This window comes from Dryas octopetala, chromosome 9 (genome assembly GCF_963921425.1).
Source record: "Dryas octopetala chromosome 9, drDryOcto1.1, whole genome shotgun sequence".
NCBI classification, from domain to species: domain Eukaryota; kingdom Viridiplantae; phylum Streptophyta; class Magnoliopsida; order Rosales; family Rosaceae; genus Dryas; species Dryas octopetala.
In genome coordinates, this window is record NC_141374.1 from 1,457,041 (window position 1) to 1,528,362 (window position 71,322).

General features: G+C 35.8%; 4 protein-coding genes, 2 long non-coding RNA genes and 1 pseudogene across 12 annotated transcripts in view; 4 read left to right on the forward strand and 3 right to left on the reverse strand.

The window, feature by feature from the left end:
* Positions 1-3,494: 3,494 nt before the first annotated feature.
* On the forward strand, positions 3,495-13,343 carry LOC147273096 (uncharacterized). Its single transcript, XM_086227374.1, has 28 exons — positions 3,495-3,855; positions 3,998-4,091; positions 4,289-4,364; positions 4,959-5,023; positions 5,105-5,149; positions 5,247-5,347; positions 5,433-5,574; positions 6,416-6,477; positions 6,555-6,628; positions 6,717-6,787; positions 6,993-7,080; positions 7,156-7,228; positions 7,312-7,407; positions 7,669-7,777; positions 7,981-8,074; positions 8,171-8,254; positions 8,352-8,508; positions 8,718-8,914; positions 9,003-9,047; positions 9,204-9,232; positions 9,322-9,443; positions 9,550-9,597; positions 9,999-10,123; positions 10,203-10,483; positions 11,116-12,058; positions 12,318-12,389; positions 12,818-12,937; positions 13,023-13,343. The coding sequence occupies exons 1-28, from the start codon at positions 3,495-3,497 to the stop codon at positions 13,065-13,067; spliced, it is 3,819 nt and encodes a 1,272-aa protein (XP_086083500.1). The 3' UTR covers positions 13,068-13,343.
* Positions 13,344-16,270: 2,927 nt separating this feature from the next.
* LOC147273097 (Pentatricopeptide repeat (PPR) superfamily protein) lies at positions 16,271-19,775 on the forward strand. Of its 2 annotated transcripts, XM_086227605.1 has the most exons (5): positions 16,271-18,259; positions 18,494-18,542; positions 18,643-18,718; positions 19,187-19,412; positions 19,508-19,775. In XM_086227605.1, the coding sequence occupies exon 1, from the start codon at positions 16,443-16,445 to the stop codon at positions 18,153-18,155; it is 1,713 nt and encodes a 570-aa protein (XP_086083731.1). In that variant the 5' UTR covers positions 16,271-16,442; the 3' UTR covers positions 18,156-18,259; positions 18,494-18,542; positions 18,643-18,718; positions 19,187-19,412; positions 19,508-19,775. The 2 variants fall into 2 exon arrangements, with proteins under 2 accessions (XP_086083731.1, XP_086083730.1); XM_086227604.1 differs by having other exon boundaries at positions 19,187-19,775.
* A 1,923-nt stretch (positions 19,776-21,698) lies between these two features.
* On the reverse strand, positions 21,699-23,357 carry LOC147273098 (WUSCHEL-related homeobox 8-like). Its single transcript, XM_086257111.1, has 3 exons — positions 22,995-23,357; positions 22,096-22,557; positions 21,699-21,943 (listed from the first exon to the last, which is right to left on the reverse strand). The coding sequence occupies exons 1-3, from the start codon at positions 23,203-23,205 to the stop codon at positions 21,921-21,923; spliced, it is 696 nt and encodes a 231-aa protein (XP_086113237.1). The 5' UTR covers positions 23,206-23,357; the 3' UTR covers positions 21,699-21,920.
* A 3,539-nt stretch (positions 23,358-26,896) lies between these two features.
* On the reverse strand, positions 26,897-28,636 carry LOC147273099 (HMG1/2-like protein). The gene is made up of 8 exons (XM_086257265.1): positions 28,407-28,636; positions 28,278-28,326; positions 28,063-28,167; positions 27,800-27,857; positions 27,670-27,714; positions 27,501-27,581; positions 27,329-27,424; positions 26,897-27,235 (listed from the first exon to the last, which is right to left on the reverse strand). Exons 2-8 carry the CDS (start codon positions 28,316-28,318, stop codon positions 27,218-27,220), a joined length of 444 nt encoding a protein of 147 aa, XP_086113391.1. The 5' UTR covers positions 28,319-28,326; positions 28,407-28,636; the 3' UTR covers positions 26,897-27,217.
* A 3,871-nt stretch (positions 28,637-32,507) lies between these two features.
* On the forward strand, positions 32,508-34,310 carry LOC147273100 (uncharacterized). Its single transcript, XR_015119719.1, has 3 exons — positions 32,508-33,002; positions 33,714-33,750; positions 34,213-34,310. It is a non-coding gene; the product is annotated as an uncharacterized LOC147273100 (long non-coding RNA).
* A 17,022-nt stretch (positions 34,311-51,332) lies between these two features.
* Positions 51,333-52,673, reverse strand: LOC147273101 (uncharacterized; annotated as a pseudogene).
* A 17,583-nt stretch (positions 52,674-70,256) lies between these two features.
* The window catches only part of LOC147273102 (uncharacterized), a 4,570-nt gene continuing 3,504 nt past the window's right edge, over positions 70,257-71,322 (forward strand). For 2 of the 6 annotated variants that reach the window (XR_015119584.1, XR_015119587.1), the window contains exons 1-3: positions 70,259-70,587; positions 70,783-70,885; positions 70,977-71,071. This is a non-coding gene — a long non-coding RNA (uncharacterized LOC147273102). Of the gene's footprint in view, positions 70,588-70,782; positions 70,886-70,976; positions 71,072-71,322 lie in introns of all 6 variants that reach the window. The other 4 variants (XR_015119586.1, XR_015119589.1, XR_015119585.1 and 1 more) reach the window with 3 other exon arrangements.

The window sequence follows — 71,322 nt, forward strand, 5'->3', positions numbered from 1 at the left end:
TTTGTTGTTTTGGCCCTTTTGGGAGATAAAAGAGAAAAGAAGGTGGGAATGTGGGATTGGCTGGATAAAGAAATAATAAAATAAAAATAAAAATAAGATTAAATAAAAGAAAGAAAAAGATTTGGAAAGTGAAAAAGTGAACAACAAATAAAGAAAGGAGTCAAAGGACTCACAGGAAGGAAAAGGAAGAAAAGAAAAAAAAAAAAAAAGAGGGTTAAGGGGTTGATTGGGGTTTGGGGTATTTGGGCAATTGGGCAATTGGGCGATTGGAAAAAAAAAAAAGTTTGGGGTTTCGTTTAGTTGTTTTTAAACTCTAAATTCTAATATATTTCTATATAAAAAATAATTAAAAATACTCTAAAGGACCTAAACTCTAATATCTTATACCATATCATAAACAATATAGAGTATAAATAGAGTATATAAGGTTTAGTATATAGATTATAGAGTATAAAAAATAAAGTAAATGATTATAAAGTCCAAATTTGAGCTTTCACTATTTTTAAGACCCAGGTCCTTTTTTTATTTTTGCAGTAGGCCCAATTTATACCAACCCGGTCCTTTTTTTCACTTCTCCGTTTCTTTCTCCGTCTCTCTTCAATTCCTTTTCACATTTCTCTCATTTTTCTCATTTCAAACTTAGCATCATTCTCTCTCTTCACTGTCACTCTCTCACCTCGATGCATCGCCGTTCGGCCATGGATGGCAGCGAGATCCACCTCCCCGTGCTCGCCTCTCCCTCCTCTCCCTTCCCATGGCTTCCGATCGTCCATCTAGTCACCAACGGCAACAGATCGATGTGAAAGCCGAGAGTCAACTCCGGCGGCGATCTGCTTCTTCCGGCCACGACGAGGCACTAGATCTATAGGGTTTTGTTCTTCTCGTCGTTCTGAACACGACGGTACCCTCCGATCTCTCTTTCCAGTGTTCTTTCTCTGATGCCCAACTGCCTAAGCAAAACATACACAGACCGAATTTTGCACAAGCTTGCTTTACCTTTACTCCAGGCTTTCGTGGTGAGGCCATCTTTCTCTTGAGCTAGAGTTCAATTGGTCAAAACCCAACATTAGAGAGCAGAAATAATTACTCTTATATATGTTTTATTTTAATCAGACTAATTATGTTGAACCAAGCATCTGACTTGATGTTGATAGATTGCTATGCCTAGTCTTTCCATGGTAAAGATTGACAACTCTCTTGAGTTCCTTATCCTTGCAAGTGATGGACTGGGGTGTTGTCACCAATGAGGTTTGCCATGAATTTCCATTTTATTTACTCGTGAACTTTTTGTCCATGGCTTGGGCATGGTGCAAGGTGAATGACACCGTGCCTTTGGAGCAGTAAACTTTTTGTTTTTAAAAAAATGAATTTTGACATCTAGCCTTAAGCAGCTGCCTGGTTTTTTCATATAGGTTATGTGTTTTGTATAATAGAAGGATTAAATAGTATCTTTTGGAAAATGATTATTTAACTCTATCATTTTGAGTTGTGAGTGACTCATGATCTTGTGGGTAGTTCCTTTGTGTTCCATTTCATTTCAAATAAACTTTTTCTTTTTTTTTTCCTTGGTTGATACGTGTATTATCATACTTTAGTAGTCTATATTTTATCACACTTGAGTTACCTTTTGATCTACTATGATTTGTATTGGATCACATATATGTTTGTTTTCAGAGCTTAACAAACGTACTACTTTAGAAGCACTACATGAAGCCTTTTCTAAGTTTGGTGAAGTAGTTGAGGGTTTGTTGTTCTTCTATTAAATTGTATATTTTTTTAATTTGTTATTTCCTTTGTAATTTGTTAATTCCTTTGTAATTTGTTAGATTACCACAATGGCTTGGGCAGCCAGGCTTGGTTTGAGGATGGAGGGCTTGAGCTGCTGCTGTTGTTGTTGCAGCTGCTAATATTAGCAAAGACAATTGCATGATAATTAGCATAATTCCTTCTAGTAAGAGGAAAAATGTTAGCATTGTAGTATTGGTCAAGTTTCTACTGTTGCTACTCCAATATCAATTTTTAATTGAAAGCAAGATGATAATTTTCTACTAATTACGATATTCCTGAGCATTTTATGTTGTTGTCTTTTTTAGGTTTTTGCTCAGATTCTTTTACTTTATTCATTATTGTGGTGACAGTTTTGAGCTTTGTAATTGAGTTTGGTATGCATTAGGTGATTATTACTGTCAGACAGTAGCAATATGTGATTGTTACTATCAAATAATAACAATACAAGATTGCCATTACTGAACAATAGCAATAGGTGATTGTCATTGCCGGACAGTAGCAATAGGTGATTGTCATTGCCGAACAGTAGCAATAGGTGATTGTCACTGCCGGGTAATGGCAATGGGTGATTGTCACTGCCGGGTAGTGACAATATGTGATTGATACTGTGTGACAGTAGCAATTAGGTGATTGTTACTGTGTGACAGTAGCAATCAAGTGATTGTTACTCTCTGAATTTTGTAATTTTCTATGGTTTGAATTTTGGTGATTGTTATTGTATGACGATAACAAGATATATTAGTTATCTTCAACACGTGATTGTTACTGTAAGACAGTATCAATAGGTGATTGTTACTACCAAATAATAACAATTTCTGATTGTCACTGCCAGACGGTAGCAATAAGTGATTGTTATTATCAAATAATGATAATACTTGATTGCCACTGCCCGGCAGTAGCAATAGATGATTGTTACTATTCGATAGTAACAATTATATTTACTATTAAAACGTAAAAAATTATGGATGCCTCATCTTGATTTTTTGTATTTTATATTGGTTATTATTTAATATGTTTATGACATGAAAATACATAAATTATTATTTGTTTTTTTTGGGTGGTTTATGTACCAATTGGTACTGAAATGGGAAAAAAAAAAAGGGGAAAAATGACATTTTAAAAAACACTGTAGCGCTACAGTAACGGCGCACTGTAGCGCTGTTACTGTAGCACCGGTTTTTTAAAAAGTGGGCTGCTACAGTATTTTACTGTAGCGCTTGGGCCGGATGAATAGTGAATTTAAAAAAATGGACTTTAAAAAAAAACCCTAAAAAATATACTAATTTCATTTATTCATTATACTAATTTTATTTAACAATATTTGTCTCCAGCGCGTATTATATTTATCTTATATAACATAAAACCTATTATATAATTAGATTTCTTTAATATTTTTTATCAATGTAGTAGATAATATATTAAATAAACATATGGTAAAGTTTCATTCAAAATTTCCGTATTTTAATAGCAATTTTTGTCATTTCTGTCTAATTTTTGTCAAAATTTAAAATTTCTCGAAATTTCTGCGAGATCTGAAATTTTAGTTGTCGGTCGTCATGGCTTGGCCTCCAAAATAAAATAAAATAGAAAAAAAAATAGAAAAGTGTTACGCTCCCAATGTTCCCGCCAAAATGACCAGCTCATAAAATCCTTCTCATACACTTGACTGTGTTGCCTAGTGAAGTTCCGCGCCAGAGCACCCAAAAATGGTGTCTGCAACTCCGGGAAGAAACCCTAACCCTACCCCTACCCCCAAAAATGCGTACCGCATCGGAGGCATCCAAGTGGAGTTCCCGTACCAGCCGTACGGGGCTCAGCTGGCATTCATGAGCAGGGTCATCTCCACTCTCGATCGTGCTCAGAGAGACGGCCATTTCCACGCATTGCTCGAGTCTCCGACCGGAACCGGGAAATCGCTTTCTCTTCTGTGCTCGACTCTCGCTTGGCAACAGAGTTATAAGTTAAAGCATCAGTACGCCAATCTCTCGCATTCCAAGCCTGACCCTCAGGCCATGGCCGATCCGATGGGTCACGGCGGTGGCTTTGTTCCTGAAGAGGAACCTTCAAGTTCGTTTAACCCTAATTTTAATCGTTTTGGTTTTAGGTTTTCAAGAATCTGATTATTGTTTATGGGTTAGATAAATGGGCCTTTAATTGCTATTTTGTTGCATTAATGAGTGTTCTAGAATTAAATGTGTAATTTTTATAGGTGTTCAACTATCAGAGAAGTCAGGCCCATCTCAATCTGTGGCAAACAATAAGAACCAAAAGAAAGAGGCAACACCTACTATATATTATGCATCGTAAGTTGTTTATTTGCTTATTTTTTACTTGTTATTGAGCTAGCTAGCATTTCGAACATGCTTTCTTTTCATTGAACTAACCCTTGAAAAAGGCAACATGGAAAGTAGAGTTCACTGAACCTGATCATTGAACTACTATTGAGCATCAGATTCATTAACTGAAATAATGATCTTCTCTCTTCTGCTGTCTATTTAAGGAGAACGCATTCACAGATTTCTCAAGTGATCCGTGAATATCGGAAAACTTCCTATCGGGTGCCTATGGCAGTGTTGGTAAGTTTACTCAGTTCTCTTTTTTTGTTCACTCAGTTCCTTTTATGTTGTGGGTCAATGTTGATCTGAGGCCTCTACAAAGATTTGAATCAATGACCATTAAGATTTTCCAGTAACTGGGTTCAGCAGTCAGTTTAAACTTTATTTAACCAGAAAAAGAAAAAAGAGTTTCATAGAAAGTGCTCGGTCCCCTTGAAACCTATTGTCTTTCTGGTTGTTGTTATCTGCTTTATTGGGCTGATTTGAATGTTGATGTGCATGCATCTCTTTCTGTAGAGATCTGAATATGGTTACATGAGAAAGACTAACCTTGCTCAATATGAATGCTTCTTTAACCAAATATCAAAGTATATTTACCTACTCACCAAAATGTACAAAAGCAGAAAATGGATTAAATTCTTCTGTAACTTTTTTCTTCTCTTATTTTCTATTTTTTTTTCCAAGAACTCTCAGTAATTTGCTTTGTGTTTGTAGTCTTTATTCTGACTAATTTTCTATGGTTAAGGTTGCTGCAGTCTAAATTTACATTAATGATGGATGGAATCTTTCTTGTTTGCATGCTTGTTTGTTTTTTCACCATTTTCTTTGGTCCAGGCCTCAAGGAAGCATTACTGCACAAATGCACAAGTACGTGGGAAAGAGAATATTGACGAAGAATGGTGCAGCTTTAACAGATTTTTGTTTTTCCTTTTCCTGTCTCTTTTTTTTTTTGTCTAAAATATGTCATTGGAATTTGTCAGTAAGCTGCTTTTGAGGAATCGAGAGTTTGGATGCCTAGAATTTAAGTGAGTTATTTTATTATACATATGATTTCTTTTTTATTTATGTTTGGTTACGTTGTCTATGTATTTAGGAGCATAATCATTTATTCTCTGCAAACAGAAATGCACACAAAGTCAAAGGTCATCCATCCCTTCAGAAAGGAGGCTGCCATGAGGCCCACGATATTGAAGATCTTGTGAAAGTTGGAAAAGTTGTGAAAGGTCTACTTTCTTGTTATATTTCTAGCATTTGTCTTGTGTATATTGCTATGGTTACATCTCACCGGAGATTCTATTCATTTTTCAGGTTGTTCATATTATGCAGCTCGTTCTTTGTCAGATGATGCAGAATTGGTTTTTTGCCCATATAACTACATCATTAATCCAGTCATTCGGGGAGCAATGGAAGTAGATATTAAGGGAGCCATTATAGTTCTTGATGAAGCCCAGTATGTTGTACCACTTCATGTATATTTATTTTGTGTTTTGTTTTTCCCTTATTCACTCAGTTTTTGAGTAATTGTTGGTACAGCAAATTTATAAGTAACATAAGTCTCAGTGTTTCTTCAGTTACCAGTATTCCATGTATTGGGCTTCTCTTTGTTCAGTTATCAGTATTCCACATATTGAGCTTCTCTTTGTTTCCTTATTTACTTTCAAGTTATATTTGGTTTGACTTTCTTCATATTTCTTCTCATGCTCATTTATGAGGTAAATGAAAATTCTTCATTTTCCAATCTCCTGTTGTACTTGTTGGAGGAAGTGATGGATTCTCTTATTAGTATTATATGTTTCCCTGTAGAACTTACCTCTTTTAATAAAAATATTTTTGAATTTTAAGCTGCAAGATTCACTGGTAAAATCAAAGGTTTTTCAAATTTAATTTTTCCATATTGGTGATTCATTATTTGGATTCTCTTTTCTGCAAGATACAAAGTGAAGGAGATCTTTCCCTATTTTTTTGCCTAAATCATTGTACACAAATATTGTACAGGGTTTGCTGATTTTAAACACCCTAAAAATCAGCTGATCTAAATTTTGAGTTTCCCTAACACTTTTTAACTAAGAATTTCATGCTTTTGTGTGTAAAGTTATGTTTGCAACATAGGTGACGTTACTGCACGTTTAAAGCTGCAGTTCTCTTTTAAAGCTATGAAAATGACATGTTTTCCTTAGTTAGGGTCTGTGTTTCATTTTCTTGCTATGTTGTTCTGTGTCAGTAATAAGGCGTTGATTTCTATTTTTATACCACTTTCTCAAAAGTTCTATTTTCAAATTACTTGTTTGCAGCAATATAGAGGATGTTGCTCGTGCTGCTGGTAGTGTGGATCTTGAAGAAGAAATTTTGCACAGTAGGGGTCCTAAACTAGTAATCTTTTCTTTCCATGTCACTTTCTATTGCTTATATAGTGGTCATACTTTCTAAAAGAATTGCAGATGGAACTGCAGCAGCTTTGCCCAGGGGATGTTTTGGTTTACCAACCTTTATACGAAATGATACAGGTTTTGTTATATACAGTGTACTTGTAATTGTTTCGTGTAACTGTCTGTTTTAATTCTTTGGTCTTTAATGAGTGCTACATATGTATAGGACCTCATAAGTTGGATTGAACGAAGTAAAAATAAGTTGGAAAAGCGTGAATTTCAGCACTACGTCTCTTGGTAAGAATTTTGGTTGACCTGTTTATCAATTTTATTTGTTCTGTATTATTGTTTTATGAACAGATTGAATTAATAATCAAAATAAAATAATGGTTCATGCCATACTGGGGCACAGTTTAATTTGCCATTTTGTAATAAAACAGTAAAATTATTCTGAAAAAAATAAATAAAGCAAATGAGTATTCTACACCTATTTTCTGTTCAGTTGGACTGGCGACAAGGCTTTGAGAGAGCTCCAAGAAGCTAATATAACACAACAGTGCTTCCCAATCTTACTTGAATGTGCCACAAAGGTATTTTAGTTATAAAAGCTTCTGATGTTTCATACTATTTTGTGCTGTGTGTCAAGTGTCTGTTTTCTATTTCAGGCAATCAAAGCTGCTACAGATACAGAGTCAGAGGTACCACATTTAAGTGGCATGTCTGTTGTGACATTGGAAGGTAAAGCTCTCTAATTTATATGTTTTCATGTCCCGCTTTACCATTTAATATTTTAAATGGCTTTCTTTCAAAATGTCGTGCAGGGTTGTTCTCTTCTCTTACTTATTTTTTCTCAAGAAATGGGTGTCATATGGTTGATTATCAGCTTGCTTTACAACGATATGTTAAAAGAGATGCTGGTAAGAAGTTAATAGAGCTGTTAGCTGTTAATGTTTGAAGATGGTGATGGAGAAGATTTTCCTGGGCTTTTTCATAGAAATTCTCTCAGTATACCATTTCAATTTTTATAGAATTTATAGTCTGTAATTGGTACAGCAGAAACACGGTCCAAATTTTGTTTTGTTGTTAGGTTGGTTAGTCTCATTATTATGTTCCTCTTTGATGTACTATCTCTGTGCGAGCTGCATTTAGATAAAATATGGATTCTGTTATTGTATCAGGACAAGGTTCTGGCGATTGGACACATACCTTAAGTTTGTGGTGCTTGAATCCTGCTGTTGTGTTTAAAGATATTGCTGATCTTTCCTTGTCAGTCATTTTAACATCGGGGTTAGTATAGCGCAGGTGAACTTGTATCACTTTATATTTAATAATTATTACTATTTATCCAAATGAATGTTTGCCACTGTTGACTGACCACAGATTTCTGCTTCTACTGGTTTGGTTTCCTACACCATTGCTTCAGTTGCATTGTATGCGTCTAGGTAGAATAATATTTACAGTAATAATGACCTATTCTTTCTTGAATTTAGGACTCTGTCACCAATGAATTCCTTTTCATCTGAGCTTGGGCTTCAGTTCGGAACTACTCTGGAAGCTCCACATGTAATTGATGTTGAATCACAGGTACGATAATGTCATTTCTTTGTCTCCTTACTGATCATTGATTCTTGTTGGTTGCACAGCTCTTGTAGTTACAAGGTATCAGCTTTTTCACTACAGGTTTGGCCTGCTATTATTTCTGCTGGCCCAGGTAATTTACCATTGAATGCAAGTTATAAGACAGCAGATGAATATGCCTTCCAGGTAATTTGGCAAAATTTGTAATTGATTCTATAGTTTATTTTGAATAGGCTGTTTCCCCCGTTGTAAAATAAAATTTTTGTTGTATGTTATTCTGAAGGATGCACTTGGAAAATCCTTGGAGGAAATTTTCAAAATTGTGCCAGGTGGCTGTCTTGTGTTCTTCCCAAGTTATAACCTGATGGGAAAACTATGCAAGCGTTGGCGTGGAACAGGACAATGGTCTCAGTTAAATGAAAAAAAGTCCCTTTTTATTGGTGAGGCTTTGTCTGTTCCCTTCTTCACTCCTTATGTTAAGCATGTTTGAGTAAATATTCCTTTCGTTGGTGAGGCCTATGTCTCATGGTTAGCATTTTGCATGGATGTAACAGTGGAGCTCATTTTATATGGATACTTACTCAGATGATTTTGCTTTATTGTTATTTTCTGTTCGACCGAAAATGCTTAATACTATTGCTTGGTGCAGAGCCAAGAGGAGACCAGGAGGAATTTGATCCTGTTTTGAAGAGTTATTATGATTCAATTTGTCGGGGTAATAAAGCTGATTTTGGAAGAAAGAAAAGTGCTAACAAGATATCAAGACAAAGTCACTTCACTGCAGTCCAGTGTGCAAAAAATAGTAAGGCTGATGGAGCTGCTTTTTTTGCTGTCTTCCGAGGAAAGGTGCACATGGTTCTGGTCCTATAAATAGATATTGATAGGACAGACTGTTCAGTTTGCACATGCTAAATTGTTTCATTTGTGCTTGCAGGTTTCAGAAGGGATTGACTTCTCAGATGACAATGCTCGGGCGGTGGTATCCTTTTCACTCTTATTGAAGTGTTTTTGTCCTTTTTTTAGCAGGGGTTGGGATGGGGAGAGGGGGGGGGGGGGGGGGGGGGGGGTGGTTTACATAATGGACTGTGGGCATTTGTTTAGATGATCTTTGACTGTCAATTTTTTACTATCCCAGATAATTGTCGGCATTCCATTTCCCAACATGTAAGAACTTTTCTTTTTTATTATTCATGCCTTGGGGAAAATGTCTTATATAAGTATAAATGTGCTGATTGTTCTCAACTTCTTTTCAGAAATGATATTAAAGTTGCCTTGAAGAAGAAATATAATGATACATATAAATCATCCAAAAACCTTCTGAGTGGGAATGAGTGGTACTGCCACCAAGCCTTCCGAGCTCTAAATCAAGCTGCAGGTATTTTTCCTCATCACCCTCATTTGATAGTTTTTTGTGCACCATCTGATAATTTTTAATTCTGTAGGTATGCTAAACTGTATTAAATGGCTTTTGATTTCTGTAGGACGTTGTATCCGACATAGGTTTGATTATGGAGCTGTCATTTTATTGGGTAAGTGTTCTTGAACATAAGTTCATGTCTCTTAAACCATTGATAATTTTCTTAACAGAAGATATGTTTTTGTTTGCAAATTTATCACCTTGAAATATTCTGCATGCAAATTGCAAAGGGCCTTAAAAAATTTAACTCTGAGAGACAACTAACTAATGTTTTCATGCAAGCTGGTTGCAAGCTGGTTTGGAAGCTCACATTTGGCTGACATTAGACTCAATTTTTTTTTCTTGCTATTAAATTAATCCAAGATTCATTTTCAATTCAGTTGCTCACAATGCAAAAGGTTCATTAAACAAAATTTACTTTTTCTTTTTGGGTGTAATTTATTAATCTTTTTCTGTTTCCATATCTTTCTTTTCACATTTGTGATGACTAATTTAATTATTTATTGCAAGCAGATGAACGTTATCAGAAAGAAAGAAATACAGCATATGTGTCAAAGTGGCTAAAGAAATCCATTAGACAGTATGACAGCTTGGACGCGTCATTAGAGGAATTAAAATCCTTTTTCAAAGATGTGAAGGTTAGCTGCATGTTCCAACTATATATTTGTTTTTTATTGTACTTTTCGTTTATAAACAGATTGGTTAACCTTCATGCAGGAAAGGGTAGGCAAGAATATGGTTACTGTATCGCAGAGTTTTGACACTAAAGAGGAAATTATTCCTTCTATGGATCAAAGTAAAGGATTTACACAAGTAAAAAATCAGAAATTGAAGAAGTTTGATCGTAACGGACAGAAGGAGATTTCTGAGGTGAAGCACGATGTCCTACTGAAATTTCAAGGTGATTCTGAAGTTCGGGAATTGGCACAAATGGATGAAGATGCTGACAATAGAAAGCAAATTATTGATCTAGAATGTAGCCCTCAGAAAGATGCAAGGTAAAATTGAGTCTCTATTCAAAGTTTAATTACTTTTGAATGTCTTTTAGGTATTTGATAGTCTCTGTTCTTGCTTTATGAAAATTGACATCTCCATTGTCACTGTTATCATGATATTTGATAGAGCCTTCCCTTCCATTGATAAAGTATAATAATATTATTACATCTACAGACGGGGAAGTTTAAATGGCTCTCCATCTTAAGACCTTTGAGTTCTTAAAAGTCTTAGCTCCTGAGCAGTTCATGATCACACGTTATATGGCTCAAGTTGATCTTGGGCTGAGCTCTGTATGTGTAATGTATGTACGACTATATATATGTCCATGTACATACATACTGGTATAGGCCTTGTCCTACATGATTAATCTTAATTTGTCCGTTTCTGGACTGAAACAGAACTGTGGAAATCATACAATTATGTCTTCTCACTGGAATCCATAAAAGGGAGTTGCATGCGGTTACTTGTTGATCAGGATGGATTTGCTTAATGTCTTATTGCATAACTATTTGTCTGTAGTTGATAGTTGATTGCTAGATAAGTGGCTATGGTATGATGTATCTTTCTGCCAGACACTCTTAAGTTAGTAAAAATTAGAACTCGTGCATGATAAAAGCCTTTTCTTTTTTTTCAGGTACCCAAAGCCATCATTGTCCATGGCATTCTCTGATGAAGATCCAGACATCTGTATTGTCAAAGAAACCCCGGATGGCATCATTTCCACTTGCAGTCCAGGATCCTGTAATAAGGATGAGAACTCTAGTTCAACTTCAACCACAATTGAAGCCTCTTCTGATTGTCCTGATCAATTGTCATTCCAATCGGCATCTTTAACCAATTGTAGCAAAGCTTCTCCAAACGCTCAGTGTTCTGTAGCAGCTACTCCTGAAAAGAATGTGACTTTGAACACCCACAGCTCGATGCTTGAAATAGAATCATCTTTGAATTTAAGTGTTAATTCTCATACCCAAAAAAGGAGAAAGTTCATGCATTCACCACTGGTTAGCTGTGTTCAGGGGCAGTCTGATTCTCCTGATTCCAAAACTCCTGATTATACTAGTTCTGTAAGATTCACAATGGCCAGTAAAGATGCAAATCGCAAAATTGAATTTAGTGTTGAGAGTAATTGTTCAGAACACAAATCCAAGTCTAGTGTTCATCATTTGCTCACAATGAGTAATTGTAGTGCTTCATCCGTGTCTGTAATGGACAAGAGACTACAAATTTCTTGCTCACTCTGCCAAAACCCACTGGGCCTTCCTGAGAATGATCTATATGTACCATGCTCAATAACTTTGTCATCGAAATTTCACTTAGAGTCTCTTCACAAGGAAATATCGAAGTCTCATATTGGGAATACATCATCAGGCATACCCGTTGTCATAACTGACATTTCATCAGTTGATCAGCAACTCTGCAATAGGACTTCTGAAGGTGCTCCTGGACAGGGTATATGGTGTGAAGAAGACGGATGTGTTTTCAGTACCATCTTCTGCCCCTCCTGCAGTAGTCAAAGTAATTGCCTTGGCGTACAGATCATGGCAACTAATGCGACAAACGTTCATTTACTCAACAAGGTAGGTTCTATTTAAATTTTATAGGTTAGTGGAATGTGTGCTGGTAAGTTACATGAAAGGTTTCTCATTGCAATCTTCTTGATCGAAGTTATTGTTCAGTATCCAACTGCAATGCAAAGAGTATTTCCCCTGTGCCTAAATCTTGCAATCTGTTTAATGTTAAAAGCATGGAATATGGTTATCTTCTATAGCCGGTATGATATGGTGCCTCTTTCTCACCTGACTCATTTATTATGTTGGTTTTCTTTTCGAAATTCAGATACTGTTTTACTTGGATCAGTTGCAAATTAAAAACCTTGAAGCATCTAGTGACAGAACTTCAAAAGACGATGTAAGTTTGTAATATATGGTCTTTCAATCTTTTTGGTCATGGTAGTTTGACAGATTTTGTAATAATGCTAAAAGTTAATAACTGATAATTTGAATCTATTGACCAATACATGGAGGAAGCAACGCATGCAAACAAAAAGGTGATGATTTGCCTTTGGATTTGAAACTCTAGAAAAAAAGTTTAGGACTCTTGTTATCCTATAGAATCAGTGAATCACAATTAAGTTATCACAATATATAGCAAAATGCTAGTGGGAAGCATTTTTTATTGGATTCCAATATAAAGTTCTTTTGGCAATGTTACTGAAAAATTGATGGAATATTGAATGGCTAGTCTGCTTTAACCATCTGAAGAGCATTTTCAGTATACAGGAATTACGTTGTAAATGGCCAAGATAATCTGAATAACATGTCCTAGCATATTTGTAGGGTTTCTTGCCTGCTAGTGGTTCAAGCATGGATAAATCTTCCATTCTGAATTCCTTTGATAAATTCTCGTACTCCCCACTACAACAGAACCAAGGAGGTTGGAGGACTACAAAATCAAAGGTCAGGAATTAATAAGGAATGATTCAAGTCTTATTAGTGCATTCTTTCAGGGCAGATGTACTAATTAATTTCTGTAATGGTGCAGCTTAAACTACCCAAAAGAGGCTTACATCCTGAAGCAGAGGGTTAATGACAGTACTTGTGTGCATATCTTCTTTTGTTGTACATGTTAGCTTGGAAGATGGTGATGATTGTCTTTGTCTTCATGTTTTTGATTGCTTTCTGTCAGGGCAGATGTGTTCATATTTGTTGTGCTAATCAGTGACAGGAATGTAAATATCTGATCTTGTGGCACATATCTGCTCGGGGAGATGCCAATGATGATGGTGCTGATTCAAGTCTGATTATAGTCAGTTTTATCAGGGCGAATGTCATAATTCATTTGAGATCCATTCTCGTTCATTGGGAAGAGTGGTTTATATATATATATATAAAGCTGCTGAGGGTTGATGAGAGGACTTGTTTGTGCATCTGATTTTGTTGCACACATCAGCTTAGAAGATTCCAATGAGGATGTTTACACTGAATATGAAGCTGGAATTATATAGCATCTAAATTACCGAGGTAACACAGGTTCTAGGAAATTAAGTGCATTTTTGTAAACTATTTATATACTGCATTAACTATTTGGGTTTCCAGCTGTTGTGGACTTAAGTTATTGCACTCCCCCATAGTAAATGAGTAATGACCAAATGAGGTCCTGTTATTGTGGTTCTGATTCTTCTGAAAGTGAAACCAATGAGCAATCACCTGTAGCTATAATACCAATCTTCTCTACAGCCTTAAATAACTTCATTGTACCATTATAATATTCCGGTAAACCATGCCCACGAAAAATGATCTAAACACTAGCATTTTCAACTGAATTCTTTCAAGAGTACTAAATTACTCATGAATGCTAGTATGAAGGACCGTTTTATAAAAACTCTTAGATTAATTCAATGACACATTTTTATTAAAATAAAGTATTACCTATACCTATTTTATTACTCAATCGCCCATTTTAAATTACTAACACTTGAAAGAGTAAACTCTAAATTCTAAGCATTAATATGTGCCGTTTGATTCGGAATATAATTTTGGGAAAAATTTACAAACAGGACACATGCTTTGACGACTGTTTTATTTCAGGACATTAATTTTGATTCGTGTTAATGAAGGACACATACTTTTATTTTGTGTCAATTAAGGACCTTGTTTTATCTCAACTTTGGCTCGACATTGGACCCATCAAAACTTTACTAAATTTAGTAAACTTATACTTAGTTTAAAGCTATGCATCTCCTCTTTACAACCATATAAACATCACTTAAATCGGACATCTACAACTCCAAATAATTGGCCAAAAAGTAGGGTACCCAAACTATCCAATCGGACCTCTGGAAAAAAATTTGGAAAATCAAACAATTTCGAGTACCCTACTTTAGGGCCGATTATCTGGAGTTGTAGAGATCCGATTTGGGTAATCTTTATATGGTTGTAAAGAGGAGATGCATATCTTTAAACCCAGTATAATTTTTCTGAATTTGGTGGAGTTTTGATGGGTCAAACGTCAGACCAAAGTTGAGATAAAAACTGAAAAAAAAACATGGTCATTAATAAACACAAAATAAAAGTATGTGTCCTTCATTAACATAAAGCAAAATTAATGTCCTGAAATGAAACAACCAGTGGCGGATCTAGACATCCACTGGTATGGGGGCAAGATAAACCCAGCAGGGGCGGAAGCGAGGGAGCAGGGGCGACGGCGAGGGAGCAAGGGGCGACGGCGACGGCGAGGGAGCAAGGGGCGACGACGACAGCGAGGGAGTAGGGGGTGACGGGCGACGGTGATAGGCTCTGGTTCTTTCCCCTGTTCTGGTTCTTGCCCCTGCTCTGCAATTTTGCCCCTGCTAGCCATGGCTGCAACCAAGATTTCATGGGGTCAAGATTTTTCATCAAGCCCAGCCTTTCTGAGTTCATGGGGTCAAGTGACCCCATTGACCCCACTGTAGATCCGTCACTGGAAACAACTATCAAAGTATGTGTCCTGTAAGTTTTTCCCCCCTATAATTTTTTGTGAAGTTTTGTGTAGCGAATTGATTGGCACTCCTTGGCATATTGTTTCACGCTTGCTAAATTCTACAAAATAACCAAACTCGATGTTACTGTCACCTAATGACAACAAAATAACCAAACTTGGTGTTACTGTCACCCAATGACATAATTGTCACTACCACTCTATGACATAATTGGTGGGATGGTCCTACCACGTCGTTATACTAACGAAGTGGATCCAACCATGCATCGTGCATGACTCAAAGCCACGAAATAATATTTTGTAATAAAACGAAATAATATTTTGTAATAAAATAATAAATTTAAATATTTATAAATTTAAATATTTATTTTATAGTCCCATTGCATTATGTAATTTTATTTTACATTTTTAATATAGTCTTTATATTCCTAAAGCATGTTGTGTATTGGGAATGATAAATTCATAATTTTTTAAAATATGTGGTTGGACCCAGCATGACAATGTGTTAAGATTGTCTCACCCAAGTTTTTCACTTTTTCTCCAACCTCTTTCCCTTTTGTGAGCAGAACCTTTGATTAAGAGAGAACCAAGAGGCAAGAGCTAAGGAAAATCCCTAAAAAATGACCAACCAACTAACTATAGTTGTATTTCTTTCTACAATATTGGAGAGGTCCTAAGCTCAAATCTCTCGTCCCTAGGTCTTAAAAAACAAATGCCAAATGACACCTTTTGTGTATGTACTTTCACGAAATTTTCACTTTGGCCATGTTTTTTCAATTTTGGCAATTTCAATCATGCACTTCCAATATAATAGCAATTAAGTTTAAATTGTTAATCTTGTTTAAATTATTGACAGAAAATCTAACATGCTTCGTACGTGAGTTGCATTTTGGACATCTTAGTTCACCTAGATGCCTATTTAAACTCATATCCACCATTGAACACAATTAGTTTGGCACTGAAACCCCTTATTTTTCTAAATTGATTGTATCCAACAGTGGGTAAGTGCTTATATAAACATTCAAGTGAGGTAAGATGTTAAAAATACCACTCACGAAGCATGTCGGATTTTCCCTCACCAATTATGCGCGATGAACAATTTGATCGATTGTATTAGAAATACATGATTGAAATTTCCAAAAATTAAAAAATCAGAGACTAAAGTAAAAAGATTCATGAAAGTATAAGAACCAAAACTATTATCTAACAAAAAAAAAAAGACAGGGACAAACCAGAGGCCGAGGGAGGAAGCCCAACACAAAAGGCATAAAGGCCTCACCATAGCAATAATAACACCTAGCCAGCAAATTACATTTGCTAGGAAAGCAACAAGGACATGTTGAGATTTGGGAGCCAAAATTCCAATTTGTAGCTGAAACTGAAGCTTATGTAGCTTCTGGGTCTCAAGCTCTCCACTCACCACTCCTCAGTTGTCACTTGTCAGCGACTCATTTCCACCGCTGGATTCATTCCCATTTCAATTTCATGGCGTTTCATGGCGCTTCATGCCGTCTCTTGTCGTTGAAATCGCTACGAACTCTCAGCAGGGCCAGGTACCCTTTGCCTTATCTTCATTCACCAATTTCATCATCTCTCTTTTCAACCTTACAAATCCTTTATGCTCAATCAAATTCATTGAATGTTGATGAAAATCGGATCAACAACAACCAATCTACTCTTGACGAACGTTCTGTTCTTGATCAACTCTCCAACCTCTTACCAATACCCCATAATAATTCCGCTCCAAACCTATTTGAATCCAGCAATTCAGATAAGCAGAATAAAATTAGAGCCGTTGATGGATTTTTACTGCCCCATGAGAAATTACGCGGGATTTTTCTTCAGAAATTGAAGGGTACAACTGCAATTGAGCATGCTTTAGACAATGTTGGTGTGGATTTGAGTGTTGATGTTGTTGCACAAGTAGTGAATAGAGGGAGTTTAGGCGGTGAAGCAATGATTATCTTTTTTAATTGGGCAATAAAGAAGCCCACCATAGCTGAAGATATCCATATATACCATATAATCCTCAAGGCATTAGGCAGAAGAAAGTTCTTTAAATATATGATGCAGGTTTTGCATAAAATGAGGACCCAAGACATAAGTCCCAATTTAGAGACCATATCAATTGTAATGGATAGTTTCATGAGGAACCGGCAAGTATCCAAAGCAATCCAAGTATTCCGAAACTTGGAACAATTTGGTTTGGATTGTAATGCTGAATCTTTGAATGTGCTTCTGCGATGTCTGTGTCTGCGATCCCATGTAGGTGCTGCAAACTCATTTCTCAATTCGGTGAAGGGGAAGATACAATTCAATGTTACTACGTATAATATTATTATTGGTGGGTGGTCAAGATATGGTAGAGTTAGCGAAATCGAGAGGATTTTGGAAGCAATGGTAGCAGATGGATTAAGTCCTGATAGCTCAACTTTCAGTTACATTCTTGAGGGTTTAGGGAGAGCTGGTCGGATTGATGATGCTGTTGAGATTTTTGATAGTATGAAGGGGAAAGGTTGCGTGCCAGACACCAGCACTTATAATGCAATGATTTCTAACTTTATCTCTGTTAGAAATTTTGATGAGTGTGTGAAGTACTATAAGGGTATGTTGAGTAATAATTGTGATCCAGATATTGATACTTATACCAAAATAATTGCTGCTTTCCTTAAAGCCCGAAAAGTGGCTGATGCACTCGAAATGTTTGATGAGATGTTAGGTCGAGGATTTGTTCCCACTACAGGGACTATAACCTCATTTATTGAACCCTTATGTAACTATGGTCCACCCTATGCTGCTATGATGATTTACCAAAAAGCAAGAAAGGTGGGATGTAGAATATCATTGAGTGCTTATAAGCTATTGCTTATGCGGCTTTCTAGGTTTGGTAAATGTGGAATGTTGCTAAACATTTGGGATGAGATGCATGAATGTGGTTATGCTTCAGATATGGAAGTTTACGAGTACGTAATTAATGGGCTTTGCAACATAGGGCAGCTTGAAAATGCTGTACTTGTCATGGAAGAGTCTTTGCAGAAAGGCTATTGCCCAAGCAGGCTTATTTATAGCAAATTAAATAACAAACTACTTGCTTCAAATAAAGTAGAGAGGGCTTATAAGCTATTTTTAAAGATTAAAGATGCTCGTCGTTATGATAATGCTCAGAGATTTTGGCGTGCTAATGGATGGCATTTCTGAACTGACATCTTAGAGGTGGCAAGTAAAGATGTTTATGTATGCTTTGTTTTGCCTTTCTGACAGCAAGTTATTGACTTACCTGCTAGAAGAACGTGGCCGTTCTAGTAAGTGCATTTCTGACCCTTTTAATTTATTCGTTATACTGCCTGCTTTATACCTAAAAAAAAAGTGCTCTTATTTTAAGCATTACAAATATCAATTTTTGGGAAACTGTGTGCAAGAACTGCATGCAGTCTTATATCCGACATAGGTTTTGATTTCTGCATGCAAGTATATTTCTGTAGGTATGCTATTCTGTATTAACCGGCTTTGTTTTTTTTTTTTTTTCCTTTCTGTAGGAGGTTGTATCCGACATTAGGTTTGATCATGGAGCTGTCATCTTATTAGGTAGGTTTTCTTGAACATATGTTCTTGTCTCTTAGATCATTGACAATTGATTTTTTTGAGAACTGATGCTAAAGTTATACATTCTTTTCGATCATGGTAGTTTGGCAGAATTAAGAACTGATGTTTTGAATCTATTGACCAAGGCATGGGGGAAGCAGGACACATGCAGTTGAAAGGTGATGATTGCCCTTAAATTTGAAATTCTAAAAAATCTTTTTAGGACTTTCACTATTCTACAGAATCAGTGAATCACAATTAAGTTATGTATGTGGCAAAATGCTGGTGGGGAGAATTTTTAATTAGATTCCAAAATAAAGTTCTTTTGACACTATTATTGAAAAATGGACACAATATTGATTTTCTAGCCTGCTTTAACCATCTCTAGAAAATTTTCAGTATACAGAAATTACATTATAAATGGCCAAGATCATCTGAATAGCATGTCCAAGCAAACTTGTGGTTCAAAGTTCAAAAATGGATAAAGTTTCCAATGTCAATTCCTTCGATAAATTCTCATTCTCCCCACTACAGCAGAACCCGGGAGGACTACAGGGTCATAGTCTTGGAATTAAGGAATGCTTAAATTCTGATTATAGTGCATTCTTCCAGGGCAGATGTAATAATTAAGTTTTTTAATGGTGCAGCCTAAACTACCCAAAAAGGCTTACTACCTGAAGCAGAGGGTTAATGACCAGACTTGTGTGCAAATCTTCTTTAGTTGCACATATCAGCTTGGGAGGTGGTGATAATTGTGTATCCTCAAGTTTGTGAGTGCATTCTGTCAGGGAAGATATGTTCATATTTGTTGTGCTGCAGCTGAAACTAATAAAGTGAGGTTACTTTATAAATCAGAGGGTTAGTGACAAGCAGGTGCATATCTGATCTTGTAGCACACTAGCACATATCAGCACAGGGAGATGCCAATGATCATATTGAGTCAGATATTAATTTTTGTAATGCTGCAGCTAGAACTACCAAAGAGGCTCAGAGGGTGGATGAGAGGACTTGTTTGCATTTTGTTGAACACATCAGCTTAAAAGATGCCGATGGTGATGTGCAGGCCTACGTTATTTACACTGTAAATTTGAAGATGAGGGGGGGGCCAGGTGTTGCTTCTATAAAATATAAATTACATTGATTTTGCATTATGCTTCTGAAAGCAAAACTAGTGACCAGTTACCTGTTGCACCATCACAAATAATATATGCCGAACAGAAATGGCCTAAATGCATTTGGAACTTTCACCTGAATTCTATGGATTGTTGATCATTGATGCTCAATCAAATTCCTTGAAAAGTAGAGCGCAAGTGGTTTGAAACCTTGTTTTTTGTTATACTTTATGGTTGGTTAACTGGTTATAAAGTTTACTTTTTAAGGAAAAATGTATTTATGGGATTAACATAGCAGTTATTAGGTCCATTGATTTTAATTACTAAATTTTAATAATTTTTTGGTTTAGGTACCAAAATTAAATAGCATTTTAGATTAAGTACTAGTTGAAAAGTCAAACAAATTAATAAAATAAAAAGTATTAGAATTTACAAATATTACATCACATGCCACTATAATAAAAAAAAATAAAAATAATATTACATCACAAATATTATATTAATTTATACTATATTGTATTATAAGAAATAAAAAAATCAATCCAGTCACAACTTAATAGTGATTGTCTTGGTAAATTGAAAAAGACAACTCACACTACTATATCATATATTATTAGGTCCATTGATTTTAACTACTAAATTTTAATAACTTTTTAGTTTATGTACCAAAATTAAATAGTATTTTAGATTAGGTACTAGTTGAAAAGTCAAACAAATTAATAAAGTAAAAAGTATTATAATTTACAAATATTACATCACATGCCACTACAATAAAAAAAAATAAAAATAATATTACATCACAAATATTACATTAATTTATACTATATTGTATTATAAAAAATAAAAAAATCAATCCAGTCACAACTTAATTGTGACTGTCTTGGTAAATTGAAAAAGACAACTCACACCACTATATCATATATTATTTTGAGTAAAAGTATTGTTTTGACCTCTATTTATACTATATTGTAGTATAATTTTTCTAAAAAAATTCAATTAAGTCACAACTTAACTGTGATTGTCTCACAACTTAGATGTGACTGTCGTTTAGTCACAACTAAATTTGAAGTTGTGAGTGTCGTACAGTCACAACTAAATGTGAAGTTGAGATTACATTAGCAAATTTTCAAAATAATATAAAAGCCTCAAGGGCAATTTTGTTAAAACCTTATAAATTTTAACTAACATTCTTCATATGTGAGCCAAAGGATAAAAATGTCAAATAAAAAAGGCTCAAATCAAATAGGCTAACATATTTGTGACATAATCTAAAAACTACATTTAAATTTGGTAGTTCAATTGAAGTATTATATGGTTTTCATGCTATACCAAAAAATTATTGGGATTTGATATTTAATCCTAATTTTCTATTTTTTCTAAGCCTCAAATTTTCAAAAATTGTTTCTTTTTCTGAAAATTTGACGCTTGGATGTTGAGACGTAGTTGTGCTCGTTTCAACACAGCAATTTTTGTTTTATGTTTTTCCATGTACATGCCTTGGGAGTAAAAAATACAGGAATAACACAGGCATTTGCATTTGCCGCACCAAGTACTTCAATTACAAATCAAAAAGAGCAATAACGGTATATGAACGTTGAGAGCAATAAAAATTACCATGCTGCAACCTCATATAGTTGGTAAAGAATACTATGAAACTGCGCAAAGAGTTTTTCCTTTCCAAGGAAAAAAGAAAAAGGAGAAATCTTCTTCATCAAATGCAACAACTATGAACTAATTCTACTGAACTATTCTACTGGGGAGGAGTAACTTTCAAGGCATACCGCGTAATATCACAATTACAGAGGTATTATAGGTTTTATGGAAAATGACCAATTGAAAATTTTCCATCTAACTAGTCTAACGGATTTCTTAATTTTTGCTTAATTGTAAACAAAACTTAATTAAAAAATCTGATTACAAAAAAAAAAACTACAAGAACCTTATTGGACAAAGACCAAACTATAGGCAGCATATTAGTCATTCGCTCTAGACTGAACATCAAAGAGCACTACAAAGTTTTATGTTTCAAAATCATTTCAACTGAAAATGAACACCTAAAACATACTACTTCACCCATTTATAATTAACATATCAATCCAAACAAAACAAGAAAGACATAAATTTGATAAACTTGTTTTTTTTTTTTTTTTTAATATTGAAGAGAATCTGATAAGATCTTATTTAAGCACAAAAACAGGAACATATAATGGCATCATCCAGCTACATCAAATCTTCATCTGTCGGAGAGGATTATAGCTCGGTTGAACTATTAGCGACGAAAATTACCAAATCCTGCAAAATAAGCATTTTAAAAATAAGAAGAATATCTGTTGAAAGATGTTATATATATGCATGATTGTGCATGTGGGTTGGTGTCGAATTGTGTTTGTTGATGCAGGCAAGTGATCCCAAAACGTAGAAACAACACAGAAGTAGATTCATACTTGGAGTTGGCATAACACGCACAAGAGCCAAACTGGTGGAAGATGTTATACCAGAATGTGCTTCCATTTGAGTACCTCTCTCAGGACTTTGAAGGTACATATTTTGAGCCCTTGGTGCAGGGTTGTGAGAAGAGTCTTTATCCTTGGACGATTCAACTTGTGGCTCTTCTACTGATTCTGCATTGTTTGGTGGTGTTGGCCCCCCCGAGTGCCTTCGTTTCGAACGAGCTCTCCTGTTCTGGAACCAATTGTAGACATTCGTTTCAGAAATAGGACCATGTTGTGAGAGTTCCATGGTTATGTCTTTGATCCTCTGCTTGCATGGAGTTCCATTGCCTTCATCAAAAATACTCTCAAGGACTTGAAGTTGCACAGCTGCTGGGGTCCATCTCTGCCTTGTACTCATCTTCTGCCCACCAAACCCCATTAATGGATCACAATAAACATTCCCCACCCTCATTCCTGAAATAACATAATTTATTTCACAAAACCCTTCACTTTAGATGTCATATTTAGAAGAAATTATTCTATATACTTATAGACTACCATCTGATATAATCGATGTGTTATTATAATACGAGTAAACGTTATTACTCTATAAATATAAACATATCGTCCAAAAAAATATCCTTACATATTGAATTGGTTACATTATTCTTAATAAGTTTTTCATATTTAGAAAATGGCCCAACCTAAAAGAGCAAGCAATCCAACAGTCAAAGAAAGACAATATTTTTTTTAATTTTATGAAAGGAGTGATCGAATTTGGGTGTAGAGTGAGCAATTCTATGCCCTTCTAACGATCAAAGAAAGACACAATATATTTAATCCACAATCATACCCACATACACAAAGAAATGGGAAGAAGAAAAGAGAGAGAGAGAGAATGAAATACAGACCAGCAAGATCTTGTTGGGCAGTTAAGGACTTGTGCATCTCAAGAAGCTGTTCAGAAATGACGGCGTAGACAGCGATCTGTTTGCGCAGGAGCTCAATTTGGTCGTCGGTCATGACCTTCACGAACGACAACCCTCCAAACCCATCATCACGTGCTTGTCTCTGCCTCTGGAACAAGAGGATTTGCTGCTGCCTCTGCAACCCCATCACCATTGTTCGTCGCAGCTTCTTTTCTCTTCTGCGCAATTCTTCAATTTATAGTCAAAGGAGTCTCCTCTGTATTTTACCATGTAATTGCTGCGCATTTTCAAATTCTCTTTTCGCTATGGAGACAATACCAACGTCAACGTACAAAATATCTTCACTATATGCAAAATCTCCTCCTCAATCTTCTCATATTAATATATATACAAAATTGATGGGTTAGGTCTAATTTGCTCACCTTACCCTTGTTGTTTTCAAAATGGATGGTCGATTAAATTAGCTTAAATCAAGCATTAAACAGATTAAATATATATATATTTTTTATGAAAATGTCAACAGGCAGGTTTAAACAGATTAAATTTGATTGTCTCTAATTTAAATTAAACATTATATCAAGTCACAAATTATTGGAATTGAATATCCAATCAAGCAAATTTAAAATCTTACTGTTGGAAAAATTCCTAAATTGATGGGAATGATTTAAATTATAAATCAATCAGGCTAATTAAATTTAAATTGACACAAATCATGGTCAAATCAAGACCCAAATTTGAGGAATTAGGGATTCCAAATTATAAACCCTACATTGCCTATAAATACTCAGCTTCAATGGAGAGAAGAGATTTTTAGTAAAAGTAAACACCCACAAGATTCCAAAATTTCTTACTCAGTTCATCAAATTTTTGAGAAAATCATTAAGCTCTATTCAAGTGTCGGCTCTTTCACCACCCATTTTGTTCATGATCAAATTTTTAAAGGTCGAATAAGAGGAATTTATTCTTTTACACAAAGATTGTAATCAAACAAATCATTAATACAATTAGAATTTAGAGATGTACAATGGGCACAGCCGACCCGGATATGGCACACGCATTGCCTATTTAAAGTCGGCTCGGCCCATCATTAAGTTGGCCAGGCTGGACCAAGGTTTGCTATCTCGTTGAGCTAGTCGGCACGAGCCTGTCTTGGGTTGGGCTTGCTCAAACTCGTGATTGGTTTGGACTAACAGGCTCATTTACATTAATTTTTCTCAATTTATATTTTTCAAATTTTAAAAATTAATTTTTATCTCCATAAATAAAATATTTATTTAAATTCAAGAATTTCCCAAAAACTAAATACAACATTATATATTTTATTCCAAAGTTATTCATTATCAATTGCTATTTTTTTTAAAAAAATTTATCATTAATATTTTTTTTATAAAATTGTTATCTTACAAAATTGTTTTTTTATGTCAGAATATTTCAACTGTACAACTACTCAATATGTCAGAATAATTAATTAATAATTTTATTAAATAATTATTAAAAGTTAAAATTTTACAATAAATAATCAGATAGGGCCGGGTTAGGCTTAAGTTTTAAGATAATTGAACTGGTCTGGCCCGACCCAATTATTAAATAGCTGGAGTGCTTGACCTATTTCAAATAAGTCAGGCCAATTCATTGGACACCTCTAAAATACAATATAATTACTTTGTATGCGTGTCCTTGTTTTATTTGATATTTCAAGAATCATGATTACTGGCTTACAGCTCTGTCAATTTCTTCCTCCAATGGGTCTCAGAGTTCTCCCTTGATGGACCGCAACCCACCCTCAAAACTAACCCCAGCCCACCCCTAAATTTATAATCGTCTTCATTGTGGACAAGTATATCTGTTTTTTTTTTTTTTTTTTGGCCACTGACAAGTATATCTGCTTAAAGTCCTTGACTTGTGCACAAAAGTCATAAACATGACATGTTGACTATCGCACACAGACATGGCTCATTGTTATCTAATATTAAGGGGAAAAAATCCTTGAAAAATGAAGAAAATCCTTGAAAAAATGAAGGAATTCAACCTGCAAAAGAGAAAAAAAGGGAATAATAAAAATAAAAGGTGGGAAGGATGGGTCCATATTCACTCACCTAGATAAGACATTTTGATGGGCAGCAGAGTGATGATAAAAGCCAGAGCCAACAAGTATAAGAAAGCAGAGAAAGATTAGATTGCTATTGGATTGTTACATGGGACAAAAGGAAGTTGTTGCACCTAACTATCACGACATCGAACTAAAGCTCATTAACAAGGATTACGGACACACTTTGCAACTGACCCCAAGCTTCAAACTTGGTTAACCTAAAATAAGGAAGTGTGTCTAAGGATTAACCTGAGATCGATCAGACAAGGGGTCAAATAAAAGAGAGACATGAAACGCATACACTTATAATAAAGGAAAATACTTGGGTACTCAAAAATGAATATCAAACTTGTCCTTACAACCAATCACATAAGTCTATAACGAATCCCACCACTTTCTCTCTCATAGTGAACTCCATTATGAGCTCATGTAATCGATTATGAAGACAAACTTGTACTCATTTCTGAGTACCCAAGCACTGTCCTATGATAAACCCGTGACATGAAAGTTTTACCCAGTAAATTTTGCTAACAATTACCATCGACAAACAAGCATCAACACTTGCGTATAATTCATGAAAGACCAAGCTAATGACTTCAACCTTGAAGCTCTTGGCATTTTTACATGCGAAGACCTTGAACAAATACAAAACGAAAAACACTATTACCATATGATTGAGCCTGGTGGTTGCCAAAAAGGATGATGGGAATGAAATTATCACAAATGCTTGCTGGTGCCGAATATATTAATCAAAATGATCACAGATGAAAAGTGTAACTTGAGTTAGACTTTCAAATTCTATGAAAAAAACAGTTCACATTCTAGATAGACAATGATTGCGTGTGGAATAAAGTAACTACTAGAACAGGACTAGCTGTGACCCGTCAAATGATTGGTAGTTTATACAATAATGTCAATAACATCATACAACAAAGCTCACCAGCAGCTCAACTGCACAAGTTGGACAACAAAAATTCATGGTATACAAAGCAACACCATATCGTTAATGTTTCTTGTCAACCATCCCTTCTCAAAATCCATCAATAGTCGGTCTAGAACCCAAAGAGGGGTTCACAGATCTTATAAGCCTTAGATCTACAACTACTTAGTTATGCATATCAGCAATTTTAAGCAGTGAATCTTACTGTTGCATGTGTTTCTCCAACTCAACTCAGTTTTACGCAGTTTGTTCCTTCTGAGTTTTGAAAACAAGTTGGGGTATTCCAAAACCCATGCAGAGAAGCAATTGAAATTCCTGCTAATGTGTTTACTAAAAACAAGAATCTTAGCTGATAAACTCCACATATTTGGGAACAACTTCTGTTGCTACATCTTTAACAGTATGGACACAATACATGTTTAACAATGAGCCTAATAGCAATGACCTTTCTAAAACTAAATATGCTTTCGATGACAAACTTTTTTTCATTACAGTGAATTACCACGCCAGGACCAAATATGAACAGCAGAACCAAATGACTTACCACATTATAAAAGCATAAACTAAATTACAACTACATGTCTAATTAAGATTGCATCTCCAGTTTTAAGTTTATCATCTCAAAGACAACACAATAATCCATGATTAAAAGACAACACAACCCACCATAATCGTGACACAGAAATTAAAAACATCAATCCATGATTAAAAGACAACTTAACTGATCAAAACATGCAACTACAGAATCAAAATCGATATAACCCTCATGAAATGCAATTGAATAGTACTTTTTTAACCTGTAAATAAACCAAAATATCCACAGCAAAAGGCCAAAGCAACAACGTAATGATGAGATGAGTGAACCAGCAGCAATGAGAATTAAGAGACTAAACACTGGAATATCATAAAACCTTACATCATAGAAGCTAGCTCCTCTACTAAGATACGAATGACTTAGCTAAATCATTTGGCTTCAGAGAAAGTACAGGTAGAAGTGAATCTCCCTTCTATAACTATTTAATTTCAAAAATAACAGAACAAGTACATTCATAAAGGGAGGAATATATTTCCTTGAGGAAAAGAGGTGGAAAAAATTAACATTGAATGACCAAAACCATGTCATGGGATGATCAAATGGTCACAAGCTAGATCACTATGCTATCCTTAAGCCACTTCCTACTCGTCATCGTCCTCCTGAAAATGACAATAACAGACAAATCAATAAAAATTAGGAACAGGACCCACAAAATAAATGATCGCAGATCTGAAAAAAAAAATGAGACAAACCTCATCACTCCCTTCTTCATCTCCATCCTCATCATCATTCACCTCGGACATCGACTTCTCAGACCCTTCTTCCTCAGCTGCATTGGCACCTTCAGCCTGATAATCAAGCAAGAGCAAGTTAGCACAATAATCATATTCTTATGCTCCACGAATAAGGATACAAAAGAATTACCTGTTTCTTGTTATAGGCCTTCATGTTCTTCTCATACTCAACCTTGCGCTTCTCTGCCTTGGCCACATATGGTGCTTTGTCCTGAAAAATTACACAGGCTTAGCAAAACAAAATCATAATCAAAGCCCAACCGTTCAAGTTCAATGATTTTCACACAGCAATAACTTACAGCTTCAGACATTGACTTCCATTTCTGACCAGCAGCTTTGCCCACCTGAAATTTAAACAAAGTTTAGGCTGAGAAAATAAATACAGCCTTTAGGTTCTTTAGAGTAGAAGACAGCTGATTATATACTTACAGCAGAAACTGATTTGTTGTTAGGATTTTCCTTATTGAACTGCTTCCTGAACTCTTCCCTGTAACAATCATCATATTAAACTTTGTAAAATAAAATAAACAAAAACCTGACTACAAAACATTGAGTTATTTTACTCCTTTTATTATTTATCGGACTGCAAAATCTGACTGGAAATTTGAGCAGATCGGAAATTGAGAAATGAAGGAGAGAGAGAGAGAGAGAGAGAGAGAGAGAGAGAGAGAGAGAGAGAGAGAGAGAGTTACATGAAAACGAAGAAGGCACTGGCTGGCCTCTTAGGCTTGTTAGGGTCCTTGGCCGCCTTCTTACTCACCCTTGCAGCTTTAGTAGGCTTCTTATTGACAGCAAGCCTGCGACCAAACACAAAATCACATCACAAACCAGAAAAGAAGAAAGCAGGAAACGTAGATTCAACGCCATATATGAATATTCTTAGATCTAAACCATGAGAGATCGTTACCTGGAGTCAGCTTTCTTGGTGTTGGATTTGGCTCCTTTCATGGCGATTCCTGCAGATTGAAGATCGGATCGGTGAAAATCGAAGCGAAAATCGGAGGAAATCGGATCGGAATCGAAAGGGGGGACTTACCTAGGGTTAGGGTTTGAAGGAGAATAGGAGATAGAGCAAGCGAGCGAATGAGCGGTGTGTTGTGTTGCGTTGCGTTGTGTTGTGCGTGTGGAAATGGGAGGGACTTTGTGAGACACAAAGGCGGAGTGTGGGAGATATTATTATTAAGATTTCAATTTCATTTGGTTTTTTTGGGGAAATTGAAATTCAATTGCGCACGAAATGAAAACTGGGGGTTTAGGCGGGATTTAAATTTCATGCCACCTCACGGATCCACGCGCTCTCTTTCCATTGGCTGCGTTAAACCTAAGCTCTCTCTTTAGTCTTTCCTTCTCTCCCCTTTCGGCTCTCTGCCTCTATGTGCTGCCTGCCTAGTGCCTGCAAAGCGGTGTGGTGACTTTTCATTCTTCATTAAACAAAGCAGGTGAGGTGGATATGTGGATATTTGGATATTTTGGTGGAAAAAATTACTATGCAGGGCCATTTTATACATAAATGTTAACCAAAAGCACTTTTATACGATTAAAATGATCATATATTTTTGGTTTTTGACTAGAAGGTGATATGGTCTATGGTGGGGTCCAGTATTTATCTTTTTTCAAAGTGTTTGTGGTGGAGAATATTTTCATAGCCCATTTAAATGTTAAGCCCGAAATAGGGGATGAATCCAACCAAGGAATGATCCCAGGGCTTAAGGCAATCTCAGATCTCAAGCCTGGGAAAAGTGGATGATCCCAACCTAGGTCTATATTAGTGAGCAAGTCCATGAGTCATATCAAGTGACGTATGCAAAGAAGTGGATAAAGACCACGTGAAGAAAATGAGAGATGAACGTGGGGGTGGGGAGCAAGCAATCCATGCATGAGTAACGGGATCGTTTACACATGGAAGATAATTACTTGGACTCCAAGTCATGAACTTGATCCCCAAGTCAACTGAAACTATAAATGACAACGTTAGTTGTTTACCAAGGGACGCAACTCATTCCTTTGAACATACTAAAATTAAACAGGCATTGACTTAATCGTCGGAGCATCTTTTGTAGGTACCCCACGCGCCGTTCAAAAACAAATTGAAGTCAAGAGCGCAAACTCACTCTATGTCGTTCCTGAGTTCGATTCCTAAGGTCATATCACATGTAGATCAAATTATCTTCTTTGAAGATTTTGGGTCCAACAGTTGGCGCCGTTTGTGGGAATTCCTATAACAAAAGTCGTTCATTAACATAATGACAAGGATCTGACTTGCTGGGAGTAGCTCGAGGTCATCTATCGCACAACAACAGAACTCGGGGAACTTTCAAGGAGCGGGGGATGCGCCCCCCGTACATAAAGAAACTATTCGATGAGCTTCGAGAAACAAGAAGGATAGCGAAGGACACGATGAAGAAGGTTGGAGAATATGAGAGACAACAAGACAGAGAAAACAAGAGAAAGGAACAGAGGAAAGAACCTAACGATAGATCTTCAACTCAAGCAAGTTCAGACGAAATGGAGAATACCAGAGGCTATAAAGGCAACTGTTTGAGCCTATCCAAGCACGGGCACCCGAAGAGACCAAAGAATGGGGAACTGAGAGACATGATCCACAAGATGGTAAAGGAGATCAAAACAAAGACCCCTGCCGAACTTGCCTTGGAAACGGCCAGAGAAATCTGCAGGTCCCCATTTACGGAGAAGATCTTTAACGTAAAGAGACCTACCAAATTCACCCAGCCGAAGTTCAAGATGTTCATGGAACCACCGATCCGCTCGAGCACATATATACCACTTTCAACAACAAATGATTCTGGAAGCGGAAGACGAGGCCTTGATATGCAAGCTATTTCCCTCGAGTCTTTCGGGATCAGCTTTAACATGGTTCAAACAACTGAAGCCGGGAACGATTAGGAACTTTGTCGAGTTATGTGAAGCCTTCATCTCTTAGTATATTTGCAACCAAAGAAGGAAGAAAGACATAACAGTCCTCCTCAACACCAAGCATAACCCTAGAGAGAAGTTGAAGGATTATCTGTGTAGGTTTATCACCGAGATGTCAACTCTCGATGAATGCGACCCAAAAACCGCTTCTTTGGCCTTTCATGAAGGATTGTTACTTGGAACGAAAAATGCACCAGACCTTGATCAAAAGGCCGTTGAAGGACATGAGAGAAGTTTTGAACTGGGTAGACGGGTGCATAAGACTGGAAGAAAAATGGGAAATACAAGCTTGCTGGATGATGGCCGTGACCACTTCGCCAAAGGAGCAAGCCATACCGACGAAAGTAAAGGCTATATGGAACATGCTCGAACCCAAGACGCTAAAAGAAGTCCAAGTTCTGACCGATCGAGTAGCAGTTCTACTACGAACCCTCGTCAACATATTGACGCAAACAATTTTTCAACCTGAAAGAAGTTCAGACAAGTAAACTCAAGGAAGTATTTTCTTTATATTTAAATTTAATAAGTGTATATGTTATTTAAATTTAATAAATTAAGTTATGAATTCCACTTTGTCTATTAAATCAAAGTCCAAATATTTTGTGAAAAAAATTTTCTTGAACTGAAGAAACTGATCCAATGATCCCAGGGACGTGGGGTAGGTAGGGATAATCCCGGAAACCTAGACAACCTCCTGATCCTAACCCGACCTCGCAGATAATGAGACAAAGGCATAACTCCGAAGACATACAAACCTTGGAAAACCAAAAAAAGATGAGTAGTCCGAACAATGGAAATGTGAACATGCCGAAAGATGATATCCAAATTGTCAAGAAAATGAAGTTAATGAACTTGAATGGCCAAACGAGCAGAACAAAGCACTAGGGGCACGAATGATCCCAGGTTATCCAACGGTTCAAGAAAAGAACCAAGCTCACGAATAAAAGAGCTATAGAAATTCAGCCAAGGCACTACAACAAAAAGTATATATTATAGCACTTTAGTATAGCATTTATTTCAAACTGCTGTTATAAGTGATAAAATTATAGCACTTTAATTAAAAACGCTGTAAGCTATTTTAAGGCCCACAATCCTTAGGCGCGCGAAACCCAACATTTTGTTTATTTCCCTCCCACTTGATTTGGGATAGTTTTAGCCTTCCAAGTCAGAACGTACTAATGCTTTTCCTCTCTCTCTCTCTCTCTCTCTCTCTCATCTTCCTCTAATCTATCTTCCGATCGAGCACTTGGCTGAGGGACGCTCACTCAGTCCTGCTCACTCTCGCTCGCTCACTCCTGCTCGCTCTCTCAGTCTCCCTCACCCACTCTCTGTCATGTCCATAGGTAAGTCTCTTCTCATGATTTTCTACAATTTTGATTTTAGGGTTAGTGGGTTTTGGGGAAAATTGTGTGGGGAAGAATCAATTTTTCATGTGCTTGAACTATTGACAGCATAAAATTTATTCATATGTTTTTTTTTTTCTCTAAATTTTCATGTTCCATGAAGGACGAGAGCGACGAGGACAAGCACAAGGCCGAGCTCTGGTTCGACTCCGCTTTCGCATATGCCTCTTCACGTACATTCCCTATCTATCCCTCTTCTAACTTCTCTGTGTTTTTTATTGTGGTTGAATTTCTTCAATTCATTTGCTTAGTGCTTTTTCTTTGTTAGGGTTTCTCTCAGATATATCTTTCTTGCATTGCATTTGGTGTCGATTTTAGGGTTCTAGCTTGGCTTTCTTCTTTGAATTCTGTTACCTCTCTTGGAAGTTTAGGGTTTCAATTTTCGTTTTTGCGATGAATTTTGTTCCAATTGAAGCGATTGGTGTCTTGATGCTTGCTCTGTTTTATGGTGTATGATTGCTGAGAAAATTAGTTTGGTTGTCTTTGGATGCTAAGAGTTTCGGGACTAGAAAAGAAAATTCAGTTTATTTATTTTTTGTTAGTGATTTCGTTTGCACAATTGAAAAACTAAACTCAATTGTGGGGTTCCAAATTCTTGAAAGCAAGATTTTGTTCTTTACTTCTATTTTTGGTTAATCTATTTTCAGAAATTAAATAAGAGGTTATGGGTGTTCTTCAATTAAGCCATTGATTTGCCTGTTTTTATTTGGCTTTCTTTGATTTTCTTTGTAGTTTTCATTAGAGCTTCAATGTCATTTTGTCTACAATCACTAACACCATTCATATTTAACTTTTTCAACATAGAAAATCAGAGTTCTGTTGTCTTAAAATGTTGTACCATCTGGGGCAACATTCATCAGCTGTATGATCTTGACCCTGTGTGCTTGGCTTTGGTTATTTTGAAATTGAAATGAACATATTACCAGTGGCCAATGCTTGCTTGCAAAAGCCGAATGCTAGGTCAGTCTTGTTATTAATGCCTCTGTGATGAAAATCAAAAAGCATACAGTGATGAATTTTAAATTTAGGTCGTCATTGATAGATGTATTCAGAAAATAACAGAAATCTTTGAATTCATATAATTGCTTTTAAGTCTTATTATTATAGATTATATCTTACTGCTAACATATAGCTATTATTATATAGGGTCTTGGTTTCTTACTTGATTTCATTTGATAGGATGTACCGTGGAAGGCATTTTTCCAAAATCAAGCTGTATGGGCTATGATATATGCTCATTTTTGTGGAAGCTGGGGTCACTATACTTGCTTAGCATGGCTTCCTACCTATTTTAGGTAATTTATGCAGTCCTTACCTTTGACTTTGTTCTCATAATGATAGGGGGGTATGATTTCCTTTTTCATCTATTTAACTCTTAACTATTGTCTATTATATTTCTTTTTCCAGTTTCAATTTTGGCTATTGTGAGTTATAGATTAGTGGCACTTGTCATCAATGGTGATCTGAGAATTATTGTGCAAGTTATTTAAGTTTTCTATTGGCTGTATATGTTCATCATAAGTTATATGGTAAAGAAAGAAAAAAGTTTTATATTCTATATTAGACTACAATATGTACACCTTAATACGTAAGGTGTTATATTTGCTTTAAAGAAAGGATTAGCCAATAACATGTTTGATTTTAGCTCCAGTTGCTTAACTTTTTGGATGGAATTTTCAAGCATACTCTTTTTCTAGACTAAAGCCATCAAGTGCACCTAATTTATATAATTCACCAACTTAACACAGAAGAAAAGCGAAAATAATACATACCCAATATGAATAGACTAACAGACTTGTTTACCTGGTCCAATTAGGCTTAAAAAGTTCCCTACAGCTATTTTATGAAGGTTATGTGTTGTTTTTTTGTAGAAAATGTAACAAGGTCATTGATGCAATACCTTGTGTCTATGAAAGTTTAGTTTGCGAGAGAGAACAATTTTGTTTCCTTGTTATGCACTCATGTAATGATAAAGATGCTAAAATTTCAATTAATGTGATATGCAGCCAGGAGTTGAACCTGAATTTGACAGAAGCTGCATGGGTAAGTCTAAAACTGCTAATCACTTGTTTTTTCTTAGCAATTCAAGAAGGAATTAGTTATTCATGCCTGAATATCATGATCTGTGGTGTCATATTACATTCAGATAACAGAATTATTATTTTCCTAAGAATGTGCCTCCCATAGTGTCATAAAGGTCTTTTTAACTTGTGAGAAGTGTCAGCTCAATCTAATAGCCAGCACAATTTCCATGTTTTATTCACTTGGGTGTCTGGTCCAGCATGGTAACTTGCGAATTCTATGCACTGTTGCAAAGTAGAAACAATTACAAAAAATGCAATTATTAGAAAAAAAAAAAACAAAAAAGAAAAAAAATTAGGAATGGCAATCATTATATTTATGCACAAGATATTGTCAATTTAGAAAAAACATTTACCTTTCTATGTCTGAAGGTGCATCAAATATTCAGTTGTATTATGGCAAGGGTTTTTATATTTGCTTCAGGTCTCTATCCTTCCTCCATTGGCTTCAATCTTTGTGACTAGCATTGCAGCGCAATTTGCTGATAACTTGATTTCTAGTGGAGTTCAAACCACTACGGTAAGGAGATATTACAAATGATCACTTTGTTGTATATGATAGTGTCAGAAAAATCCAATCTAGTAGAAATTTGTAGGTTTTTGCAACAAGAAATAAGAAATTTTAAGCAGTTTTCTTAAGTTAGTGGATTCACTTTATTTTGCTTATTTATTTACTTTCTATTTTACTTTTGAAATACATAATAAGCTTGTAACTGTCATAATATTAGTTTTGCCTAATAAGTTTCTGGTTCAGTTATCATGCATGCCTTGACTTGCTATTAACTTTTTGCATTGAAGGGCAACTCCTTTATTAGTCTTAACTTTTTGTTAGTCTTAAGTTTTTCTTTATTTATACTTATTGGGGCTGAATTGTATTATCTATATTTAGCTTTGTGCTATATATCTAATTTGGGGGAAGGTCAATATTTGTTTTTATGAAAAAAATTGGGGGGAGGATGACTTCTTTGCAACTTATGCTACTTGAACCATTTAATTGATATTTAAACTCCAACAACCAATCACAAGTTTTCTTGCTTATTGGATGATTTCTTGCTTATTATTGTTTTTTATTCAATTGATATGCAAGAGAGAGAGGTGTATACTATTTTGTAAGTCTTAGAACATCTTTATCTTTCTCTTTGGCATTGTGGACAGAAGCTAGCTAGGATATGGATCTATATCTTTTTCTTTCACTTTCTATTTTTCTCTTTGTCCTAAAAAATGTTGTCTTTCACTCTCTGCACACATCAACCATTCCCTTTTCTCTTTCTTTTTATTTATTTTTCATGTCAATGTAGGATTGTTTTATAGTTTATAATGTTATTTATATATAGTTATGAAGTAACAATGTTATTTTGTTGTAACAAAAGCAGAGATTCGAGGGTAGATTGGTCTGAAGATCAATTAAACCATTGCATTTACAGACGTTTTGGTGCTGTTGAGTGCAAAGAGGTATTTTTAAATGCTTAATTTAAATGGAGTCATTACATTAAATGAAATCATTGCATTTGACTATATGTTATTAGACATATAGACAACTCAATTGAGAAAATCTCTTGTTTGGTACTAGTCTTTCTTTACTAATTTTCATTTATATATCTATTTTTTGCTCTATCACTTTGAAATGCAGAATTTGTTATTTTAAGTTTTGTGCAATTGAGTAATTGATATGGGATCGGTTCTCTAAGAGTTTAGGCTACAAACAGTGCTGAAGAGTTTTAAAAAAGTACCTTTATGTACAAAGATTTATTCTGAGTTTGCTGAAATCATCTCATCCTGCAGTACATTTATGTACGATAAGGTTTTTTTTATCATTGGGCTAGATTTATCAACTGTAACTTTTATGGCTATATAATGTCAATTTCTCCTCCAGAACAAGTTTATGTAAATATTAAATTTTGTTCATCTGTCTAGGTAGATGCTTGCAGGATATTTTTTTTTTTTTTTTTTTTCCTTATTGTCTCTAGGTTATAGGCTTATAGTGTTCCAATTATGATTCTGATTGTATTGACAGAAGCCATACATGGGTTGTACTTGCTGTGGAGTTGTATCTTGCTGGTGCTGCAACAAATTCTCAAGATGGGATTACATATCTTTTTGGAAGATGCCCTACATGAGCTCAAGGAGATGGTTGAACAGAATATGCGTTGATTTGTTAGTATTCTCACTGTTTTAACCTATAGGCTTGTTTTTGTTACTATATGACCTACATATTAGTGTTTTTTAAAGGCCAATTTGAAACTATGACAGTTGTGAAACTATTATGCTTATGCAGCCTTAACATTGGTATTTGAAGTAACTTGTATATATTGTATTTCAGGACCAATATATTTAATGATGTGTTTTAGTTCCAATTGTTTCTTTTAATTTATATATATACTTGATAGCACATAAGTTTCATACTTAATGCTATATATAAAAAATTTCTAGTAGCAATCTAAAAAGCCTAAAAAAATAATTTCGGAGGCACCAAAATATGTAATCAATAATTATTATATATTTGCAAAAATTAACGATAGCATTTTAAAATTCTATAGTAATAATTATTATAGCTTCTTTAAAATGCTACGAAAGATCGTTACATATTCTAGCATTTTTAAAACGCTATTAAATACCACAATAATAGCATTTTAAAAATGCTATTGCATATCTTTCTATAGCATTTTAAAAACGCTATTATATAGATTTTTTATAGCGTTTCAAAAACGCTATAGAAAGGAATTTTTTTATAGCGTTCTAAAAACGCTATAATAAGTCTTGGGTCTATTATAACGTCGGCTGACATAGCGTTTTCAATAACGCTATAAAAGGGCTTTTATAGCGTTTTTTGAGTGCTATAAAAGCCCTTTTATGTTCTAGTGAGGGTTTAAGAAAACAATCCAAGCTCGTGAAAGAGCTAAAGAAATTAGACCAAAGGTTCAACTGTTCAAGGAAAGAACTCGAACTTATGAAAGAATTATGGAAAATTGACCAAGGCTTGACGAAAGAACCATCACTAAAATCACAAAAGAGGTTACATAATTGCAGGTTAAGCAAGGAAATCTGGACTCATGAAAGAATCATTGAAACATTAGAACCTCACCTCGAAAATCATCCCATGACAAAAAAATAAAAAATAATAAAAATAATAATGTTAATTTGATTGAAATCAGATGATGCAAGGATCGGATTTGGTAAACCTTCTCGCAGGTCTTCAAGCCCATATGAGTCTTCATGCATGTATGTACATATATATGAATCAAAACAATTTATCCAAGAGACATGAGAGATACATCCACAACCGGAAGATAAGATATCAAGGCTCAGCGAGAGCTCGACTTCCATGGAGAGAGAGCCTCAAGGTGTTGAACCGCTGAACTCGAGGTTGTCACCTCTGTGACTTGCTGAACCAACAACCTCGTTGCTGAACTGCCGCTTCTCGCAGCTGCTGAATCGCCGAACCCAGCGACCTCGACCCAGCAAGCCTGCTGCTGAACCATCACCGAGCCTCAAGGTGCTGAACCGCCAAACCCAGCAAGCCTGCTGTTGAACCACTACTGAGCCTCAAGCTGCTAAACCGCCGAACCTAGTGCTGGCCCTGAAGGAGGGCACCAGTGCAACCGCTTAGGGCCCACCTTCAAGGGGGCCCACAAATTTTTATACCATGTATATATTAATATATAGGCTTATTTACTATTTTACCCCCCTGAAACTAATTCTCGTGTATCATTTTGCCTGCTTTTTTTTTTTACAAACTTTGAAAATTAATTAAAAATAACTCCGGAATCAAAAAAATACATGAAAAATTTTTACGGACTCGTCTTGACTAGTATTAATTTACTATGAGGTCAAATTACCAATTTTTCATCCAAATGTTTCTAGAAAATTAAAATACATTTTACTCTTTAGAAATTCATAAGATAATTTCTCGAACTCCAAAAAATACGAGATTTACACCGTTGGTCTTCTAAACAATAACACTACCTCTCTTGTGAACACTTGCTACCCAAGAGACCTCTTGGTCTTAGAGGAAAATAAAGTTCCCTTTATAAAATAAATTCTAGAATTTCCATAAAGTCCCGGAAGAATTCTCTGAAACAGGTTTTTAGTAATTTCCAAAATATTTTTGAGAATTCATCCGAGACTTTACAGAAATTTAGAATTTTTATAGAGGGAAATTTATTTTAATTTTTTAGAAATAAATTTGGACTTCCCAAATTTTCTAGAAACTCTGAAAGGGCAAATTGGTAATTTGACCCATAGTAAATTAGAACTAGTCAAGACGAGTCCGTAGAAATTTTTCGTGTATTTTTCTGAGTCTAGAGCTATTTTTAATTAATTTTCAAAGTTTGTAAAAATAGGAAGTGGGCAAAGTGATACATGAGAATTAGTTTTAGAGGGCAAAGTGATACATAATAAATGTTAGGGGGTGAAGTTAGATTAGAAGTTACTTTCAGGGGGCAAACTAGTAAATAAGCCTTAATATATATTAAAAAAAAAATAGCTGTTGGGTCTATTTATAATATCTTCGCTGCAACTAGGCCTTTCTACTTATTGTATCAGAGCTGTAATTATCTAGTTTCTTTCTTTAGGCTTAGGGCCCCGTTTGTACAAAAAAAAAAAAAAAACTAAGCCCTTCTAAGATATAAAGTTTGGATTCTGCAACCTATTTCTCACTATAGTTGATGATTATACTCGTTGCACTTGGGTCTATTTGATGCATTATAAATCTGATACATCTCATTTTCTCACTTCTTTCATTAACCTTGTTGAAACACAATTTTCTACTAAAGTTAAAATTTTTCGCAGTGATAATGGCCCTGAGTTCACATTGGCCAAATTTTATTATAAAAAAGGGATTTATCACCAAACCAGTTGTGTTTCTACTCCACAACAAAATAAGGTAGCCGAGAGGAAACATCGTCATCTTCTCAATGTAGCTCGTGCATTACTCTTTCAAGCTAACCTTCCAAAACAATTTTGGGGAGATGCCATTCTAACCGCAACTTATCTCATCAATCGTACACCAACGCCCCTTTTAAAAGGTAAGACACCTTATGAGATGCTTTTTCATAAGTCACCTACCTATGATCATTTGCGGGTATTTGGGTGTCTCTATTTTGCCTCTACACATCATTATCGTCCCACCAAATGTCTTTTTCTTGGCTATCCCTATGGTCAAAAAGGTTATCACATGTATGATCTCACCTCGGGTAAAGTTTTTGTCTCTCGTGATGTTCTCTTTTATGAACATATTTTTCCTTTATCTTCTTCCGCTGCAGTTCCTACTCTTGTTTTCCCACCACCACAAGAACTATTTTCAGAGAATTCTCCCCATTCAAGTTCACCTGACACTGCTCAAGCAACAGCTCGTATCAATCCCCCTGACATTGCTCAAGCACCAGTTGTTCCTCCTCTTTCCGTTTCCGGTCTCAGCAATGATGACCATACCCAATCCATCTCCTCTCCAGTTCTTGCTGGATCACCTGCTTCTACCAGCGACACTATCATACCTCGCGCACCTAATCCTTCTCCACCTATCACCACTACCATGCCTATTCCTTCACCCTCTCCGCCTGTGGTTCCTACATCTACTCGACCCACACGTGCCACACAAATGCTCGGTTATCTCAATGAATATCATGTTGGTATTACTCTTCCTTCTCGTTCCTACCCATCATCTAACTCGGTCATGGTTCAATCTCCAGGTATTCCTTATCCCTTTTCTCATGTTCTTTCCTATGATCGTTTATCTTCCTCACATCGTGCTTTTATCATAGCTCTTTCTATCGAGACAGAACCTCGTTCCTTTTTACAGGCTGTTAAGGATCCCAAATGGCGCCATGCTATGCAACAAGAACTTACTGCCCTTGAAGCTAATGGCACTTGGTCACTGCAATCATTACCTCCTGGGAAGAAAGCTATCGGTTGCAAGTGGGTTTATAAGATTAAACTCAAACCGGATGGATCTGTTGACCGTTACAAGGCCCGTCTCGTTGCTAAGGGCTATAGTCAGATTGAAGGATTGGATTATCGGGAAACTTTTGCCCCTGTTGCCAAGCATGTCACCATTTGTCTTCTCCTTGCCACCGCTGCTACCCAGAACTGGCATCTTCACCAGCTTGATGTTAATAATGCATTTCTCCATGGTGATCTTAATGAAGATGTCTACATGACTCTACCACCCGGTTTCGGACGAAAGGGGGAGACTCGGGTTTGCAAACTTCACAAATCCTTGTACAGGCTCAAACAAGCATCCCGACAATGGTTTCTCAAGCTCTCCTCAACACTGAAACAAGCAGGATTTCAACAATCCAAAGCTGATTATTCCTTATTTGTCCGATCTCGAGATGGTAACTTTACTGATGTTCTTGTCTATGTAGATGATGTTATTTTGGCAGGTAACAATTTGCAAGATATAGAGGCAACCAAATCATTTCTAAAGCAGCAGTTCAAATTGAAATATCTTGGTTCATTGAAGTATTTCTTAGGAATGCAGGTTGCTCGATCCAACAAAGGGATAGTGCTCTCACAAAGAAAATATGCTCTTGAGATTCTTGAAGATGCAGGCTATCTCGGTGCCAAACCAGCCTCATTTCCAATGGAACAAAATATCTCTCTTAGTCGATCTGATGGTGACTATATCAATGATCCTTCCTCATATCGTCGGCTTGTAGGACGACTCATTTATTTAACAATTACACATCCAGATCTTGTATATTCAGTCCATATCCTAAGCCAGTTTATGGACAAGCCACGCGTCCCACATTTAGAGGCTGCTCATCGTGTTCTTCGTTACATTAAGAACACTCCTGGCCAAGGAATTTTTCTCTCTATGTAACGACCCGGCCCAAATTTTCACTAGAAATTTAAATTTTTATTTAACTATGTTTTTAAGAGATTTTTTTTAAAAGATGTGAAATTGTATTTTAAAGATTTTGAGATTTATTTGGAAAATAAAAAGAGTTTTGATTTAAAGTTTTGATTTATTTATTTTTATTTTAAATTTAAGCTTGACCAAAAGTTGACTTTTAAAAAGAATGGGTTTTCGATTTTGACTTTGGGTCCGTTAGATAGGTTTCGATCCCCCGAGTTCATAGACACGTAGCACGTTTCGATCCGAGTTACAGATTGGAAGATATGGGCGTTTGAAGCGAGGGGCAATTTCGTAAAATGACAAATTGGGGTTTAAAAATCAGATTTTCTAGACTTCTCTCTCTCTCTCTAGAACCTTCTCTCTCTCTCTCTCTCTCTCTCTCTCTCTCTCTAGAACCTTCTCTCTCTCCTTTATATCTCTCTCTCCTCACGCACACCCCCCCCCGATTCTCTCTCTTTCCTCTCCTTTCTCTCTGGCCGATCGTCTCCTCCGGCGAGTGTCTCGCCGTCCGGCAGCCAATGGCGACGAGACACCCACCCATCACCTCGCCTTCTCCTTCTCCATCTTCCCCTAGCCTCTAATCACCCAATCGGACCACCACCACGACGTGACGGCGCGAAATCCGATGCCAGCCCCTGCAGATGACTTGGATTTTCCGGCCAAATTGCGAGGTCCGACCACTACAAATCGATTCCCCTCGACGTTCTGAGCTTCCCCATACAATTCTTTCACTCCGACGACCTCCCAAAACGGTAGTGCAAAGCTAGAAGACCGCGGCTACTCCGGTGGCCGTTCCGGCGACTCCGGCGACTTCTGGTCTCGAACCAGGTATTGAAATCGATCCTCTCTTCATTCTCTACAAGTTTGTATGATTGGTTTGGCCTGATGTTGATCTGAATAGGAAACCCATTTAGACCACCCACAACCACCGCGGATCCACAGTACATGGTGGCGGTGCAGGTGTGTTTGGGATAGTTTCCAACCATTAAAAATTCCTAGGACCCTTGTGGGGTGTTTTCGACCATTAAAACTTAAGGAGAAAGTGAAATTTGCAAAAATCCCTTTTTGGGCTGCCACCTCAGGCCGCCACCGCCGTGTTTTCAGCCACCCACCGACTGCCCAATAGTTTTGTGACCTTCTTTAGACCCTTAATAACGTGTTTGTTCATGCTAGGTGATTTGAAAGTGATTAGAGAAACTGAACTGGGAATCAGGGCACAAACGGACGCTTGATCAATACCAATCGGCACTCGGACAAGCTCTGGCTAAGGTTTAACCCATAATTCTCTCTTTCGTATTTGGTATGGTGATTTTGGATAAGTGTGAGAAGTTGGTTTGGAGATTTGAGGTTGATTAGGATTTAATTATTATTTTTCGGAATTGAGTTAGGTTGATAAAGTATTGTCTCTCGGCTATTTCTAGTGGCGAACAAGTGTTGAATCGGGAGATGGAAACAAATCTCGGAAAGGATTGTGCATAGCTTGGTTAATCTGTGAGTGGACTTTTATTTTTGAAAATGCTTATGGAAGTTTATAATTTAATTTATACTTGTTTTCTAATTATTGTTTGAGAAATAAAAATCTTTGAGTTGGTTGTTTAATCCTTAATAAGTTATAAAAATCGTATCATTTTAGTTATTCCGTGATGTTGATTTTTCTAAGTTGTTGGACTTTGGAAAAGAATCTAGTCTCTTGTTTTATTCACGTGGTTTATTTAATAATTTGGTATTGTCGAAAGTTTGGATTTGTTTCATGTTTATTTGAAATAATACACCTTGGCATTTTGATTTAAGTTTTGTTGGAAGGTTTCAAAAATATTTGCTTTCGATGAGAAAAGGATCTATTATTTGGTTTATGGAGAAAAATGGTTTTCAAACCACCCTTTGCAGTACCCTCCAGATTTTCAGATACATAGGTCTTTGGGACCCATCACGGCACACATATAGGCTTTGGGCCGTGTGTCGGGATGCTTCGCCCTTTGGGGGCTGCTCTGCGTGCACGTATGACCAGGATTGCCTGCACGTGCTGATTTATTCACGCGTGTGTATGGTCAGGATATTGCCTGCACGTGTTGGATTTACTCCACGCGTGTGTATGGCCAGGATATTGCCTGCACGTGTTGGATTCACTCCACGCGTGTGTATGGCCAGGATATTGCCTGCACGTGTTGGATTTCACTCCACGCGTGTGTATGGCCAGGATATTGCCTGCCTGTGCGATGCAGGAATTCCGTGCAGGTGTATGGCCAGGTTATTCAGGGTATATAGCATGGTGGAAAATGAAATTGGTACCTTCAAGAGTGTTTTATGGATTTCAAGTGAGAAATATCTTTCGAGTTTTATAATGAATTCGATTTTATTATGATTTTGATAAATTAAATGATTGGCTTTTGAGAAAAGTGTTTTGAGTTATCTTTTCTTTGAGTTCCTTTAGTTTTTATAATATTCTTAAAGCTTGGAAATGATTTTAAAACTGGGGGATTTCAAAAACAACGTGAGGTCTTAGAATTTAAATCTAGTTATAAAGGGTTTTCTGAAAAGATATTTACCTTTGATTTTCATTTTTATTAAACTGTCCACTCACTGAGTTATCTCACCATTTTCCTATTTTTGTTCAAATTGTTCCCCCCAGGTTGTAGCTTTGGTGGAGGTCGAGCCAATAACGTCGAGGCAGTCACAACCACCTCCCTAGTCGGAACCTGTAGGCGCCATTTAATTTTTATAGAGATTCCTTGTAATAGAATAGCAGCTCTGATAACCACTCTAAAATTTTAAGTTGGATTTCTGTGAAATTGTTGGGTCTGAGACCCTATTTGGTTGTGGTAGAGGTGGTTGATGACTTAGAAGTGCTTTTTAACAGGTATTGGAATTTCTGGGTTAGTCCATTTTCAGGGGAGGTTCTGCCGAATTTTCGGTAGGATTTTCCTTGAATTTGGATTCCCGCAGGACCTCTCCGGGTTTCAGGGTGGAATCCGGGGGCGGTCCTGTCACTCTACCACAAGTCAGATACAGCTAAATGCTTTTTGTGATGCATATTGGGCTTGATGCCCAGACACAAGAAGGTCTGTCACTGGATACTGCATATTTCTTGGATGATCCTTAGTTTCTTGGAAAACCAAGAAGCAAACCACAGTGTCACGATTCAGTGCAGAAGCAGAGTACCGGTCCATGGCTGCTACATGTTTTGAAATTACTTGGTTAAAATACATATTGCAAGACTTGAGAATCACACATTCACATCCTGTCAAATTATATTGTGACAATCAAGCTGCTCTGCATATTGCTTCAAATCCATTTTTTCATGAAAAAACAAAGCATATAGAAATTGATTGTCATCTTGTCTGGGAAAAGATTCAAGAAGGCATGATCAAAACTGCACACATCCCTACATTTCAGCAGCCGGCAGATATCTTCACCAAAGCATTAAGTTCTTCACAATTTATGACTTTACTTGGCAAGTTGGGAATTATCAACATACATTCCAACTTGAGGGGGAGTGTTGAGAAAAGTAAAGTCAACTAGACAACAGGAGCAAATTCAGAGATCTCCTTGATTTACTGCTGTACAATAGCCATTTATATTTCATTTCCTTTACTGCATATATTGCATTGATTTAGGCTTCATATTAAATTAGACAACCAGTCTAGGCTAATACTTAGGATCATGTTTCTTGTCTATTTGTATAAAAGGTCTGATGTACATCAATAGCAATTTGTCAATTCAGAATAATAAAGCTTTACAAGAGCTAATCCTTCTAATTTTTGTATTAATTCTGAAGGTAGTGTAGTTTTATGATTTGCTAACGTCTTATGTATATATGCAATTTGTTCTTCAAGATCGTCTAATCTTTCACTTATATTTACCAAAAATTGAATTATAAATTATTTTGTCTAATATGAATATTGTGATTTGGTATACTAGATGTGTAATCGGAAAGTCCTATTGGTTCACTATTGACTCTGCTTCTGAAAGTGCTTGTAGTGTTTCTATATATTTTAAGTTAATTTTTGCACTTTGCATTAATTCATTAACTCATCTATCTTACTATGTAAAGTTTTTACTTGTTATGCTAATTCCTTTTGTATTGATTGTATTTGTTATACTTGTTTTTTAAGTTAATTTATAATTAAAGGGAATTTTTGTATATTTTTATTATTATCTTCTATTTGTTTAGTAATATAGTTTAAGTTTTTTCTTACAACATTAATAGAATCTTTTCATGATTTTGTGTAAAAAGAAAGTTCTATTGACTTATTTTGTTTGTTTTGTTCTAATTTAATATTTTGTAACAAATTAGTTAATAAGTCTACAATACTATATTTTCTTTATATTGATCTTTACTATGTAAAATATGTTTTTTTTTTTGTTATGAAAATGACACGTACACTAAAGTATTATTATCTAAAGTAAGTTTTCTCTTATGATGCTCACTTATCTCTAAATTAATTTATCATAAACTTGTCAAAGTAACAAATCAACTAATCTATTTTATTCTATCTTATAATATTTTATTCTAAAATATTATAATGATTTGTATATATTATACTTGATTGTCTAAGTCTCACTATTAACATAATAGTTTGATATGCAAACAAACATGGTTTTTGGTAGTAACGAAATAGTTTGGCATGCAACTCAAAGAGGTTTTCTTCCAGATGTAATATATGACTTCCGTCCTCAAGATAATTTACTACATAAACATATAATTATAATGTTAAATAAGGCTCTGATATCAATTAGTTAGAGTGAAGTTTCTTACCAAGAGTGTCTTGAAAATTGTCGGTTTGAATACTGTGTGGGGTATGATACAACAAGTATGGAACATCGCAAGCAGCACCTCTGACTATAATGGCGGCTGGAACTCAAGGACCTGCAGACTCAGGGACCCTTCTTACAGCAGGAAAGTAACAAATAGAGAGACTCTAGCTAGGAGAGAAAAGAAACTCTAAAGATTAATATAAGGATCAAGTTTAACAAGATAATCGTATATTTATAATAGTGTTTCTCTGTTTTGGACTAGAAATCTTCTAGTTAAACTAGAAAAATGAAAACTAAATAAAAGCTAAAGAGCTAAAAAGTATAGAGCTTTTGAAAACTGAAAATTTTATTGCATAAGTAGTGTATACAAAAGGATGAGATACACCAAAATTGAGAGCTAGCTAGCACTTAGAGAGATATCTGATAGCCTATGTTTCTCTTTCGTGCATGTACAAGCTTATATAGAAGCTGATGTTCAGCTTATGCTACCAATGAGTTCAAAATCTTCAATTTACAAAGTGAGAGATATCTGATAGCCTATGTTTCTCTTGTCGTATTGTAGTTGGTTCCAATGTTTCGTATTTTTTATTAGATGCTTTTCTGAATTGGTGTGTTTTGTCATGTTGCTTAGATGCTTTTCTGAATTGGCTTCTAGCTGTTATTGGCATGTTGCTCTTAGAGGGGCATGAGTGCACTACTACAATCAGGTTAATAGACAACAGTTAAAAACCGTTAAGCACTCTAAAATTCTGCTGTCTAGGCGCCTAATGACTATGGCCCTTTCATACAACGGTTTCCCACCGTTGTATGAGTTAAATCATACAACGTTCACCATTCAAAACTGTTGTATATGGTCTTTGAAAAACCTCATATTTGGTCCTAAATGTTGTATGCCAAAAACTAATACAACAATTTTGGAAATAAAACTATTGTTATAATTTACTATTAACAATAATTATTTACTATAAACGTTATCCAAAATTAAGTTAAACATCGTTATTAGAAAAATCATTGACCGTTACAGGTATAAATTGGTAGGTGTGCTGTTGGGAGTATTTCTAAACAACATTTTTAACCAAAACATGTTGTTTGAATTTTATAAACACATCGTTTCATTTTCTATAGGGAAAATTTTAGCAAAAGACCCCGACTTTTACACGGTTTTCCAGTTGATGATGCAATATTCAAAGTGTTTCAATTAAAGACTCATAATTTACTTAAATACTAATCAAGGACTCTCCGGCCACCATTGACCCTCTTCCCTCCCTCCTCCCGTCATCACCTCCCTCTCCCATACAAATCTCTCCCTGTCACATGAATTCTTGTCTTCCATTATTTTCTATTATGTGCAGTATCTCCTACTAAATATAATTTTTGGGTATTTTTGAATTTCTTATTCCAATTTACTTTATTCTAATATCTAAAAGCCTTTCAGTTATTTGGGTGATGATGTGCTACAAATTTCGCCCATAGATGAAAAAGTTATATTCGCAGTCCAATTAATTGGAGGGTTTTTATGCTTTTCTCTAGTTTATTTTTGGAAAACTTCATTAAATATACCTTTTAAATACAACTCTTACTTTTTTAACCCTTCTCTCCCAACTCTTACCTTTTTTTTTTTTTTTTTTTTTTTTCTCTTTGACCACTTTTGAGACCAAATTACCTTTTATAGATACATATTTTGTTAACACAGTTTTTCAGAATTTCCACCAAGAAATCAAACTATTTTTTAGAATTTCTTAGGCAAACCCCCATCTCTCTCTCTAAACCCTGATCTTTTGTGAGGACCATCGAACACAGAAGTTGAATACTCTCTCTCTTTCTCTCTCTCACATCCATGATTCCTTCACTATTATATGGGTGCAAGTTGAGTCTTAGTACCTGCCTCTGTACACCAACTATGGCCTGGGTCTTACCACTTGGAGCTCGCTTGCTTCTGGTGTGCTTGGTGGCGAATGTAAAGATGCTCAACTTGTAGTTTCACTTTTTTTATTGGATTTGTGGGTTTGCTTAAATGGGTTCTCAATTTTGCAGATCTAAGTTCTTTGTGTAGTAGATATGGGGTTCTTAATTCCTGTACAATAAATGGATAATTATGAGTTTGGTTGTTGATTTATATGGGTTTTAAATCTTAATTTCTCTTTGTTTTATTATTCCAGATATGAAATTTCGATCTAGGTTTGTTATTTCAGATTTGAAATTTCAACATGGTTTTGTTGTTTTAGATCTGAAATTTGATTGTTGACAACAAATGGTCGACACATGTTCAACAAGTGGTGCTACATCTACTTAAATATATGGTACTGCAGCCAATTTATCATATTCATCAATTTTTTTTTTCACTTTTATTAAAATCAATTTTTGGTCGTCCATGTGGCGAGGCATTCGTGTTCAAAAAGTGGCCAAATAGTAAAAAAAAGTAAGAGTTGGTTGAAAAGAATTAAAAAAGTAAGAGTTATATTCAAAAGGTATATTTAACGAAGTTTTCCCTTTATTTTTTCTGTTGCTGAAGTCTTCTCATAATCAAATTGCATTTACTTTAGCTGGTATTTTCTGTTGTATTTTTTTTTTTTACTTGTTTTACTTTTTGTAAATTCATGCTTTATGGATGATTGTCTGTCACTTTATTGAGTTCCCACGGTTTCTTCAGGAATGTGACGATTTGTTGGCTAAAGGGATTACAGGCACTAGGCAAGGATTTGATATTCCAGGGAGACATTTGGGTGGTTTCTCCCATCAACCCCCTCCATCATCTATGCGCCAGACAACCTTGGCTGCTGCTGAAAACAGAGCACGGCGTGGAGGTCTATTGCCATCAGGACCTAAGCGTTTAGGTGGTGATAGCAATATTAAGGCTGCTTTGAGCCCAATACTAAACCCAGTACGACGAAGTTCTTAACTACGATGGAGCATGCCACAGTGAAGAACACCAACTGCAAGAGAGAGAGAGAGAGAGAGAGAGAGAGAGAGAGAGAGAGAGAGAGAGAGAGAGAGATGTGGTAGAGTAGAGAGATTGACGCAGGCGGGAACAGAGTCGCCGGTGCGGAGGGATCGGCAGTGGAGGTGAGGAGGGTTGGGGCTGCTTTTTTTTTTTATGGTGATGGATAAGACAAATTTGCCCTTTCTTTTCGAGCATGTGCAAGTCCCATGACATTTTTTAAACTATTGTTATAGAAAATTTAACGGAGAGGGCTTGATTGGTGCGCTTAAGTAAATTAAGAGTTCTTAATTGGAATATTTTAAATGTCGCATCCTCAACTGAAAAATCATGTAAAAGTCTAGTTCTTTTGCTAAAATTTTTCCTTTTCTATAACCCTTGTTATAATGTTATTTGGACAATGATTCTTGTAATGAAACTGTTGTGTAGATGCTTTATGTACATTATTTTATTTTCTATTTGTGTAGTTGAGGCTTACCTAGGTCGACGGTGTTTTACTAGTAACAGTTGTTTGATTTTATTAAATGCTTTTAAAAGACATCTTATACAACGGTGATTCAACTAAAATTGTTGTCTCAGATATATCTTATACAATGATAATTTAACTAAAACTGTTGCCTCGTTTTTACTAACACAATATTCTTAAATTGACAACTATTGTTTCATTGTTTGTTTGATTCACATTTAACATGTTTTGCAAATTTGAGTTGTGTGATGGTTAGGAAGACATTCAATAGCTTGCTTGCATCCAAATTGTTTCCTTTTTTAGTAACATTTCTAATGAGTAAACATTTCCACAAAGCAATTAACTCACCCATGGCTCAAAGTAAATCCAACATTATATATTAATAGTCATTTGAATTTACAAAGTCAAAATGCTATTTCCAAAATATTACCAAAACAACATTTGACAAACTAAAGTATATAAATTTTACTCCCTCACCCCAAAAGAACCATATGCATCGACTAAAAAGAAAATCAATTATTATCATATGTGGAAGCTAGGAATCTGGGATCACTTGGATGGCTCCAATAGGACCACTAATTGCTCCATCCACGAAGTCTGAACGCAAAGAACTTGCAGAGAACCCTGCAGATATCAGAAAATACAATACAAAATTGTTCAGGTTTCTTCAACAAAGACCAACCAAATAAGCAATGGAAATGGAAACCTTTTGTAATGTGACTATTCTCAGAAAAGAAACTTCAATAAAACCACTGTTAAGGGACTTGATCAATTAATTCATAAGGGTTGAAATAGGTGACTTTTTCACCAATAAAATTTCACAAATGCAATACATTTCAATACCATCCCCAGATAAAATTTCAAAAACTACATGGAACAAATTTCAAGTGTTATAAATTCAAAAAAGCAGTAAATTTAAAAACAAATAGCATACACACTCATGATTGAGAACAAATACCACTATGATAAATTGAGAACAGAAAGAACATAAACATAGCATACACCAAAAAAACATAAAACAAATACCATTATGATTTATTGGCCAAAAGAAAAAAACACCATTATAATTGAGAACAAATTCTGGAAGGCAAAGGACATATTCACAGTAGATGAACATTGCAGATCACCAGCAGCAAGGCAAATGACAACCACACATTGAGCTATTGAATACAAAGCTTGTTTTGCATTCCTCGTACTTCCTCTCCTTCTCATCTGTAATTCAAATACATACAACTTAATTACAATCTAATGGAAGCCAATGTACTTAATCGCAGCTGCAACTTAATTTTGTTTTCTTTAGCTTCCCAATCCTTCTCATTGCCATAAATTGAGAGAGGTTCAAAGAATACTAGTGGTCCAAGGAATTAATGATAGACATGCTAGTACTGTATCAATTGTATGAAGCATGTACAGACAAAAGGCTGGCTTCAAGGCCAAGCCTGGACAGTGAACATTCAACCATAGCCATGGTGTTAACATGATTCATCACTGATTTAATCGCCTACACATTAATTGATATTACACTGCATCCCCACCAGCCTCCCTCCCTCCCTCTCTCTCTCTCTTAATTTTTCACATTTGCTACAATCAAGGAGTATTCCAAGTGAAATCTCACTCCCCCATCATTTATCAGTAATATAACTCTCAATTTATAGTGAAAACACCCTAACATGTAAATAACCTTTGCTCATACATAATAGAACCCTCTAAATATATAAGGGAGAAATAGTCGTTTCCAAATTGACCTAAACATAAAAGATAATCCATATTAGTAAAACCTCCTATCTATCCCACCCTTAATTTTTAAGGAAAACTGTAATACAAGGCCAATATTTGGTTTCCAGATTAATTCCCAAAGAATAAGACCACTTCTTGCAGCAGTCTTAAAAGTGACCCAGATCATAGAACTTGTTACCCAAAGCTGCTTGTTGTTAATAATTAAGCAGCAGGCAATAGAAAGTCAATCCTACATGAGCTATAAGCATTTCATGATGGCATCAACATAGTTGTTTGCAACAAAATGTTTAGTGATCATATAAAATATATGACCTATACAGGGACTTGATTAAAATTTACATGGTTTCTGGGAGGCTGGCAAAGTGTAGGGATGTTTGCAAGGAGGTAGAGCTACCAGGATTGAAGTTTGATAAAGAAACAAAGTCTCAGTTGCTGCAATTAGAAAGAGAAAAAAGGTCAGGTTTTTAAAATTCCAACTTTCCTGTTGTAACTTGTAGTTACCAATTACTGATGCTCTTATATAAAATATAAGTTCTTTCTGCCCATCTCTAGTGGGTTTTTCACCATATGCAGGCTTGGCTTCCCTTATCTTTATGGTCATATTCACCTTTTTAAGTTTCACAAATCCATCAAGGGCATGTTTGGTTGCCTTTCACATTTCATTCTTCATAATTATAACTAATAAAGAAGCGCATAATTTTTTTTTGTACCATAAATAAAGGATACTGTAGCATCCACAGAATGCATACATACAAGTAAAGTAAAAGAAATGAGCAATTTCTTATTTAGGCTTTATCTATAGATCCATATCTCCATCTACCATTTCAGCTTCTGCTGAATTTGGTAATTCACAGTCCGTTCCTTCCACATGTCATTTTCAAGATTGATCTCATAAAAACTCAGGTCTCCATTTTGTCTTACTGTCACTGCAGCACTGCTCCTGGTGCCATAACGTCCCTGCACATCAGAAAATTGATTATTAAATAAATAAAAATATAAGGTTCGATTTGTATGTTTAATTGGAATATAGAATAGTTAATGATGTTTACCAGTGGAGTGTCAACTTCAACAAATATGGAGCTTAGATTGAACTCCCAGTCAAGAGCACATATATGAGGTAATTTGCTTTTATCTGCTTTTACTCTGTCCCTCATTAGTTTTTCAATCATTTCATTCACACGTATTTCGCCTTCACCATATGTATTAAAAAATTTCTGAAACTTTAGCCTCAAGCGCTGAACCTGCAGGAAATATAGCGTATAACTTGGTACTCTAGTAGTGTTTGATCAATGACAGACACAGAGTATCATCAGCCATGGAAGATAAATAAGATATGCTCTAACCTTGTGGCAGGGTGAGTCAAGCTTTGCATTTGAAAGCACATGAATGCCTGGAGAAACCTCATGAATGAGAATAGGCTCTCCTTTTGGCCTGTTGGAGAGGTAAACCATGGTTTTGGAAGCAATATCTGCCAAGATCAGGTTAAACCCATTATACTGGTGAGCCTCTTTGACCAATTCTTCTGCAAATTCCTTTGGAGTCTTCATGCTCTGCCATGGTTTCAGAATTAAACATGAAAGTATGAAACAACCAAAGACAAATTGAGACAATGAAACTGTAAATGAACAACATAGAACACAAAATAATATTCTGAAAGCATACCATATAGAATACCACATGATTATGATCATTAGAATGCCAATGAAATTTGGAGTAAAAAAAAGAGAGACAAGGGGTGGGAGGGTTCAAAAATTGAAAATTGTACCTCCAAGAAAAGCACAGGCAGGTTTCCACGGCTCTTTGCATCCAGGAGGGTATGAAGTTCCAGCACGTTTGTAAGCAAAGCTACTCTCCCTCCTCTTGAACAGGCCAACCATGTCCCTCCTGCAACCTCATCTCTCCCTCCTAATATCTCACAACCTTCCCACCATGCTACTGGCTTTGTAGGCCTTTATACATTTGAAAAACAAAACATAAGCAACCAAATTATTAATAAACTCACCAAATTTATACCAAACAATTAGAACCAATACATAATTCGGTTACTTGCCTGTCATGATATTCATCTCTGTTTTGCAAGAGAAGGAGAGGGTAGAGTGGGTGGGCTTGCCAAGTGAACACAGCTATACACATTTTTGAGAATCTGAAGTGGTTTTTCGGTTTGACAGTGACAAGGGTGTTACTGTTACAGCAAGAAAAGGCAAGGGTGCTACTGCTACAGGTTAATTGCAGCAATTCGAAACCATTTGACTTTGCATGTGTTGCTTTAAGTTTTAACCTTATCGGCTTTGTGGGTACTTATATAAGCTCTGGCCTAGTATATCTCTGGTTTGTACAAAACAGGTGGCTAAAGATAACGTTAGCTTAGTGCCTTAGTCACAAATGCATTGGCGGTGGCCGAGAGGCATATCTAGAAAGTAAGGAAAGTTCTTCAACGTACATCCTAAGTTGGCGAGTTAATTAATATTCTAAGGTCCCCTCTGAATAAATTAACTTACAGTCACACAAGTTGGTTATAAACTTATAATAGAGTGAGTACATAAGCAATAGAACAACCAAGACTCATACGAAAATGCAAGCCACTACATCAACACTTCACTTACTTTAAAAAGCCCCCAATACCAGTATACCAGTACTACTGTAATTGCTTTTAGTTTAGGATAGGCTCATAAAAATGACTAGGCCGGCCAAGCTCAACCTCTGTTATTGAAGTCAGCCTGGCTCTAAAGTCGTATTTAGGAATTTTGGCATATAGTCAACACAATATCTTGAAATATAATAGATATACTATAGAGTGGGCCATAAAAAAATAAAAGACAAACTTCCACATCCCAACCCAATAAATGACAAACTTCCACATCAGTTGAGATTTATAAAATTGGGATACAAGCGGTGTTGTGTTCGTAACACTACTCTATGTCTTAATGGTTACAAAATTTGTGGCTTAGTGGTTTAAGTGGATTGATATTACTAAGAGCAAGCCCAATAAAGGCTTGTCTAAATACAGGTTGTCATTTTGAGGAAAAACCCGCTCCAATGTGGGGGATCACTAAATTTAAGGATAAAAAAAAGAGAAACTTAGAGATAGGTCCAATGTTAACACCTTTCTTAGAGTAACACCAGGAGAGATTTAGAATATAGATAAAAGTCCTTTTAATCCTAGTAATCAATTACTCAGCATCCATATCACCTTTTTTTTTTTTTTTCCCTTTAATTTAGAAACAACATTGTGAGTTTCTCCAGAAGTCCCATTTTTTTCTCCAGCCTGGTTTCCTCCTTTTTTTTCTCAAGCCTGGTTTCTTATCATTCGAAACTCTCTCTCTTTTCAAAATTTGATCTTATCTCTTATCTAGTATAGTTAAGTTTCGATTGTACCAGGTTGGGTAGGGGAGAATGTTGCTGGGGTTATTTGGGTTTTGTGGTTTTGGAATTATTTCTTTCTTTCTTCTATCAAATGGACCATGGTTGACACTAGACATTCGAACAGACTGATTCAACCACAAATGGTACGTACGTTTCCTTTTCAAGTTGGGATTTCATTTGGTTTTTTTTTTTTTTTTTTTTTTTTCTGTAATTTCTGTATATCATGGACCATGGGAAATGGGTTAATGTCGGATTGGGTTTCTTGTTTTTGTTTAATAACTTTGTAATTGCTGTATTTCATGTACCATGGGTTTGAGTTTCAGGGTGGTTTAGGGTTAGGGTTCTTATTTAATCTCTTGGTTATTTCTGAATTTAATGTACCATGGGTTTGGGTTTAATGTCGGATTGGGGTTTCTTGTTCTTATTTAATTTCTTTATATCATGTACCATGGGAAAGAGGTTAATGTCGGATTGGGTTTCTTGTTTTTGTTTAATAACTTTGTAATTGCTGTATTTCATGTACCATGGGTTTGAGTTTCAGGGTGGTTTAGGGTTAGGGTTCTTATTTAATCTCTTGGTTATTTCTGAATTTAATGTACCATGGGTTTGGGTTTAATGTCGGATTGGGGTTTCTTGTTCTTATTTAATTTCTTTATATCATGTACCATGGGAAAGGGGTTAATGTCGGATTGGGTTTCTTGTTTTTGTTTAATAACTTTGTAATTGCTGTATTTCATGTACCATGGGTTTGAGTTTCAGGTGGTTTAGGGTTAGGGTTCTTATTTAATCTCTTGGTTATTTCTGAATTTAATGTACCATGGGTTTGGGTTTAATGTCGGATTGGGGTTTCTTGTTCTTATTTAATTTCTTTATATCATGTACCATGGGAAATGGGTTAATGTCAGATTGGGTTTCTTGTTTTTGTTTAATAACTTTGTAATTGCTGTATTTCATGTACCATGGGTTTGGGGTTTGGGTTCTTATTTAATCTCTTGGTTATTTTTGAATTTAATGTACCATGGGTTTGAGTTTAATATTGGATTGGGGTTTCTTGTTCTTATTTAATTTCCCTTAAATTTCTGTATTTCATGTACCATGGGATAGGGATTAAGGTTGAATTATGTTTCTTGTTCTGTTTTTTTTTTTTTTTGAAATTCTAGAATTTCATGTACCGTGGGATAGTGTATAATGTCGGGTTGGGTTTCCGCTTTGTATTTAATTTCTTTGTAATTTCTAGATTTCACGTACCAGGGGATTTGTGGTGGATTGAGTTTTTTGTTCGTATCTAATTTCTTTGTAATTCCTGAATTTCATGTACCATGGGATAGAGTTTAATTTCGGATTGGTTTTCTTGTTCTTATTTAATTTCATTTTAATTTATTTTGTTTCATGTACCATAGGGTAGGGTTTATTATCAAATTATGTTTGTTGTGCTTATTTAATTTCTTTCATTTTTCTGTTTTCCATGTACCATGGGATTGGGTTTCTTGTGCTTATTTAACTTCTTCGTCCAACATGAAGGGTTTTTTGTCAATTCTTTTTTGGTGTGTGATTTTTTTTTTTTTAATGTCCTGATTTTTTTTTTTTTGGTATACCAAGTTTTAAGGTTCTTGGCAATTCTTAGTGGGCGGGAACCATTTGTGTTGTATCAATTGATTTTTATTTATTTTGTTAATTTTCTGTGTTGTACCAATTGCACAATTAGTAGTTGATTAGTTTTTTAGAATCACCATTTGTGTTCAAAGTGTGATTTTATTATTTTTCTTTCTAGTTGATGTGTTTACATAATCAATTAAGGTGTCAAAATGAACATGGGTGATTCTGTGTTGTACTAATGAAGGTCGTAATGCTAATTTCATGCAAAATAGCCTAAGGTTTAGGTTGTTTTTTTTTTTTTTTTTTTGTTTTTTTTTTTTACGTTTTGCAGGAGGCCACTAAACGCGTGATATCGCAGCAGCTCGTATATAGGTCATCCATATACCATTTTTTTTTTTACTATTTGAACAGATCAAAAGTTCTTTGACGTCCGAGCATGATGTGTTAATGAGGGTGAGGTGTCAATGATGTTAGATGATTTAGAAACTAATGCAGCCCAAAAATAATGTCTGGCAGCAGTAGTGACTTATGACTTTAAGATGTACAAGTCGTTGGTACTTTGTGTTTTTTTATTGCTCTATTGGTTGGTTCATTTAGGTCAGATGTTGCTCTACTTTTGGAACAACCATGGTGTGTAGGATTGGTGGATCATTCATTTTGGTACAATGATGCAGAAGATCAAGTTCATTTTAGTTGTGATGCTTATTTTTCCTACTTTGTGAATTTATGATAGTTAATTGATAAATGCAAATGTTTGTTTGGATTTTATTGAGTGGGTTTGGTATGCAAAGTTATTGTTTACAATGTTTGTTTGGTTTGCAAAGTTATTTGGTGACTTTATAAAAGTTAATTGATTGGATTTTATTGAGTGGGTTTGGTCTACAAATGTCTGCTTATGTGAATTGGTGAAGGGATGTGTATGGTAATTTATGAATTCCTGCAGTTAAATAGTTTGTGTACAGAGATGAGGGCATTGCTCTCTTTTCTTTGATTGTTTCAGTGAGCACTTGTATGGACAGGTGCATGATGAAGGATGTTTGCACGTAAACTTTAAGGCGTGATTTTTTAATTGTACTTTGTAAATCTAAAGGCAGTTACTAGTTCATTTTGAATGTACCATTAATGTACCAATTCATTTACTAAATGTACCATTAATGTACTAATTCATTTACTAAATGTACCACTTGTGATTGTAAATGTATCAGACCATATGATGGTGCAGTTGGTGCCCATTTGTTTGCAAATGATTCTTGATAGATAGAAAATTTTATCATATATAATATTCAATCATATTTTTTTTTTCCATTATCAATCATTGTCTTTGAGGATTGAGTTTCATCCATATGCTTGTTAATTAAAGGGCCCGTAGTTTTAAATTTGTCTATGCATGGTTGGTACATTATATAAACTAATGATTTTTTCATTTGTCTCCACACATCCAAAAGGGAAAGTGATTGAACATCATGCATTTAAACACTTTTTACTAGAGAATAATGTACATGAAGAACATAACAAGGGTGTATTGAGAGACAATCAAGAGCCCGTGGCTGGAGTAGCTAATATTCAAGATAAGGACATGTAATCTAGTTTGTACAGTAATATGGTTTGTAAATTCAAACTCCAACAGTTATTTGGTTTCTTAATTCAAAATTGAGTAAAGATAACAATTAAATATCTGTTTGATTTCTGAAAAATATCATTTAAATAAAAAATGCTGACGTATTTATATCATTTAAATCAGAAATGCTGACGTATATTAGATTTTCTGATGTGGTAATCAAAAAAGGACCTTAATCTATATTAAAAGGATTTCCTTATAAATTTTAAAACACCCCCGGCCTCTACGTAAAAACTATTGTCTAAAAGGGTCAAAGCCTAATTTTCTCGAAAAAAAATTGCAACATGTTGAATATTATTTTAGCAAAAGAACTCCAACTGTATCCTTATTTTCAGTTGAGGATCTCATTTTTACTTTGCTTCAATTAAGTATTATTATTTTTCAAGTGTTTCAATAAAGGCTAGAAAAAAGGCAGGGGCATTTATGACTTTCTCTCTTCTCTCCTGCAAACACCCCTGCTGACCCCCTTACCACCGGCCCAGCCTTTCGGGCAGTTGTTCGGCAACCCAAAGGCCACCGGCATGCTCCTCTCAGGCCCGTCGACCACCTCCGTGCAACCTAGTTGCCCACATCCACGAAAACTCGTCGGAAAGCCTAGACCCACCACTGCTTCTTTCGCAGATTCCGGCCACCACCAGCCTCCAATCGACCCAAATTTTGGTGGGTTTTTTTCCCTTCATCTTGGGCTTTAATTTCCCCTATAAGTATAATTTTGAGAAATTGAAATTTTGGGGGTTGGAACCTATTTTGGTTTCCCTTTGAATGGTAGCTATGGGAAGTGTCCTTGGATGATTGTTGGATACTTTCCACCCTAGGAACATCTAATTGTTGAATCTAATTAGAAATTTCAAGAAAATTTGAGGATTGATGATTTTTGGGTATAGAGAGAAAGAGAGAGAGATGGGCAGCACCAGTGGAGGGTCCGGGAGTCTAACGGTGGTGGGGGGGTGAGGGTCGGTGGTGGCTGGGTTTCAACTCCTAGCCTTTTTAAATTATTTATTTATTATAATTATTTTTCGTTTTATTTTTTATAATTATTTTAGTTTTGTTTTTTATAATTATTTTAGTTTTATTTTTTGTAATTAATTTTTAGTTGAAATGACGATTTTAGCCCCAAAAATTGGTCACATGCTTTGCACATGACCAATGTTTTATGGAAATTGTAACAGAATTAACGGAAAGCCTTGATTGAAATACTTGAAAAATAATAGTCCTTGATTGAAATAAAGTGAAAACGGAATTCTCAACTGAAAATAGGAGTATAGTTGGAGTCATTTTGCTAAAATTTTCTCTATTTATATTTTATTTAACTTTTTAAATTATTTTTTAAATTTGCAATTGTGTCAAAATCGTTAATTAGGTTTAAATTGTTGGTGGAAATATGACGTAGTAGAGATATTTTGGACATTATAAATAACCTATGAGTGGAATGCATTTAATCGGGTGACGTGGCCCAATCATACTTGGACACATGTCTTTTCTTTTTTTCTTGTTTTATTTTCTTAATTATTTAAGTTTTTGTCTTTTCTTTCTTAATTATCTTTTTGTTTAATAAAAAATAAAATTAAAAGAAAAATTCTAGATTTAACCCTCAATGCAACCCCAGCCTCTGCCACCAGCGCTACCACCTTGTCAACCGACGCCTCCCCAATCTGACCACCCATTCTCGATCTCAATCTCCCATATCTGTAGTTGTTATCCAGTTTCTTTTTTAGGTTTCAATAATATAAAAGAAAATAATAAAATGAATAAAAAAGAGTTTATTTATGTTTTATTTAACTTTTTAATTTTTTTTAAAATATTTAGACAGTATTAAATTATAATGAAATGTCTAAAATCCCATATTTCCGTCTACAAATAAACGAAGTTAACTGTTTGAACTTAATTGAAAGCGTAATGAAAGTATGAGACTGAAATTGACAAAATTGAAAGAACGGGGACCAAAGTGAAAGTTTCATTAAAGTACAGGGACATAAAATGTACTTTGGCCAATTTTCTATTGCATTGTAATGCACATTGGTGACAAGACCGCCCCTATGTCCCACTGAGGAATCCAAGGTGATCCTGTAGGGTCCGACATTGATGAGGAATCGGACCCATCCTATCATAGCTTATGTTTATCCTTAACTTTGGAAAAATCAGAAATAAGAAAATTCTACCGAAAATTTGGCAGTCTCCCCTAAAATTTTGACTATCCTGACCTATGAAAAAGGAAGAAACACTTCTAATGTATTAACAGCCTCCCTAACCACAATCAAGGGTCTCAGACCCATCAAGTGTAGTAGTACAATCTAGTCGGATCATCCTAAAATTGTTACCAAAGCCACTATTACATCAAGTTTTTCATTAAAGCTAATTGAAATAAACAAGGGTGGACATGTCGCCTATAATGTTTGAGGAATGGAAGTGGAAAATATGCCTCAACGTGTATGGCTCGGCCTCCACCACCGCTACAACCTGGGGGAAAATTAAAACAAGACAAAGAGAAAATGTGAGAGAAACTCAGTGAGTGGACATAAAATGGTTTTATAGCATAAAACCTTTCGTAAATTCATTTTCCAAAAATCAATCATTCTTCCTCAAACAAATTTGATTTTGAATTTCCCCGATTTTAAAACCTTTTCAAAAACCTTTCTGAAAATATGAAAAGGGCATCCAATACAAGGATTTAAATAAACCAAGTATTCACTAGATTTCAAAAACCTTCAATAAGATATGCGCGCTAGTCAGGAATATCAATTAAAATAATTATGTAAAAATAGCAAATAAAAAGATAATCTAGTTTCTCAACTTCACAAAATCTCAGGGAAATGAAACAAATCACGCTACACTAGTACCCGGAAATCGCAGGAAAATAATCTAGCCACATCCTGTGTAGAGAAATCTTGAAGCATAGGCAAGCTCGTAATCTCGCCACTTCCTAGGCAGGCTCATGATCTAGCCACTTCCTAGGTAGTCTCATAATTTAGCCACTTCCCGTGCAAATAGACGGGCAGGCTCATCTGGTCATACGTGCACGCAGAGCTGTCCCTAAAGGGCGAGGCATCCCAACGCACGGCCCAAAGCCTATATGTGTGCCGTGATGGGTCCCAAAGACCTATCCAATTTGATAACCTGGAAGAGTACTGAATTGGGTGGTTTGAAAATCAAGAACAACTCATAAACACATATAAACCAAATCTTAAATCCTTTCATTTTCCTTCCAAAACTCTCCTTAACAAATCCAAACTCATCAAAATAGACATTTTCTCATATCACAACATCTCAAAACCAAGTATAAATAATCCTTCCAAAACTCTCCTTAACAAATCCAAACTCATCAAAATATACATTTTCTCATATCACAACATCTCAAAACCAAGTATAAATAATCATTGAAATGAAAATCTTAGATATGTTCAATCTTTTCATAAATCAAGTCGAAATTAAAGCACGCCATTTAAATCAAGATATTTTCCACGAGTTCAAGCATACAATCAAATGTTAAATATTCACACAAAATCATAAAATCCAAGTTTTAAAAGTCATTAGTCTCAAAAAGAATATCATTTGAAGAAACTTTAAATAAGAATTCTCAACACAAATCCACCATTAAATCAATGAAATCACAAGCATTTAGAAACATAAACATTTATAAAACAAAGTCTACTCATAGTGAGAATCTTAGTTTCGATCCTCCGTCGGGTAGTCTCGGGCCACGGTCGTCTCGCCTATAAAATAAAAAATTAGTCTTGACTCAACGACATTTAAAGTGTGTGTGCATGTGTGCGAAACTAGACACTTCGTTCAACCTTCAATTTTCAACGATAAATTTCTAAATTCTCTTAAAGCCCATAAACTCAAATCCAATATATATCTTTCCTAACTCAAAATTCAACAACACCCAAACCTTTTAATTCGTCAATTTTATTCAAATAAACTTCATGCATAAAATACGTCGGCCGGGGTTCGTCCGAGAGTCGTTTCAACAACTCGGATAACTTCCAACTAACCAAAATCAATAGCCAACTTAATTTAAGTCTCAATTTCATGTTATCCAAAGGAATTGACGGTTGGGTGCTCGGAACCATCGCCGTCGCCACCCACAATGGTGGTTCCTAACCCAAATATCATAAATTCTCTAAATTTATTTAAATTTCCAATTCTAATTATCAATTAAATTTTCTAAGGGGTGGAAATTGTGAAAAATACATCAAGATTAACCCCCAATTTCTAATTCCAAAGGGAACCCGAAATGAGTGTTAAAACCCAATTTTAATCTGCCACAAATACTCAAAATTAATGCACCAAACCATAAGGGAATGAAAGAACATACCTAGAGAAGAAAAACCCACCAAAAATTTGGGTGATCGGAGCTGGAATTTGGTCGAAATCGACAAAAGGAGGAGCTGCAGGGCTGAGCGTTTTTCCGCTGGTTTCTGCGCGCAAGGAGACTGCCCGGCGAGGAGGGTGGCTGGAAGGTGTTGGCCGGCCTGTGGGAAGGTCTTCGGTGAGCCTAAGTGGCCGGTAATGGTCGGCGATGGCTGGTGGTGTGGTGGCTGGGTTGGTGTATGTGCACAGGGGGTATGGGAGAGAAGAGAGAGAGAGAATGGAGGAGAAGCGAGAAAATTTTGGAGAGAGAGTGTGGGCTTATTTTAAATTAAGTTGTTTGGGGTTTAAAATTTACAAAAATGCCCCTTCTAGAATAATAACCCACAATTTCTTCCACAAAACTCCGATACAAGATCTGTTTTCGCCTACGCGTTCATCAACTCCAATTCTATTTAACCGTCTAGAATTTATTGGCCAAAGTTTTATTTTTTTGTTCGGCCCTCTAAAACTGTAGAACCCCTTTCAAAAAATTAAATAAAATCCAACAATTTATAAGTTAAACTTAAATCTCAAAGGAAACTCGAGTCGGGTCGTTACAGCGGGCCAAGAAGAATTGGGCCCACGCGACAAGAAACAGGGTAGCAACAGAGGCAAGCCCACGCGGTTATGTCAAGCAGCTCAAGCAAAATCATGGTAGGGTCAACACCGACATAGGGTTTAGGATTATTGTTCCCTTAATTTTGGTTTTCTAATTTTAGAGATTTTTTTTTTTCATTCGAGGATATTGATATAAAAGTATCTAATTTTTTTATTTCCAATTATTCTTTTGTTTTCACTAGCATTTTCATTTATATTAGAATTTAAAAGAAGTAATTTAAGTGGTATAACCCAAGGTTTAATTTAATACTCATTATAAAGTAATACAAATTCTGGGAAGAACCAAAGTTCAAGATTTGATATGGGATGAATTAGTATTTCTTCATTCATTCCCATCAAATCAAAAAACCTTTTCTTATTAGTATTCTTGTTCCAGTCTTCTCTGACGACTCATTGTCCGATCTTGACGATAATGTTATTTGCAAATGCATCAAAGTGGGTGCTCCCTGTGAACCATGCCGAGAGGGCAAAGTAGAAAAAAATTAAATGATTTAGGACAATATCAGATGAAGCAGCCCCCTAAAGGATATTATTTGGTACCCCTTGAGTGGTCACACTAACGTAGATGATTTCCACCAACAATGCAGGAAATATGTCCTAAAAGCCAACGAGTTTTCTATGTGATAGATTTTCAAATCAAATGGGCATTTGCATTATTCATTATATTTGTTTATGACACTTTCAAATATAAATAGAATAATAAATTCATGGGATCTTAAAAGAAAGTATGGACAGCTAATAAGTTAGCCTTTGTGACCCATGTTATCTTACACTTAGTATTCCTTACTGTTCATAGTCTGGAGAATGTTAAATTGTGCATTAACATCATTAAGACTAGCACACACTATGCTTTCTCACTTAAAGAGATGATGAGTCTTATGCCCACGTGTGTAGGGACACCGAAGTGAGAGTGTGGGGCCGGTGCACGTTGATGAACGTATGTGTTTGTGACCGTCAAGGGAACCTACATGGAGTTTTACAACATTTTCAAGCAAAGAGCCCTTAGTTGTGATAGGTATTGATTGGTCCTCGAACTTAAGACACCACCATTGTTTTATAAGTCACCAGGTGATCTTTTCCAACACAATATGAGCCACACAAAATAAGGATTGGGTTACATGTGTTGCTCAAGATCATCAAATCACTTATAGAGACAAACGAGCGTGCAATATGAGATCTCTCACCTTCCGTAAAGAATAAGATGTAATCCAAAGGTACCAACTCAATCGTTAAGTTTTTCGCCCAATGACGGACCCGCGTTGTGGGCTAGGAGGGCTAAAGCCCATCCCAGATTTAAAATAAAATAAAAAACACACCTACAAAATTTAGCCTAGCCCACCCAATGAAAAAACAAAGGAATTTACCCCACTCCCCTTGTCGTTTCCTCTCCATATGCGTTGACAAAAAAAAAAAAGGTTTCCTTTTCCCACGCACACCGCTCTCAGTGCTCTACCTCTCTCCAACGCTCACTATAAGTGGTCCCTCTCTCTCTCTCTCATATTTTATTCTCTTAGCCATTTAGGGATTTAAGGATTAAGAATTTAGGGATTCAATATTTATACAATAGTTGTGGTATTTCTAATTTATTCTTAAATATTTGTAAAATTAAATGAGAATTTAGATTTGATTATCCAAATTGTTCAGGAACTCAAGGAAAACTCGTGTAATTTGTTGATGTGGGATCGCTTTTAAGCTCAATCTCAATTATTCAAAGTGCAAGTTTGGAAACCAAGTAAGCTCTAAATTTCAATATTAAATTCTAGTTACATATTGCTAGAAAAATAGGTTGTTATTGTGTGATTTTGTTTTGTAGAATATCCTTACATGTCATGTTTATAATATATTACCAATAGGTTCTAGTTTATAATGTCGGATCATCCTCCGAAGCAAATAAAAAATATTCTTTATTATTTTAAGAAGACAAACAACCCTTTTTCATCTACACCAATTTGTGATTTTAAGTCTCAAAGAGTCAAGTCTCAAAGTAAAGGAATTGAGACTTAAAGAGTCAAGTTGGATCCAAATATTGAGATTACTACTAGTGCTCTTGAATGCAATCCATGATTACGTCAAGTTGAAAGTATCATATTAATGAACATGATAATATTCGAAGAGCCTATATGCACTTGGGACCAAGGCAACCGAAATTAAAAGAATACCCTTCCTCTTTTGATGGACGACAAATGCGTCGATTTCAAGCTTCTTGGTATTCTCAGTGGCCTTGGCTTGAGTATTCAATTAATAGTGACAAGACATTTTGTTTTCCTTACTTCTTTTTTGATACTCATCCACCTTCTCATCCAACATTTACTATGGAGGGGTATCAAAATTGGAGAAGGGTTAACGACGGGAGTAGATGTGATGTCTTTAAGCATATAAGGGTTATAGACTCAACTCATCATAAAAATATGCAGAAATGGGATCTCTTGAGAAACCCCTCCGCACATATTGATGTACAAATGAATAGAGAATTATTGCAACAAGTGGAGTGAAACCGGTTGTGACTTAGGACCACAATAGAGGCTTGTAGACATCTAGCAAATTAAGGATGTGCTTTTAGAGGTGATGATGAATCTAGTAGCTCATCCAATCGAGGCAACTTCATTGAACTTGTTAAAATGTTTGCAAAATTGAATACTAATATTGCAAATGTTGTCTTAGAGAATGCTCCTCAAAATGCTATGTATATTGCACCCGAAATTCAAAAAGAAATCTTACATATTATGATTAATTCGTGATGAAATTGGGGATAAACCATATTGTATTCTTGTTAATGAATCGGTTGATGTAACAAGTAAGGAACAACTAACTATTATTTTAAGGTTTGTTGATGGTGATGGCCTTATTCAAGAACGATTTTTTGCCATTGTGAGTGTTCCCAACACTTCATCCATAATTCTTAAAAAAGAGATATCCAAGGTTCTTACTAGTTACAATCTTCAAATGCAAAATATGGGTGGGGTATGGAACGGGTTACAAGCATTACTTATTCAAGATTGTCCATATGCTTATTATGTGCATTGTTTTGTTCATCGTCTTCAATTAGCTTTAAATGCTATAGCTAAAGATGTGCGTGATGTTTGAGATTTTTATTCTATGCTAACTTCCATTGTACATTTTGTTGATTCTTCTACCAAGCGTCATTGTGAATTACAAGCTATTCAGCAAGATAAAATTCAAGATTTGTTAGATGCTGGAAAACTTGAGACATGTACAGGGAAAAATCAAATGTGTGCTTTGTCACAAGCCGGGGTTACTCGTTGGGGGTCTCATTTTCGTTCTAGTTGAAGCTTGATTGAGTTATTTTCTTCAACTAGTACAATGCTTCAAAAAATGCTTATAAGTGGAATCAATGAAGATATACGTGGGGAAGCCAATAGTCATCTTAATAGTAGGTAAAACTACGGTCAGTCGTAATCAACGAAACAACTACCATAGAGAGAGTGTCATGGTAAACAGAAATAAGAACTCGCAATTGAGTAATCATACCACCTGTTTCCTGATCAATTATGAGCATCTGCTTTGCACGGGCATACGTTGCAATGTAATTGCATTGGTTAGGCCCTTCATAACTTTAATGATAATTTCTTCTAGAAGGTTTAGAGACTTGAACTCAAGGTCACAAGTTATGCTACCTTTACTCTTAAACCAATCCTAATAATCATAGAAATAGCATGTTATAACAGTTTAAAAACTACACATACACACACGTACAAAGTCCATAGTCAGGAATGTAGGATAAATCCCCCTACTTGGAATCCAATGCTCTTCAAGTATTATTTTCCACAGCCTTCCACGTTTGCGCACGGTCCTATCTTGGCAATTCCTCGTCAACTAATCACAACGGCAACCTTAACCTCTTAATAACTTGGCAATTGTGTAACTGGGTAATCCAATAAGAGACTATTTCGACAAAAAGAAACAAATTATAAGTTAGGGACGACAACTATTAATAAGGGAAGATGGTATGACCTTTCCTTTAGTCACATGTCGCTAGTCACTAGTCCTAGGTGGACTAAACTCTACTCTTTAGAAGTTACTTAAGGGTTTACAAGTTTCAAGTTTTATGTTGAAGTCAAACCACTTGACTATTTGCTTTAACTTAAAGCAATTCCATAATTTTAATTTAGATTAATCCAACTTAATTCTCTACAATAGAAACTTGCTAATCCTAGCATGCTAATAACCTTTAAATAAACAATTAAATCTCCAAAATAAAGCTAGGCATGCTTAATTAATAAATAAATCCTACTTAATTAACTTAATAAATAAAATTTAAGTCTATAAATAAATAAATAAAACATAAATATTAAAATACTTATCCGGTTGTAGACCTTCAAAGTTAGACTCCACTCCTAAGGACTTTTTCTCCTTGCTCTCCAAAACTTATAAACGATGACCCAGTGTAACGACCCGACCCAAATTGTCACTAGAAATTTAAATTTTTATTTAACTAGGTTTTTAAGAGATTTTTTTAAAAGGATGTTGTATTGTATTTTAAAGATTTTGAGATTTATTTAGAAAAATAAAAAGGTTTTGATTTAATTGTAAATTTTCGTTTTAATTTGGGCTTGACCCAAAAGTTGACTTTTAAAACTAGTGGGCTTTCGATTTTGACTTTGGGTCCGTTACATAGGTTTCGATCCCACGATTTCATAGACACATAGCACGCGTTGATCCGAGTTACAATTTGAAAGATATGGGCGTTTGAAGCAAGGGGCAATTTCGTAAAATGGACCAATTGGGTTTAAAAATTAGATTTTTCTAGAAGTTTTTCTCTCTCTCTAGAATATTCTCTCTCTCGTTATTTATATCCCTCTCCCCGCACTCTCTCTCCTACTCTCTCCCCGGTACCTGTCTCTCTCGCCCCTCACCTTCGCCGCGCCTGTCACCGGCGCGTGACGGCGCGTCCGACGGCGGCTGGGCTCGGGTTTTGGCCTGCCGCCATCGTCTCCCTCCTCTCTTCCTCCCGGTGGTCTCCGTTTTTCCAGCCGATCACCCATGACGGAGAAACGACGTGAAACAGAGCCGAGTCTCCCTGCCGGCGATCTCGCTTTTCCGGCCACGACGCGACTCCGGACCACTTGGGTTGTCATCCACTCGTCGCGGCGAGCCTCCCTGTACTCTTCCCTTGCTCCGGTGATCTCCTATGGCGGTGAATCGAAGTCTAAGGCCGACGGTTTCTCTGGTGATTTTTGGACATTTCCGGTGAGATTTGGCCGTCGACCCAGTTACGAAAATTAATCCTCTAGGTACGGGCTATCTTTCCCCTAAGGTGTGTTTTTCCAATTATGAGAATTTGAGAATCTGATTTTAGGGTGTTTGTTATTTTCGAAATTCTTAAATTGGAGATGAAATTGAGATGTTATTGTGCAAATTGAAGGTTTTATTATGCAATTAGAATTATCTGGAGTTGAATTTGGGTATTCCTAGTTTTGTGCCGCTGCTGCCACTGTTGGCCCCGCCCCTCGTGGCGGCGGGTTGGATGATTTCTCGTATTTTTTTTACTTCCTTAGGGTTCTAGTAGCTTAATTCTAGGTTCGGTGACTATCTGGGATTATTTTTGTGTGTTGTTTATGGCCGGGCAGCCACCGTGTGTGGTGGTTGGCTGCTCGTTTCGGGTATTTAACAGCTAGTTAAAGAATATAGTGTATATTGTTGGTTGTCTGGTCTTAACAGGTACATGGGCTCGGGGAATCTCATTCCCAATGCCGGATTTGGTATCCGAGCAATGGCACCGTGAAGGGTACTTCGCTCTTTTACGTAGTTAAATTGTGAGTGAAACGTATCGGACTTTTAATGTAGAGTACGGTTAAATAATTGTCGGTTTTGTGTGATTTGATGCTTTATGTTAGAGGAAGCTAAGTATAGGATTTAGACCATGGGAAGGAATTGACGAGGATTGAGACTAAAGGATTAAGCGAGGATTAAGCAATTTTTATGCAATAGACTGTGAGTAGGAATGACAAACAAGTAAGGGGTTGTGAGTAGGAATAAATTTCGGAAAGGTTTCGGTATAGTTCGGAACAGACAGTGAGTGGACTTGGTTTCTTGAACGTTTTTATTTATTACATGGATTTGTTCATATTTTATATCTTGAGTAATTGATTTATGAGTAGTGAGTTAGATTTTGTTTTTCCTTTGAAATGATTTTTCATGAACTTTGAGATTTAAGTCATGATTATTATAATGAGTTTTATCCAAATATGATGATTTGTGAGTTGATCTTGATTTTAAATTGATTATGGTTTTATGTGGTTATTTGCCTAATTAATCATTTGAAAATCAAATATGAGATTTTATCTAGTTTCTTGTTTTATATATATACGCACGAATTATTGCATATTTTTATGGTCAAACGTAAATTGATTTGGTTTTATGTATTGGAACGTAATTTATTGAGTGCTATTTTACTAGTTGTGTTTATAAATATTTTTTGGTTTGAGGATTAAAAGTTCTGAGAATGCTATAAAGTTACTTTCTATTGGTGGAAAAAGAGATTTTGTTTGGTTATGAGAAATAGTTTTAAAACCACCTTTTCAGTACCCTCCAGGTTATCAGATAAATAGGTCTTTGGGACCCATCACGGCACACATATTGGCTTTGGGCCGTGTGTGGGGATGCTTCGCCCTTTGGGGGCCGCTCTGCATGCGTATGACAGATCCTCGGCTCTGCGCATGTAAGACAGAAATTTTGGCTCTGCATGCATATGACAGATTCTCGGCTCTGCGCATGTATGACAGATTCTCCGGGTAACTGATTGGTGTGTGTTTTCAATTGTTAAGTGTTTTAAGTGATGAGTTTATGGCAGCAAAAGTTTTTAAGTAAGACGGTTTCAGTTGAACAGTTTTATTGATTTTCAATATATTGAGAATGTTTGAGAAGAAAGTTTTCAGCTCAAGTTATTTATTTATACTGACAGTATCGATTTCAGTTTGAGAACTTGGATTTTCAAAGTTTGATTTTCAGCTTCGAATTTTATTATATTACTGGGAAATGGTTTTAAGAAACTGGGGGATTTCAAAGGACATCGTAAGGTTTTAAAGATTAAACGTGTGTAAAAGGGTTTTTTCTGAAAAGATATTTAATCTTTGATTTTCATTTCCATTTAACTGTCCACTCACTGAGAGTTTTTCTCACATATTGTTTTTGATGTTCCCCCCCAAGTAGTAGCGATCACCGAGGTCGGACCGTACCACGTCGAGACTTTCGAGTTCTCGTTTCCAGCTTATAGATATATTAGGATTTAAGGTTTCCCTTGAAATAAATAAAATGAGATATAATTGTACAATGGATTAGATATGCTTTGATTGGAGTTGTATTACTTGTGGTGGGCTTGAGATCTTATTTTTGGTTGTGGTAGAGGTGGTTGCGGTTTAGAAGTGCTTTTTAACAGGTTTTGGAATTTCTGGGTTAGTCCATTTTCAGGGGAGGTTTTGCCGAATTTTCGGTAGAATTTTTCCTTGAATTTGGATTCCCGCAGGACCTCTCCGGGTTTCAGGGTGGAATCCGGGGGCGGTCCTGTCACCCAGAGTTTTCTCCTTGCTCTCCTTCCTCTCAGAGTTTTCTAGAGGAAAATATATCAGTTTTAGTACCAGAGGGTCTGTTCAAAAATTTTGTGCGAATCTTGACAATCTTGCATCACAAGTTGCTGTTTTCGATGGGCAGGCTCTTGGGCTGTTCTTGGACAGTTTGGGCAATTAGAGGGCACCTAAATCCTACCTTAATTCAGTTTTAAGCCAGCTAGATTTTTCTAGGACAGCTGGAGTTCAATTTGGTTAAGGAAAGTAGAGTCCTAAAGCTATAAGGATTCCCTCACTACTACAATTATATAAATAGACAACAGTCAATAGACAACGGTTCTTATTTTGACCGTTATCTTAATTTATCACACAACGGTTTCTAAGAAACTGTTATATAAAGATATCATATCCAATACTATTTGCTCGGATGAATTTTCCTAAATTATTAAACACAACAATATTAGCCTAAACCGTTGTGTTTGGCAAGTTACACAAAAATAAAGATTTTGCGACTCTTCGTATTGGACAAACCCACGCCCGCATTATTGAAAAAAAGCCACCTCGATCTGCTCTCTTTCTCTCTCTCTCTCTCTCTCTCTCTCTCTCTCTCTCTCTCCTTCTCTCAAATCTTCTCTGTTGCTCTCTCTCTCTCTCTCTTCCTCTATCTCCCTCTCTCAAATCTTCTCTGTTGCTCTCTCTCTCTCTTCCTCTATCTCCCTCTCTCAAACCCTTTCGATCTCTGCACTCTCCCAACTCAATCTGATCTCTCCCAACTCAATATGATCTTTCTCTTTCTCTCAAACCTTCTTTGTTGCTCTCTTTCTCTCTCTTTCTCTCTCTCTCTCTCTCTCTCTCTCTCTCCATCTCCCTCTCTTTCTCTCTCTCAAAGCCTCTTGATTGGTGCTTGATCTCTCTCTGTCTCTCAAAACCAAAATTCCCAAATCGAACTCCACCTCATCCCAGATCGGTTATATTTATGGTGCGTCATTTCTGTTCTCCAGCCCGATCTTCCTCTTCTCCTTTCTTTTCTTCTTCTATTATATTCCTCTTCTATTATCCTATTTTCCTGTTGTATTTTGGAATTTTTGTTCTATTTGTGTTTTTTTATGTTTCGTTATCTCTTATTACTCCATAATCTGTTAACATTGGGTATTAATTTTATTATTTTTTGCAGATTCTGCTTGGAAACAAGGGCAACTAAAAGATTTAAAAGCAGAGCTTCATCTTCTCCGAGTCGCCAAGGTCACCGGGGGAGCACCCAACAAGCTCTCCAAAATGTACCCAGCTTTTTCTCCCTCAATAATTTTTATTGTTTTTCTATTTTTTTATTTTTTTTTCACAGTATTCATTGTGTTTTTGTGGTTTCAGCAAGCAAGGTGGTGAGGCTTTCAATTTTGAGGTGTTGACAGTGATTTCCCATAAGCAAAAAGCTGCTCATCAAGAGGCGTCTGACCAAGCACCAGGTAATCTTCATTCCCAGTCAACCCCATTTGATATTTATACCTATACAGTCATGTTCTTTGTACAATGATTCATTTCTTGGTCAATGGGTTTTTTTTATAACATAGATTTCATATTTTTCTTTTTGGTTGGCACTATCAGAACGTATTTATAATCCCACTTTTGATTTTTTTTTTTTTTGGCATTTATTGTTTATGTTATCATCTGTCTAATATTTTTGAACTAATTCATGCATTATAATTTATAGGGAATA

What these genes read in the sequence shown, in the direction of transcription:
- LOC147273097 (XM_086227604.1), top strand. Translation starts at nt 16,443, where the DNA reads ATGGCGTTTCATGGCGCTTCATGCCGTCTCTTGTCGTTGAAATCGCTA.
- LOC147273098 (XM_086257111.1), bottom strand. Translation starts at nt 23,205, where the DNA reads ATGGTGATGGGGTTGCAGAGGCAGCAGCAAATCCTCTTGTTCCAGAGG. An exon ending in TGCCCAACAAGATCTTGCTG is followed by an intron (nt 22,558 to 22,994) that starts GTCTGTATTTCA and finishes ATGTTATTTCAG; the next exon opens with GAATGAGGGTGGGGAATGTT. An exon ending in GCGTGTTATGCCAACTCCAA is followed by an intron (nt 21,944 to 22,095) that starts GTATGAATCTAC and finishes CTTATTTTGCAG; the next exon opens with GATTTGGTAATTTTCGTCGC.
- LOC147273096 (XM_086227374.1), top strand. Translation starts at nt 3,495, where the DNA reads ATGGTGTCTGCAACTCCGGGAAGAAACCCTAACCCTACCCCTACCCCC. An exon ending in AGTTGGAAAAGTTGTGAAAG is followed by an intron (nt 5,348 to 5,432) that starts GTCTACTTTCTT and finishes TTCATTTTTCAG; the next exon opens with GTTGTTCATATTATGCAGCT. An exon ending in CTTTATACGAAATGATACAG is followed by an intron (nt 6,629 to 6,716) that starts GTTTTGTTATAT and finishes ACATATGTATAG; the next exon opens with GACCTCATAAGTTGGATTGA.
- LOC147273099 (XM_086257265.1), bottom strand. Translation starts at nt 28,318, where the DNA reads ATGAAAGGAGCCAAATCCAACACCAAGAAAGCTGACTCCAG. An exon ending in ACAACAAATCAGTTTCTGCT is followed by an intron (nt 27,715 to 27,799) that starts GTAAGTATATAA and finishes TTTAAATTTCAG; the next exon opens with GTGGGCAAAGCTGCTGGTCA. An exon ending in GGAAGTCAATGTCTGAAGCT is followed by an intron (nt 27,582 to 27,669) that starts GTAAGTTATTGC and finishes GTAATTTTTCAG; the next exon opens with GACAAAGCACCATATGTGGC.